Raw genomic sequence first — 72,089 nt, forward strand, 5'->3', positions numbered from 1 at the left:
TTCAATTCTATTCCATTGGTCTATTTGTCTGTCACTATATCAGTACCATGCAGTTTTTATCACAATTGCTTTGTAGTAGAGCTTTAGGTCCGACATGGTGATTCCACCAGAGGTTCTTTTATCCTTGAGAAGAGTTTTTGCTATCCTAGGGTTTTTGTTATTCCAGATGAATTTGCAGATTACACTTTCTAATTCGTTGAAGAATTGATTTGGAATTTTGATGGGGATTGCATTGAATCTGTAGATTGCTTTTGGCAAGATAGCCATTTTTACAATGTTGATCCTGCCAATCCATGAGCATGGGAGATCTTTCCATCTTCTGAGATCTTCTATAATTTCTTTCTTCAGAGACTTGAAGTTTTTATTATACAGATCTTTCACTTCCTTAGTTAGAGTCACGCTAAGATATTTAATATTATTTGTGACTATTGAGAAGGGTGTTGTTTCCCTAATTTCTTTCTCAGCCTGTTTATTCTTTGTGTAGAGAAAGGCCATTGATTTGTTTGAGTTAATTTTATATCCAGCTACTTCACCGAAGCTGTTTATAAGGCTTAGGAGTTCTCTGGTGGAATTTTTAGGGTCACTTATATATACTATCATATCATCTGCAAAAAGTGATATTTTGACTTCATCTTTTCCAATTTGTATCCCTTTGATCTCCTTTTGTTGTCGAATTGCTCTGGCTAGGACTTCAAGTACAATGTTGAATAGGTATGGAGAAAGTGGACAGCCTTGTCTAGTCCCTGATTATAGAGGGATTGCTTCAAGCTTCTCACCATTTACTTTGATGTTGGTTACTGGTTTGCTGTAGATTGCTTTTATCACGTTTAGGTATGGGCCTTGAATTCCTGATCTTTCCAAGACTTTTATCATGAATGGGTGTTGGATCTTGTCAAATGCTTTTTCCGCATCTAACGAGATGACCATGTGGTTTTTGTCTTTGAGTTTGTTTATATACTGGATTACGTTGATGGATTTCCATATATTGAACCATTCCTGCATCCCTGGAATGAAACCTACTTGGTCAGGATGGATGATTTGATGTGTTCTTGGATTCGATTAGCAAGAACTTTATTGAGGATTTTTGCATCAATATTCATAAGGGATATTGGTCTGAAGTTTTCTATCTTTGTTGGGTCTTTTTGTGGTTTAGGTATCAGAGTAGTTGTGGCTTCATAGAATGAGTTGGGTAGAGTACCTTCTGTTTCTATTTTGTGGAATATTTTGTGAAGAACTGGGATTAGATCTTCTTTGAAGGTCTGATAGAACTCTGCACTAAACCCATCTGGTCCTGGGCTTTTTTTAGTTGGGAGACTATTAATGACTGCTTCTATTTCTTTGGGGGATATAGGGCTGTTTAGATCATTAACCTGATCTTGATTCAACTTTGGTACCTGGTATCTGTCTAGGAACTTCTCCATTTCATCCAGGTTCTCCAGTTTTGTTGAGTATAGCCTTTGGTAGAAGGATCTGATGGTGTTTTGGATGTCTTCAGGATCTGTTGTTATGTCTCCTTTTTCATTTCTGATTTTGTTAATTAGGATGCTTTCCCTGTGCCCTCTAGTGAGTCTGGCTAAGGGTTTATCTATCTTGTTTATTTTCTCAAAGAACCAGCTCCTTGATTGGTTGATTCTTTGAATAGTTCTTCTTGTTTCCACTTGGTTGATTTCGCCCCTCAGTTTGATTATTTCCTGCCGTCTACTCCTCTTGGGTGAATTTGCTTCCTTTTGTTCTAGTGCTTTTAGGTATGTTATCAAGCTGCTAATGTGTGCTCTCTCTAGTTTCCTTTTGGAGGCACTCAGAGCTATGAGTTTTCCTCTTAGAAATGCTTTCATTGCGTCCCATAAGTTTGGGTATGTTGTGGCTTCATTTTCATTGAACTCTAAAAAGTCCTTAATTTCTTTCTTTATTCCTTCCTTGACCAAGGTATCATTGAGAGGAGTGTTGTTCAGTTTCCACGTGAAGGTTGGCTTTCTATTATTTATTTTGTTATTGAAGATCAGCCTTAGTCCATGGTGATCTGACAGGATGCATGGGACAATTTCAATATTTTTGTATCTGTTGAGGCCTGTTTTGTGACCAATTATGTGGTCAATTTTGGAGAAGGTACCATGAGGTGCTGAGAAGAAGGTATATCCTTTTGTTTTAGGATAGAATGTTCTGTAGATGTCTGCCAGATCCATTTGATTCATAATTTCTCTTAGTTTCTCTGTGTCCCTGTTTAGTTTCTGTTTCCATGATCTGTCCATTGGTGAAAGTGGTGTGTTGAAGTCTCCCACTATTATTGTATGAGGTACAATGTGTGCTTTGAGATTTACTAAAGTTTCTTTAATGAATGTGGCTGCCTTTGTATTTGGAGCATAGATATTCAGGATTAATAGTTCCTCTTGGAGGATTTTACCTTTGATGAGTATGAAGTGTCCCTCCTTGTCTTTTTTAATGACTTTGGGTTGGAAGTCAATCTTATCAGATATTAGAATGGCTACTCCAGCTTGTTTCTTCATACCATTTGCTTGGAAAATTGTTTTCCAGCCTTTCATTCTGAGGTAGTGTCTATCTTTTTCTCTGAGATGAGTTTCCTGTAAGCAGCAAAATGTTGGGTCTTGTTTGTGTAGCCAGTTTGTTAGTCTATGTCTTTTTATCGGGGAGTTGAGTCCATTGATATTAAGAGATATTAAGGAAAAGTAATTGTTGTTTCCTGTTATTTTTGTTGTTAAAGTTGGCATTCTGTTCTTGTGGCTGTCTTCTTTTCGGTTTGTTGAGGGATTACCTTCTTGTTGTTTCTAGGGCGTGGTTCCTGTCCTTGTATTGGTTTTTTTCTGTTATTATCCTTTGAAGGGCTGGATTCGTGGAGAGATAATGTGTGAATTTGGTTTTGTTGTGGAATACTTTGGTTTCTCCATCTATGTTAATTGAGAGTTTGGCTGGGTATAGTAGCCTGGGCTGGAGTTTGTGTTCTTTTAGTGTCTGTATAACATCCGTCCAGGATCTTCTGGCTTTCATAGTCTCTGGTGAAAAATCTGGTGTAATTCTGATAGGCTTGCCTTTATATGTTACTTGGCCTTTTTCTCTTACTGCTTTTAGTATTATATCTTTATTTAGAGCACTTGTTGTTCTGATTATTATGTGTCGGGAGGTCACATGTGTTGCTGGTCCTTTGAGTTGAAAATCTTCATTCTCATCCACTCCTATTATCCGTAGGTTTGGTCTTCTCATTGTGTCCTGTATTTCTTGGATGTTTTGAGTTAGGATCTTTTTGCATTTTACATTTTCCTTGATTGTTGTGCTGATGTTCTCTATGGAATCTTCTGCACCTGAGATTCTCTCTTCCATCTCTTGTATTCTGTTGCTGATGCTGGTATCTATGGTTCCAGATTTCTTTCCTAGGGTTTCTATCTCCAGTGTTGCCTCATTTTGGGTTTTCTTTATTGTGTCTACTTCCGTTTTTAGGTCTAGTATGGTTTTGTTCATTTCCATCATCTGTTTGGATGTGTTTTCCTGTTTTTCATTAAGGACTTCTACCTGTTTGATTAGGTTATCCTGTTTTTCTTTAAGGATTTGTAACTCTTTAGCAGTGTTCTCTTGCAATTCTTTAAGGGATTTTTGTGCTTCCTCTTTAATGTCTTCTACCTGTTTTTCAGTGTTCTCCTGTATTTCTTTAAGTGTGTTATTAAAGTCCTTCTTGAAGTCCTCTACCATCATCAGGAGATATGCTTTTAGATCCATGTCTAGCTTTTCCGGTGTGTTGGGGTGCCCTGGACTGGGCGAAGTGGGAGTGCTGGGTTCTGATGATGGTGAGTGGTCTTGGTTTCTGTTAGTAAGATTATTACGTTTACCTTTCGCCATCTGGTAATCTCTGGGGTTAGTTGTTGTCGTTGTCACTGTTTAAAGATTGGAGCAGAAGCTGTGTTCCACTCACCAGCAGTCTCAAAATCCTGTGGCGGGGGTCGTGGGTAGCTGGCAGTTCCCCAGTGCTGGTCCAGCCGGAAGTGGCCTGTGGTCCTACTCAGGCCGGTTTTCTGCTTCCCTAACTAATGCAGTCTCAGGTCCCGCGCGCAATTGGATTGGAGCAGAAGCTGTGTTCCACTCTCCAGAAGTCTTAAGATCCTGTGGCGGGTGTTGTGGGTAGCTGGGGAGTGTCAGCCGACCCTGCGCCCTTGCTACCCTGGTGCTTTTCGCGTGTTTCTTTTTATATATAAATCTAATTAATTTAAATGAAATTATTTCATTTGTGCTGACAATTTTACATAAAAAAATCAAAAGACAAAACAATAACAACAACAACAACAAACAGGCATATGAACTCTTCTTTTGAGTTGTCTGTAACGGCTGTCCAAGAGACTGCCAAAACATAAGAAGTTTTTTATTTTATCTTACTTGGCTGTATCCCAGAGGTGGAAGGGAAGTCTCTATTCTGGCAGTCAGATTGCTTTATTTATACATAACTCAGTAAGCAGGAATAGATACAAATTGTTCCAAAATATACATCCTATCATTTTTGCGTTAGATATATGTATTAAGTCCCATTTTGTTATAAGACTACTTATTATTGATAAACAATTATAAAACAGAGTCATCATTTACAACTTTTTCCCCTCATCAACCCCATAACTAAACCATTAACATTTTTGCTATTTCAAAGTCACTAGACCGAAAGAAAATCTCCAAGCCAGCATGGGCATATTGCCATGTACCAAGTAGTTTATTATCAACTTTTAATGATCGTAGTACCAACTGTTATTAGGCCCTAGAAAATCTCAGGTTGAAGCTGATAGAGTTATTACTCAATTTATGATATAATACAATGTTCATGTTTATAACTTCATACAATTTATATGTCTAATCTTGCTATTCTTTTGTTGATTGGACAGTGAAACTGGAGAATCTAAATTTTCTATGAAAATATACAACCACCAAACCCAGACACTATTGCATATGCCAGAAAGATTTTACTGACAGGACCATGACATAGGTCTCTCTTGGGAGGCTATGCCAGTGCCTGTCAAATACAGAAGAGGATGCTCACAGTCATCTATTAGATGGAACACAGGGCCCCTAATGAAAGAGCTAGAGAAAGTACCCAAGGAGCTAAAGGGGTCTGCAATCCTATAGGAGGATTAACAATATGAACTAACCAGTACCACCCCAGAGCTGTGCCTCTAGTTGCATATGTAGCAGAGGATGGCCTATTCAGCCATCAATGGGAAGAGAGGTCCTTGGTCTTGTGAAGATCATATGCCCCAGTACAGGGGAATGCCAGGGCCAGGAAGCAGGAGTGGGTGGGTTGGGGATCAGGGTGGGGGTAGGATATAGAGGGCTTTAGGGATAGCATTTGAAATGTAAATGAAGAAAATATCTAATAAAAAAAGAAAAGGGGGTCATAGTGCTTCATTCTTTACTATATTTGCTTCCCATTTTTGCCCAACAGTATAAGCCCCTGTAAAGGGCAGCTCTAACTCTATCCATTCTAACATTATTGCTGTATCGTTTCCTTGAAGGGCATACCATAGGCCACCCCTCACCCAATCTTATATGCCATATACTCACCTATGCATGTTATAGGAAGAGACTTTGTCTGCCAATTCTTCTAGTACATTGAATCATGTTTAGCTTTTTAAATTAAGTTTATTCTGATTATCTGGTTCCTAAGTAAGTACAGGTGCAGATGTTTCAAGAGTTTCTTGGAGCCAGATACTATAAGGAGATCTCTGGCATCTTTATGAGTCACAACCTCCAGGGTGCAAGGAAGATATTCAAGTAGGGCCTGATAAGAATAGTTTCCATAAAAGTAGAAGTAGTATGCTCAGGACTTTCCTTTGGAAGCTTAGAAGCAGTACTCCAATAAGAAGGCAGAAATGATTCATGAGAAATTTCCCATCAATCCAATATCCCCATGGTGTACAAATATTAAAGGTCCCCCAAGCATACAACATATGGAGATCAACACCAAAAGTAGAAAACAATATGGTCGTCATTGCATCATGTGATTCATTTGCTGGATCTTTTGCAAGCACCAATGCATGTTTTATGGCTTTTGCTGTTCCCATTAGATATGGCTGTGCTAGTTTTGGAGGGAGGAAATTAAAGAGGGTTATGGCATATTTATATTATAATTCAAAAAGTAATTAAAATCTGTTTAATGTTTGTAAGTTAATCTTTGAATTGGAAATTTGAAATGTATTAATATGTTAACAAAAAGTATAACAATTTTAAATATACAATTTAGAGGATATGTAAACTCTAAAATATTGATGAGTTTATTTGAAATTAACAAAACCTAGGTATAGGTAACATAAATATGATGCTCTAAAACAGAAATGGAAAGTTTTTTTGTGAATATATATTTTGGGACCAAGTCTAATTTTCATACTATATGTTAACAGTATGGGATAAGTTAAATAGTAAATTTTATTTGAAAAAATATAAAATAATATATATAATACCACCTTTTTAAAATAATGAAATAAAATTGATGATACTTTAAAACACACTTGTTGACTTTATGGGAAAGATCATTTTTATTACAAGTATGAACAACAGAGTAGACACAGAATGGATAAAGACCAAAATGTTAACAGTTCCCAATGTTAAGCAATACTAATATCTAACTTTTGTGTATTAAAAATAAAACTCAATGTGTGTATACACATTCATGGAATCGTGGTGTATGCATATGCAAATATATGTGTATACAAGACAAGGAGTCCCTCTGAAATTCAGATGATAACATATAATATCTGTTACGTTCTTATACCTTTTCATGGTGTCAAGGATTTTAACTCAAGGACATCAGGTTTGCACAGAGTGGCTTTTGGGACCAAGTCTAATTTTCATGAAAACAAGGAAGTAAAAAAAAAATGGAGTAACATAAGTAACTAGCAACATGTTATATGAAAAACAATTGTTACAATCAACTTTATAAAATATTTTTGGTATATATTTACATCATCTTTTCCGCTTCCTCTCTCAAGCCTTCAATATAAGAGAACACCTTGCTCTCTTTCAAGTTTATCCTGTCTGTTTTAAAAATTACTGTCATATAGTATACATGTATGATTATGAATACAAATACATATATGTTATATATGGTATATAATTATGTCATTCCATATAAAATTACACTGTTTGTATATGTTTCAGTTTAAATAACTTCTGATACAATATGATGGAGTTCTTTTGTGGAATATAGCATTTTAAAATGACATAAAGAAAAGAAATGTTGAGCTGAAGAATTTCATTATTCCTGTTGATGTTAACCAAGACACAATTGAGGTACAAAAACTTTAAGTATTAGATACAGTTATTGGTTCAGATATTATTGTAAAGCAAGCTATAAGCACAAACATGGCAAATTGAGGGAAAACACTAGATTTTGGCAGTTGACGGGATTTAATTACATGAAGTCTACTTTCTCAATTAGCGCATACACTCATACATGAAAAGCATGACTAGATTGCATCAGCAACTTACATAGCTCAGAGTTAGTGATACTGAAGTTGCAACAGGAATAGTAGGTATTTGATCAAAGATACAAACTACAGATATGTTTATCTTATTTAATTAATTTTATGATATTGCATTTACAATGCATTTACAAAATATCCTCTTCCACCACTCCCTCGATGTCCTTTCAGATTTACATTCTATATATTCTATTCCCATTATTGGGAAAGTTTGTTTGTGTGTGTGTGTGTGTGTGTGTGCGTGTGTGTGTGTGTTTAGAAATGATGAGTTTGCAAAACAACTTAGAAACATAAATTAAAATCTTGGAAATTGTCTAAATTGTACAACTGTGGACAGGTGGAGCTTCCTTCCTATATTTTAAACACTGGCTCATCCTACATTGAGTGTTCTTCCCTAAACAACCAAGTGATGATGTTAGACTTGGTTGACTCTCTGCTCAGTTGACTAAATCTCATCACAATACCCAGAATGTCTCTGTTACTAGGGCTTGAGTACCTCACAATGTTATAATGTGCGTAATCCAAACACTTGCAGTGCTTCTGGATATTAATTTATTCTCTGGATTTGTCTCTTCCCTGTCCATTCTCACAAAAATAAATGTCACTTAGAACAGGCATATTTTTCTTAATTGGTTACTATTATTCATTATTTAGTAGCCCTTCTCAGTGCCAACTTATCAGCTTAGAATGCACTTATATTTCATATCTGTCCATGATTATGGTTATCTCCTGAATCATTATTTTACCTACTGTATTAAAGCCACCTGTTTCTATATGGCCATTTTCTTTAGGGAAATTAACAAAAATGTGCTTTCAGAAATCAAACCATTCATACACAGCTTGATATCTCAATAGTTATTTTTAATACAGATCCTTCTTTCATCAGTTTTTTTATCTAACAGGCAATCATACCTTGTCAATCCTCAAACATCTTCAAATGTGTCATTTTATTTTTGTGCTTTCTTCCACCACCTTAGAACTGTAGCTCATCATCTTACACCTGGATTACCAAAATAGCCTCTCTTCTGGCAACTGTACACAAGTCATTTTATGCATCATTCCTTCCTAAATGAGTTTTTAATTTGTCTAAATCACAGCTTTCGAAATGTGACTTAGAAATGTACAAATTATCAATGGCTCTATAGCCATTTATGACATAACCTCAGTTTAGTTTTGAAAGTTCGGAGGATTCTTTTAATACACACAGACACACAGACACACACAGACGCACATGCATACACACTATATGCACCCATACATGTACACACATGTACATGCTCACACACACACACACACACATGTTCTTTGAATGCCTCTAGAGTTTTCCTTGTTTCATTTACTTTGTTTTATAGTCCAAGTAGCTTTCAAAATGGTGGGGAGACATTCAAACAATTTACCCTCTACTGTCAAACACGAATTAGTGCTATGAAAATTTAAAATTAATTTTTTCAGTGTGGGAAAAATCTAAACTTTTAAAATAATATTGTCTTTCAACAATAATGAAATAGTTTTGCTTCTTTTAGGGAAGCTTGTATGTTATTAAGAAATGTAGTCTAAAAATATTAAAGATGTAGAGAACGGAGCAAAAACAGAATCATGAGAGATCACTGCTGTGAGTTCAGGGCCCATGCCCTGCTACCAGGGTACCACTTAAGATAATTACTACCAAGGTTCCACTTAAGATAGTGTGGTATTTGTATACTTAGACCACTTGTCTAATGAAAAGAGATTAAAAAAAAAACTTCACAGACATTAATTTTTATATCCTTCAAAATTCCACCTATGAATTAAGAAATATTTTGCTTTTCTTTATCGCATGGTCCTTAGAGTACAGTCTGTCATACTACTCAACAGCTTTCCTTCACCGAAACAGAAATAGATGCTTCCCTAGAGGTGAGAAACACATGGCAGTGACACCAAATGTCAGAGTAGTCTACAAGGCATATCAGAAACAATTCATAGATTTCTCAGATGCACTCTTTTTCTAATTGAACATTCTAAATATTTTCAACATTTAGCTATAAAGATTCACTAAAAGGAGATTAAAGAATTAGCATTTTTGCTGCTAAGGTCTATGACTAATATGTAAGAGAATATTTACTTGATTTAATTCTCCACAGTGTTCTATGTATGTTCCACGTTCCAGAGGTACTGTACCCATAGTGTTTACTTTTTTCCTAACTTAGAACAAATTCCATAATTATCTGATGATGCAGTTGTAGTTTTCTTTAAGGACAACATTGCTGCAATTCCTTATGCTTGATTATTTGTAAGCATGCATCTAACAATATCAAAATAACCCAGAATCTTCAAATCCCCTCTAGTTTTATAAATATTTCTAGATCCTATGGAGAATATAGTTTTCCTCCAGATATGGCTAAGACTTCCCTTTTCTACCTCTTAAGGTTCACTAGGAATAAGAACCCCAAATGGATAGTGCTAACTATGTATTTTTATCCCAGAAATTATTAAAATAATAGAATCATAATTCTTACAGACTTTCATGACTGAATTTTAATCAATTTAAATATTTTAATTTTTAACTAGGTATATTAGAGGTTCTTCCTTTCTATAACTATCTAGTAGCTTTTGGAGTGCCAAGACTAAATACTGCTTGCTTGAGACGTATATGTGTGTGATTGTACATGTGACTGTGTATATGATTGTGTGTGTGCTTTGTGTGTATGTATGTGTGTGATTGTGTGTGTTATCTTGTGTATGTGCTTGTGTGAATACATGTGTGATTGTGTGTGTGTGCTTGTGTGAATATGTGTGTGGTTTTGTGTGAATATGTGTGTGATTTTGTGTGTGTGTTTGTGTGTGTGCTTGTGTGCATATGTGTGTATGATTGTGTTGTGTGTGTATATGTGTGTGCCTTAATGACTCAGGCCAGATATCTTGATGAACAGGTACTTTGCCATTGTATTTGTTACATTGGAAAGTTGTGATACATTTCTTTGAAATAAAAGAGATATACTACAATCATTACTCACTAAAATACTCCTTTAATTACCAAACAATTATTGATTATTAATGTTTTGACATAGTCTATTTTATTATACTCTTTGGAACCTAGCAAGTAGCCATCATTTACAAATTCCATTTGAAACATAAACTTATAAGAATTAGTATTTTTTGAAATAAGAAGATAGCTGTTTTAACTTACAGAATTCAAGTTGAAATTGACATTCCTTGGTACTTTTCATTTACATTTTGGAGACATTCAAGTAAACAATTTTATTGTCCTTAGTAAAAGTTTATTGTGGTATTCATTCATTGTTATGTTTTTATGTTTCTGTAATTAGTTTTGCTTTAATAGTCTGACTACAGGGAAATGAATTGTATATATGGTAGATACCACTATATTATATTATTTTCCTTTATTCTGGCTATAAACTCATGTTTTTTCTCTCTCCTTGAACATGTTTGTGTGTGTGTGTGTGTGTGTGTGTGTCCTAGAAATTAACAACCAATAATGGTCAGATGGTTCTGCATGGCTTGAACCATTTTCTCTAGAAAAAATTAAAAGTTAATCATGTGCTCTCTGTGGAACTTGGGTCTGAAATTCTGTGTTTTTTTAATTAATTAATTAATTAATTAATTTATTTATTTATTTATTTATTTATAGTATAGAATAGAGTTTATTCAGGGCTTGGGGAGGGGAGTTAAGAGGGTAGTAAAAGCAGAGAAAGGCAGAGAGAGGGAGAGATTAGAGAAGTAGAGGCCAGCCATGACCACATGGAGAGAGGGGAGGGGAGGGCATGGGGAGAGAGAGGGAGCAAGGGAGCAAGAGACAAGAGAGAGGCAAGAGTAAGAGTATTTATTTATTTTTATTAAAGTTACTTATTTGACAACACCATATCAGCCGCTCCTCTTTTCTCAGTACCCTGTCAGGCAAATCATCCCCCAATTCCACGATCTCCTTTACTTTTGAAAAGAGGAAGCTCCCCTCTGGATGCCACACACACACACACACACACACACACACACACACACACACACACATAGTAACTATATACCCCATCCCCAACCCAGAGCACACACATCAATTCTCTGCCGGACTAGGTGCATCCTCTTTCCCTGCGGCCAGAAAAGGCAAGATTCATAGGCAGGCAGGCAACAGACTCAGGGACAGCTCCTGCTACAGATGTTCGTGGACCAGCATTAAGACAAATCTGCTCATTTGCTACATAGGTACAGGGGTCTAGATTAGCCTGTACCCTCTTTGGTTGAGAATTTACTCTTGGAGCCCCCAACGGTCCAGGTTAGTTGAATCTGTTGGTGTTCTAGTGGAGGTCCCTCGATCCTTCTCCCAATTCTTCCATAAGACTCTCCGAATTCCATCTACTGTTTGACTATGAGTCTCTGCATCTCTTTCCATTGTCTGATGGGTAGAACCTCTCAGAGGATAGTTATGTTAGGTCCTTGTCTGCAAGCATAAAAGGATATCGTTAATATTGTCAGGGATTGGTTCGTGCCCATGCGGTGGATCTCAATTTGTGGCAGTCATTGGTTCGCCATTCCCTCAGTCCATGCTCTATCTTTGTTCCTGTACATTTTATAAGCAGGACACATTTTTTATTAGATTTTTTTCTATTTACATTTCAAATGGTATCACCTTTCCTGGTTTCCCTGCCTCCCTGAATCGCCCTATACCATCCCCTCTCCCCTGCTTCTATGAGAATGTTCCTGAACTCACCCACCCACTCCTGTCTCCCTGCTCTCGAATTCCCCTACACTGGGGCCTCTAAGGAGACAGCTATATCAGGCTCCTTTCATCAAGCACTAGTTGGCATCCACAGTAGTGTCTGAGTTTGGTGACTGTATATGGGATGGATGCCCAGTTGGGGCTAAGATCAAACACTCAGGCGGCACAAATTTTGAGTCAAAGATTTTGAGTGGGTTGCTGTTCTTTTCTCTCCACAAAAAATTCTGCCTGGCTACAGGAAGTGGCCACTTCAGGATACAAATCCGCCACTGCTAGGAGTCTCAGCTAGAGACACCCCATAGACCCTCTGTGGCCTCCCTTCATCCCAGTTCACTGGCATAACCTAGAGATTGCACCCCGCTATGCGGATCTTCCAGCTCTCTCCCCTGTTCTCCCTACATATGATCTCTCACTCTGTCCCCTCCCTTCCTCATCCCGTCTTCCACCCAGTTGACTCCTTCCATTGACTTATGATATCTATTTTGTTTCCCCTTGTGAGAAAGAATTCAACCATTTTCTTTTGGACCATCCTTGTTATTTGGGTTCTTCGGGTTTGTTGATAATACCATAGTTATCCTTAGTAAGGATTACCCATAGTAATCCTTACTTAATGCCTGATATCCACTTAGAAGTTAGTGCATACCATGCTGTCTTAGTCAGGGTTTCTATACCTGCACAACATCATGACCAAGAAGCAAGTTGGGGAGGAAAGGGTTTATTCGGCTTACACTTCCATGCTGCTGTTCATCACCAAAGGAAGTCAGGACTGGAACTCAGACAGGTCAGGGAGCAGGAGCTGATACAGAGGCCATGGAGGGATGTTCTTTACTGGCTTGCCTCCTCTGGCTTGCTCAGCCTACTCTCTTATAGAACCCAAGACTACCAGCCCAGGGATGGTCCCACCCACAAGGGGCCTTTCCCCCTTGATCACTAATTGAGAAAATGCCTTACAGTTGGATCTCATGGAGGCATTTCCTCAACTGAAGCTCCTTTCTCTGTGATAACTCCAGCTGTGTCAAGTTGACACAAAAATAGCCAGTACAATTGACCCCTTGTCAACTTGACACACAAACACATCACTAGTAAGCCTCAACCCTTACATTCTTATTCATCCCCAAGATCTAAATAACTTTAAAAGTCCCACAGTCTTTACATATTCTTAAAATTTCAATCTCTTTAAAATATCCATCTCTTTTAAAATCCAAAGTCTCTTAACTGTGGGCTCCACTAAAACAGTTTCTTCCTTCGAGAGGGAAAATATCAGGGCACAGTCACAATCAAAGCAAAAATCAATCTCCAACCGTCCAACGTCTGGGATCCAACTCACGATCTTCTGGGCTCCTCCAAGGGCTTGGGTCACTTCTCCAGCCATGCCCTTTGTAGCACACACGTCGTCCTCTGGGCTCCAGATGCCTGTACTCCACTGCTGCTGCTGCTCTTGGTGGTCATCTCGTGGTACTGGCATCTCCAAAACACTGCATGACCCCTTCAGTCCTGGGCCTTCAATTACAACTGGGGCTGCACCTTCACCAATGGCCTTCCATGGCCTCTCACAGTGCCGAGCCTGAGCTGCTGTGTGACCCCTTCATGCCTTCAAAACCAGTACCACCTGGGTGACCCTTACACATTACCAAGTCCCACTGCAGAAGGAGTACAACCTTGCCTATCTCTGGAACACAGCCTCTTTGTGCTTTCAGAAAACACTTCCCAGAAGATGTCACCTCAACGATGCTGGTCTCTTCTTAATCACCGCTAATTTCTTAGCTCCAGCTAACCAGCATCAATAGTCCCAGTAATGCAAAGTTTTTGTTTTAGTAGTTCTGGTATCTTGTTAATCACAGCTGATTCTTCAGCCCCAGCTAACCAGAACTACAAAATCTTCACAATAAAAACAGCAATGGCCCTGAAGAGAGTCTTTAATTTTCCCCCTGAAATTTCACAAACCAGGCCTCCATCTTCTGCACTGTTCTCAGCATTATCTTCCAAGCTCCTACACAACATCTGACAGAGCTCTTAGCAACGAATGGATATTCAAGCCCAAAGTTCCAAAGTCCTTCCACAGTCCTCCCCCAAACATGGTCAGGTTGTCACAGGAATACCCCACTTCTGGTACCAATTTGTCTTAGTCAGGGTTTCTATACCTGCACAACATCATGACCAAGAAGCAAGTTGGGGAGGAAAGGGTTTATTCGGCTTACACTTCCATGCTGCTGTTCATCACCAAAGGAAGTCAGGACTGGAACTCAGACAGGTCAGGGAGCAGGAGCTGATACAGAGGCCATGGAGGGATGTTCTTTACTGGCTTGCCTCCTCTGGCTTGCTCAGCCTACTCTCTTATAGAACCCAAGACTACCAGCCCAGGGATGGTCCCACCCACAAGGGGCCTTTCCCCCTTGATCACTAATTGAGAAAATGCCTTACAGTTGGATCTCATGGAGGCATTTCCTCAACTGAAGCTCCTTTCTCTGTGATAACTCCAGCTGTGTCAAGTTGACACAAAAATAGCCAGTACACATGCATACACATACTTTTTTTTTATATTGCTGTTGTCTTAGCTAGCCATAACTCTAAACACATGGTTTGCAATATCTAACTGCATTGTCAGTCAGATGTTTTCATTATTTTCACCAATTATTTAGTCAAAACTTCTCTATGGAATGAACAAGATGCCACAGGTCTCACATTTTAATAGAGTATAATCATAAGACTTAATAGAGTCAAGCTCATTTTAGATATTAGCCCAAATCTGGTGGAATGACCAGTACCATTTCCTTTGTTGCTGTCACACAAGGCTTACTCCATTGTAGAGGCACCTCATATTCTCACTGTTTTCATTTTGGCATGCTATTGCAACTGTGATGTTTTGAATCATTCTAATCTACTAGTATATTCCATCCTTCTGTATATATCTCTAATAAAGTCTCCAGTCTTCTGCATTATACTTTTAAGGAATCAAGAAATAAACCGTATGTTCATTTTCTCTTTCCTTAAAACAAACAAACCAACCAACAAACAAACAAACCCAGGACACAGGTACAAAATCATATTAACCTTTAATAATAAAATTACTGAATATTATTATTATGATTTCTTAAATGGGCTTATATATAATATTGTCTCTTCATATATAGTATTTAAATTGTTTTATTTTGTCCTGAAAGTATATCTCAGTGGAAGAGATTGTGTACTATTTTTTACATTACCCTAGTTTTATTAATAGTACCTACAAAAGGTGTGGAACAATTCTTATGTAACCCCAGCTCCAAAAGGATCTGCCATTTTTGTGTCCATTAGCACCTGCCTTATATAAACATACCAATACACAGATATATACACACATACACACAATTAAAACTAAACCTTAAAAAGTTTCATGTAAAAAATAATTCCTGGGGGACCTGAGACTGCTTTGGTTGGGGAGGCAGAAATCTGGCCTGAGTAGGGCCACAAGCCTCTTCTGGTCAGACCAGCACCAGGGTAGCTATGGCGCAGGGTCTGTTGACACTCTCTAGCTACCCACCACACCCGACACAGGATCTTAAGACTTCTGGTGAGTGGAACACAGCTTCTCTCCAATCCAATTGTGCGCGGGACCTGAGAATGCATTAGTTAGGGAAGCAGAAAACCAGCCTGAGTAGGGCCACAAGCCTCTTCGGGTCTGACCAGCACCTGGGTAGCTAGAGCGCAGGGTCGGCTGACACCCGCCAGCTACCCACGACACCCGCCACAGGATTTTGAGACTTCTGGTGAGTAGTACACAGCTTCTGCTCCAGTCCAATCGCACAGGACCTGAGACTGCTTTGGTTGGGGAGGCAGAAATCCAGCCTGAGTAGGGCAACAAGCCTCTTCAGGTCAGACCAGCACTGGGGGTAGGGTCTGCACAGAGTCTGCTGACACCAGCCAGCTACCCAGGACATCCACCACAGGATTTTGAGACTTCTGGTGAGTGGAACACAGAGTCTGCTACAATCTTTAAACAGTGACAACAATAACAACTAATCCCAGAGATTACCACATGTTGAAAGGTAAACGTAAGAATCTTACTAACAGAAACCAAGACCACTCACCATCATCAGAACCCAGCACTCCAACTTCGCCCAGTCCAGGGCACCACAACACACCTGAAAAGCTAGACCGGGTTCTAAAAGCATATCTCACGATGATGGTAGAGGACATCAAGAAGGACTTTAATAACACACTTAAAGAAATACAAAAGAACACTGGTAAACAGGAAGAAGACATTAAAGAGGAAGCACAAAAATCCCTTAAAGAATTGCAGGAGAACACTGCTAAACAGGTAGAAGACATTAAAGAGGAAGTACAAAAATCCCTTAAAGAATTGCAGGAGAACACTGCTAAACAGGTAGAAGACATTAAAGAGGAAGCACAAAAATCCATTAAAGAATTGCAGGAAAACCAGACCAAACAGGTGATGGAATTGAATAAAACCATCCAAGACCTAAAAAGGGAAGTAGAAACAATGAAGAAAACCCAAATTGAGGCAACACTGGAGATAGAAACACTAGGAAAGAAATCTGGAACCATAGATACGAGCATCAGCAACAGAATACAAGAGATGGAAGAGAGAATCTCAGGTGCAGAAGACTCCATAGAGAACATCGGCACATAATCAAAGAAAATACAAAATCCAAAAAGATCCTAACTAAAATATCCAGGAAATCCAGGACAAAATGAGAAGACCAAACCTACGGATAATAGGAGTAGATGAGAATGAAGATTTTCAACTCAAAGGACCGTCAAATATCTTCAACAAAATTATAGAAGAAAACTTCCCAAACCTAAAGAAAGAGATGCCCATGAACATACAAGAAGCTTACAGAACTCCAAATAGACTGGACCAGAAAAGAAAATCCTTCCGACACATAATAATCAGAACAATAAATGCACTAAATAAACATAGAATACTAAAAGCAGTAAGGGAAAAAGGTCAAGTAACATATAAAAGCAAGCCTATCAGAATTACACCGGATTTTTCACCAGAGACTATGAAAGCCAGAAGGGCCTGGACAGATGTTATACAGAAACTAAGAGAACACAATTTCCAGCCCAGGCTACTATACCCAGTAAAACTCTCAATTACCATAGATGGAGAAACCAAAGTATTCCACGATAAAACCAAATTCACACATTATCTTTCCACGAATCCAGCACTTCAAAGGATAATAACAGGAAAAAACCAATACAAGGATGGAAACCACGTCATAGAAAAAGCAAGAAGGTAATCCCTCAACAAACCTAAAAGAAGACAGCCACAAAAACAGAACACCAACTCTAACAACAAAAATAAAAGGAAGCTACAATTACTTATCCCTAATATCTCTTAATATCAATGGACTCAACTCCCCAATAAAAAGACATAGACTAACAGGTTGGCTACAGACACAGGACCCAACATTTTGCTGCTTACAGGAAACTCATCTCAGGGAAAAAGATAGACACTACCTCAGAATGAAAGGCTGGAAAACAATTTTCCAAGCAAATGGTAGGAAGAAACAAGCTGGAGTAGCCATTATAATATCTGATAAAATTGACATCCAACCCAAAGTCATCAAAAAAGACAAGGAAGGGCACTTCATTTTCATCAAAGGTAAAATCCTCCAAGAGGAACTATCAATTCTGAATATCTATGCGCCAAATACAAGGGCAGCCTCATTCATTAAAGATACTTTAGTAAAGCTCAAAGCACACATTGAACCTCACACAATAATAGTGGGAGATTTTAACACACCACTTTCACCAATGGACAGATCATGGAAACAGAAACTAAACGGACACAGTGAAACTAACAGAGGTTATGAAACAAATGGATCTGACAGATATCTACAGAACATTTTATCCTAAAATGAAAGGATATACCTTCTTCTCAGCACCTCATGGTACCTTCTCCAAAATTGACCACATAATTGGTCACAAAACAAGCCTCAATATATACAAAAATATTGAAATTGTCCCATGCACCCTATCAGATCACCATGGACTAAGACTGATCTTCAATAACAAAATAAATAATAGAAAGCCAACACACACGTGGAAACTAAACAACACTCTTCTCAATGATACCTTGGTCAAGGAAGGAATAAAGGAAGAAATTAAGGACTTTCTGGAGTTTGATGAAAATAAAGCCACAACATACCCAAACTTATGGGACACACTGAAAGCATTTCTAAGAGGAAAACTCATAGCTCTGAGTGCCTCAAAAAAAAAACTAGAGAGAGCACACATTAGCAGCTTGACAACACACCTAAAAGCTCTAGAAGGAAAGGAAGCAAATTCACCCAAGAGGAGTAGATAGCAAGAAATAATCAAACTCAGGGGTGAAATCAACCAAGTGGAAACAAGAACATTTCAAAGAATCAACCAATTGAGGAGCTGGTTCTTTGAGAAAATCAACAAGATAGATAAACCCTTAGCCAGACTCACTAGAGGGCATAGAGAAAATACTCTAATTAACAAAATCAGAAATGAAAAGGGAGACATAACAACAGACCCTGAAGAAATCCAAAACACCATCAGATCATTTTACAAAAGGTCATACTCAACAAAACTGGAAATCCTGGATGAAATGGACAAGTTTCTAGACAGATACCAGGTACCAAAGTTAATCAAGACCAGGTTAATGATCTAAACAGTCCCATATCCCCTAAAGAAATAGAAGCAGTCATTAATAGTCTCCCAACCAAGAAAAGCCCAGGACCAGATGGGTTTAGTGCAGAGTTCTATCAAACGTTCAAAGAAGAACTAATCCCAGTTCTTCACAAACTATTCCACAAAATAGAATCAGAAGGTACTCTACCCAATTCATTCTATGAAGCCACAATTACTCTGATACCTAAAGCACATAAAGACCCAACAAAAATAGAGAACTTCAGACCAATTTCCCTTATGAATATTGATGCAAAAATCCTCAATAAAGTTCTTGCTAACCGAATTCAAGAACACATCAAAACAATCATCCATCCTGACCAAGTAGGTTTCATCCCAGGGATGCAGGGATGGTTCAATATACGAAAATCCATCAATGTAATCCATTATATAAACAAACTCAAAGACAAAAACCACATGATCATCTCGTTAGATGCTGAAAAAGCATTTGACAAAATCCAACACCCATTCATGATAAAAGTCTTGGAAAGATCAGGAATTCAAGGCCCATACCTAACCATGATAAAAGCAATATACAGCAAACCAGTAGCCAACATCAAAGTAAATGGTGAGAAGCTAGAAGCAATCCCTCTAAAATCAGGGACTAGACAAGGCTGTCCACTTTCTCCCTACCTATTCAACATTGTACTTGAAGTCCTAGCCAGAGCAATTAGACAATAAAAGGAGATCAAGGGGATACAAATCAGAAAAGAAGAAGGCAAAATATCGCTTTTTGCAGATGATATGATAGTATACATAAGTGACCCTAAAAATTCCACCAGAGAACTCCTAAGCCTGATAAATAGCTTCAGTGAAGTAGCTGGATATAAAATTAACTCAAGCAAGTCAATGGCCTTTCTGTTCACAAAGGATAAACAAGTAGAGAAGGAAATTAGGGAAACAACACCCTTCTCAATAGTCACAAACAATATAAAATAACTTGGCGGCGTGACTCTAACTAAGGAAGTGAAAGATCTGTATGACAAGAACTTCAAGTCCCTGAAGAAAGAAATTAAAGAAGATCTCAGAAGATGGAAAAACCTCCCATGCTCATGGATTGTCAGGATCAACATTGTAAAAATGGCTATCTTGCCAAAAACAATCTACAGATTCAATGCAATCCCCATCAAAATTCCAACTCAATTCTTCAACGAATTGGAAAGGGCAATCTGCAAATTCATCTGGAACAACAAAAACCTAGGATAGCAAAAACTCTTCTCAAGGATAAAAGAACCTCTGGAGGAATCACCATGCCTGACCTAAAGCTGTACTACAGAGCAATTGTGATAAAAACTGCAAGGTACTGGTATAACGACAGACAAGTAGACCAATGGAACAGAATTGAAGACCCTGAGATCAACCCACATACCTATGGTCACTTGATCTTTGACAAGGGAGCAAAAACCATCCAGTGGAAAAAAGACAGCATTTTCAACAAATCGTGCTGGCACAACTGGCGGTTATCATATAGAAGAATGCAAATTGATCCATTCCTATCTCCTTGTACCAAGGTCAAATCTAAGTGGATTAAGGAACTGCACATAAAACCAGAGACACTGAAACTTATAGAGGAGAAAGTAGGGAAAAGCCTCGAAGATATGTGTACAGGGGGAAAATTCCTGAATAGAACAGTAAAGGCTTGCACTGTAAGATCTAGAATCGATAAATGGGACCTCATAAAGTTGCAAAGCTTCTGCAAGGCAAAAGACACCGTCAATAAGACAAAAAGACCACCAAAAGATTGGGAAAGGATCTTTACCTATCCTAAATCAGATAGGGGACTAATATCCAATATATATAAGGAACTCAAGAAGGTGGACTCCAGAAAATCAAAAAAACCGTTAAAAAATGGGGCACAGAACTGAACAAAGAATTCTCACCTGAGGAATAACGAAAGGCAGAGAAGCACCTGAAAAAATGTTCAACATCCTTAATCATCAGGGAAATGCAAATCAAAACAACCCTGAGATTCCACCTCACACCAGTCAGAATGGCTAAGATCAAAAATTCAGGTGACAGCAGATGCTGGCGAGGATGTGGAGAAAGAGGAACACTCCTTCATTGTTGGTGGGATTGCAAGCTTGTACAACCTCTCTGGAAATCAGTTTGGTGGTTCCTCAGAAAATTGGACATAATACTACCAGAGGATCCAGCAATACCTCTCCTGGGCATAAATCCAGAAGATGTTCCAACCGGTAAGAAGGACACATGCTCCACTATGTTCATAGCAGCCTTATTTATAATAGCCAGAAGCTGGAAAGAACCCAGATGCCCCTCAACAGAGGAATGGATACAGAAAATGTGGTACATTTACACAATGGAGTAGTACTCAGCTATTAAAAGGAATTAATTTATGAAATTCCTAGGCAAATGGATGGATCTGGAGGGCATCATTCTGAGTGAGGTAACATATTCACAAAGGAACTCACACAATATGTACTCACTGATAAGTGCATATTAGCCCAAAACTTAGGATACCCAAGATATAAGATACAATTTGTTAAACGCATGAAACTCAAGAAGAACGAAGACCAAAGTTGGACACTGTGCCCCTTCTTGGAATTGGGAACAAAACACCCATGGAAAGAGTTACAGAGATAAAATTTGGAGCTGTGAAGAAAGGATGGACCATCTAAAGACTGCCATATCCAGGGATCCATCCCATAATCAGCTTCCAAACGCTGACACTATTGCATATACTAGCAAGATTTTGCTGAAAGGACCCAGATATAGCTGTCTCTTGTGAGACAATGCTGGGGCCTAGCAAACACAGAAGTGGATACTCACAGTCACCTATTGGATGGATCACAGGGCCCCCAATGGAGGAGCTAGAGAAAGTACCCAAGCAGCTAAAGGGAACTGCATCCCCATAGGTGGATCATTATTATGAACTAACCAGTACCCCAGAGCTCTTGTCTCTAGCTGCATTTGTATCAAAAGATGGCCTAGTAGGCCATCACTGGAAAGAGAGGCCCATTGGACTTGCCAACTTTATATGCCCCAGTACAGGGGAATGCCAGGGCCAAGGTGTGGGGCTGGGTGGGTGTGGGACTCGGGGGGGGGAGTATATTGGGGACTTTTTGGATAGCATTGGAAATGTAATTGAGGAAATTACCTAATAAAAAATAATTCCTGTATCTTCTTGTTAAAAACCAAGCATTCCTTTAAAAAATGGGTTCAAGGATACAAATTGTAATGGCTATATGTGCATTAACAGAGTTGTTTAATAAAAATAAAATTTAACTGTCCAGATGTTTTGTATAGTTTCAACATTTCACATGTGTTAAATTTGACTTTTTGCATACTTTATCTGTACTTTTATGTATGCATTCACAATAGTTAATTTTATGTGTCAACTTAACTAGGCCAATTGGTTGACTTATATTTGGTTAAATATTTTTCTGGAGAAAGTATTTAGCTGCAATCACCATTAATACTGGAAGTTTAATTAGAATAGTTTGCTCTTCCCAATGATACCATCCTTTATCAAGTCATTTTGAAATAGAAGTGTTGCTCTTCCATAAGAAAAGTAAATTTATCTTCCTTATTGCCATCAAACTGAGACATTATTTATTTCGAAAAGCTAGAAGGGAGAATTTTAAATGTACTTCTGGCCATCTTAATCCATAGCTTTCCCTTTAAGAGAAATAAGAAATAGTTTATTTATGAACCAGTGAGAGTGACTATGGCCCAGGAATACGAACTTCAGTTTTCAAACTAAAAAGTTTAAATGTGGTAAGAATTCCACAAGACTTTGTAAATTGTAGGACACAGAAATTTATACATCAATGCATTCAGAAAAAGAAATTGTGGTGAAAACTACAGGAAATCAGGCTACACAAAAGGGGAGACATCTGTTAGAAGAGTCATAAACTATCTGATGACATTCTTTCCTTTCAGATTAGAGCACTCTAATTGTCAGAATATATGCATAAGCCATGACTTAGATTTCAGTTTCATTCAACTATAAATATAAGAATTACTCCCATTTTCTTTTTTACTCCTTTGGTTAAAATCTTATTCTATTTTATTTTTTATTAATCATTCAATTCGTTTACATCTCAAATGATATCCCACTTCTCTGTTACCCCTCTACAAGCCCCTCATCCCAGAATCTCCCTCACTTCCATTCCCTTTGCCTCTATGAGGTTGCTCTTCCCCTCACCAACCCTCTCCTACCCCACCCCTTCAGCATCACCCTATGCTAGGATATCAATCCTCCACAGGAATACAGGCCTCCTCCCATTGATATCAGACAAGACCATATTATGCTGCCTATGAGCTGGAGCCATGGATCCCTCCCTGTTCATTCCTTGGTTGGTTGTCTGGTTCCCTTGGGAGCACATATGGTCCAGCCAGCCCATGTTGTTATTCCTATAGGGTTGAAATCCCCTCAGCTCCTCTAGTCCTTCAGCCAGCTTTCCCACCAGGGTCCCAGAGCTTAGTCTGATGGTTGGCTCCAAGCATCCATATCTGCATTAATCAGTTGCTGGCTGAACCTCCCAAGGAGCAGCCATACCAGGTTCCTATCACCAAGTGCCTCTTGGCAACCACTCCCTTTTTCAAGCATAATAGTTTTATTGAATATCTAGGAATATTGAATAACATACCCTAATCACACTCAAGTTTCTGTAATCCCAGGTCCACCTCCAACACTTGTAACCTTCTCTCCCCAACAAGAAAATAAGAAACATGAGAAACAAACGACAACATTATATTTTAGGTTGGAAAGCTCTCAGATACATCAGAAAAATTTAGAGATCTACAGAGAAAATTGAGAATTTTTAATTCTTTTCTCATATATTATATTCAGGCCATAGTTTTATTCCTCTCCCCAATTCTCTCCCTCAGCCCTTTCCACGTGATCCACCCACATCTGCCATTCCTTAGAAAAGTCCAGGCATTCTAGGGACATCAAATTAACATGGTATAACAAACTACATTAAGACTAGGCACATACTATCACATCAAGGCTATAAGAGGCAACCCGTTAGGGAGAAAAGGGTCATAAAAGTAGAGAAAAATGTTAGGGACAGCCCATGATATCACTATTAGTTTTTCCACAAGAAAAGGAAGCTACTCAGACATTGATGAGTACATAGGTCAGATCACTATGAGCTCCCTGATGTCTTTGAGAACCCATGAGACCCTGTCAGTTCTCGGACTGCCAGAAACCCTTCTGATTCCTCTGATTCTTCTTCTTCTTCCTCCACAGGACATCATAAAGCACCACCTAATGTTTTAAGTGAGGGATTGAGATACCAGCCCCACCATAAAACAGTTGACCATCAGTTCGTTCTCACTGCAGTGTGTCCCATAAACAATATCTACCAGAAATGCCATCAAAGAGACCAATGCAACTTCATCCAGCAAGTGATGAGAGGTGATGCAGTCTCAAAGCCAAACTTTCAGAAAGGCAAGAATTTTAATGCCATTTTCATGCTCAGTAAAAAGATAACATATCAAAGATAACAAGAGCGAAGAATAGCAAAGCAAATACACCTAGATCAGAAGAAAACATCAGAGAGGAAACTTCAGGATTGTTCTATAGGTGTCCTCTGGGAGTTATATTTTCAGTTCTTTTCATAATGCTGCTTACTACTGAATAAAGGCTAATTGCAGTAAAGAGGGATTTTGTTAATTGAAATAAATATTCATTTCTCTTGTGCGACAATTAATGTGTTGAACTTTTCAAGCTATTATAAAATCACCATAAAATATATTGGTAAAAAATGTCAAACTAAATAACAGATATTTTGAAGAACAAAGTTTCTTTGGGGATAGCATAGCATCTTAATGGCAAAATTTAGAGAGGTGAGGCAAGATTTTAACATAAAAAGAAAGAAAATTTCACTTGATTCTTGAGTGTAGATTTCAGTTTTCTCATGAACCTACACATGAGGTGGAATCTATTCATTGCTAGAAATGCCTTTAATGGACAAATGTTTTCTGAAAATTTGTACTAGTAAATAATGTCAAAGACAGGCATTTCCATAGAAATGTATGAACACTTCAGAAAGTATAAAATAGAGGTGCAACTAGAAGATGGAAGAATTTGTTATGGTGATTTAAAAAGTTCTCCAGAAAGTGATTATGCTAGAGAGGACAGCGTGGGTTTTATTTTTCTGTAAATTACTGACTTTAATTTAATCCTTGACAAAGAAACAAAACAAAAGATAACAACTTGAGAAATAGAAATTAGAAATACATTTCTGACATTTTGAGGATAAAGAAGTCCAAATAAGTGTAGTGATAGATTTAGTGGCTTCTGAGGAACCACTTTCTGAGTTATAGAAAACATCTTCTCCCATACCATTATGAGGAAGCAGACGCAGAGTTGCTCATGCAGCCCAATTTGATAAGAACGATATGGTTCTAATGTCATGACAAACCTCATCCCGGAGGGAGTTCTACGTAGATTGTGAATTTGGAGTTTCACAATGGGAATTCTGATAGTACAACATTCAAGTCATTTTAGGCACTATTAACAAGAAAAAAAATGTGGATTCTGAAGATTATTACAAATCTAACTTTGTTTACCTGGCATGCTGTGTTCTATCATCTATCTATCTATCTATCTATCTATCTATCTATCTATCTATATATCCATGTATCACTTATGCATATATTCATCTGTCTATCTTAATATCTATCCATCCAACTATATCTCTGTCATGCATCTATTGGAATGATTTCGTTAAATGAAACTAAATGAAATGTGATGCTTCAGATATACACTGCAGAGGCCATTAAGATACATTGTGAGTAAAGATAGTGTCAATGTAGAATGGATATGATTTGTATGTGAAAATAGAGTATTATCTAGAAAGTGAAACAGAGAGAAAGGTGAGCCTTAGAATCTCTAGGAGTAAGGAAAGGAATTTTATTCGTATTTTAATCATATGTCTAGAGGATAACTTTCTTTGCAGTTCTGAACCTTGCTCAGCACTTTCATGACAGCAAAGGCATATGTGAGCTCTCACACAAGCCTCCTGGTGTTACAGAAAATCTTTGAGTAATATGGAGAAAAGTTTATAAATTCTCCTTTATAGGACTTATCTTTTAACAAAGTATATACTCCATTTACTTTGAAGGAGTAGACATTGGAGAGAAGGAAATTGGTAAGGAAGAAACCCCAACAATTCAGGGGGAAAAATAATGAGTTCCCAATCAAGGTAATGGTATTGCAAAGAGAAAAATGAAAATAAATAACTTGTCAAGTTTTGTCACTTCGATTTGCAAGTAATTGGCTGTGAAAGTCTGAAGAAAACAGAGCAAAAATTCCATGTGTAGAAGAAAAGGGTATTTAGATAAAGAATGCTCTAGAAAGAAAAATGGATGTGAAAGACAGAAACAGTTAATTAGGGATATATTTGTATCCCTAATTAATATATATTGTAATAGGGATATATATATATATATATATATATATATATATATATATATATATATATATATATATATATCAGGCATTTGCTTAATATAAAAGTATTCTGTACTTAAATAACAAAATGAATGTTCCAAAAATATAGCAATATACAAGAGGATAAAAAGTAGAAATGTTTGAACTTTGGAAAAAGGATCATTAACAAGTTTAATAAGAAGAGAATGTAGTAAATGGCTTGAGAATTCATAAGGAAGCAAACACAGGATCAAGTCAGCTGAGTCTCAATGTTCTGCTAACTCGTGCTTTTCTCTCCTAAGAAAATGAAGACAGATAAAAATAAGATGATAATTAGGAAAATCTTCAATGCTCTCTTGATTACATTCCTTATAAAATGACTTTAGGTATTTAAAGAAATAGGGCAGAGGCTGAGGTTGAAGAGAAGCACATGGGATTCAAAGTTGATCTGAAAGAAGAGATGCTCTACAACAGGAGCAGGTGGCAAGTGAGGAGTGTCCACTCTATCTACTATGCAACATGCTTTTTCTGCATTAGTCTTTTTAATAACCCTTCCAAGAATTTTTTTTAAATTTTTAAAAAATTCTAACTGTCCAAGCCTTTGCAATCATATATGCTTGCCATTGCTGTATCCAGAGAAGGAGCTAGAAAACCTGATTCCCTGTGTTCTTAAGAGAATGTGGCTTCCTCTGTACTAAAAACAACAGAAAAATTACATAAAAGGTGACACTGGGTTGAATAGTCAAGGAATAATTACTGTACAAACCTAGAGAATGTTTCCAGGTACTTAAAATATGTTGCTACTTCATGTACATTATTAACATGCATGTGAGAATTGTTATAATTTGTGTGGTTTTATTATTTTGATGTACAGAATAACAAACAAGAACTTAAACATATGATTTACAAATGAAGTGAAATTCACAACTTAACATATTATATTGACAATATAACATAATTCTGTTGTTTTAGTGTCATTACCTTGCCTGGAATAATTATACATTAGTGACTAAATAGTAAATGAAAAACTCACAATTGAGTGTATTATAAAATACATGTTCTTTCTTCAGTAGTTGAAATTATGAAAACTATGTTTAGTGTTCTAACTATGTTTAGTGTTTAGATTAAAATAATAAAATTTAAGCTATAATGGTTCAAAAGATAGGTAGACTGGAAGAATAAGAATAGCCCTTTTAGATCCATATATTTGAATATCTAGCATCTAGTTGATGGGCATTTTAGAGAAGAAGTAAGAGTTGAGGCCTTAGTGGAGAAGGTGTGTCACTGAAAGTAAAATGTGACCTTTCAAAAGCTCATGCCTTATTCAGGGACACTTCCTCTCCCACCTCACTTTATCTTCAGATGAGGATAGAAAGCTTCTAGCTCTTACTCTAGAATGATTCCAGTGTTTCTTTCCATGAAGACCATGGACTAATCCCTTAAAATGTAAACAAGTCCCCAGTCAAATGCTTAGACATGATGTCTCTTAGCATCATAGGATAGTAACAAAGACTATATTCTATTAGGGTTTTCTTTGGTCAATACCTAAACATAAAGAATAAGAGACAGTAAGACAATCAATAGATTTGAAGGTATATAAAATAAAGTAAGATTACAGTTGTGAAAGAAGTCTATGCAGTAGCCATTTATTTGGAAAGTCTGGGGACTGGTCTGCTTCTGTGACTACAACAAATGAGGGTGATGATCCTGATTATGATGTGTAGCATATTACTTCGTCTTATAGTTTCAGAGACTCATTCCTTGATCAATTGATCTTACTACTCTCCGTCCTCTGACGAAACAGTATAGTGAGAGTGTTTGGTGGGAGGAGCTTCTAAAATCATAGGCAGAAATGAAAGAGAAGATGGAGATATCAGAATATATTGTGACCTTAAATGTACCTTAATTCTCCTATGAACCTTCCTTTTAATATTTATACCACCTGGATTCAAGAGAAGGCTTGGTGGTTAAGAAGCCTCTAGCTTTTGCACTCTGTGGCAACTCACAACCCTCTGTAACTCCAGTCATAGGGGATCCAATTCCAGGTGATCTCCAATTTTTTTCTGACTTCCTCCACTACAGAGAATATACACAGTTTACATACATACATGCAGGCAAAAATATTCATATACATAAATAATAAGATAAATATAAAAGAAATTAAGATGAAGGTTTTAAGTCCAAATATAATAGGTGAGTGAATGGTGATACTTTAGGCTCTATCTTTGTTTTTTAAAAGCACATAGATTCATAGATATGTGCTTCATTCCTCTCTATCTCTGACCAAGTGTTGAGGTCAGGACTGTGGAGAAATAACTGGCAAACATGGTCTGTACCCAGTAGAAATTCGGCTCTACAGATATTAAAGAACTATCAGTGAAGAAGCCTGCAGATAAAGGACCTGCTGTGATCACCTGTGATAGCAATCTGCAGCAGTAGCAAAACATTCCTCCATTTTTGACAGATTTTTCTCAGGACTGAAGAGGACCCACGGGACATGGTGTAGTATGAATTACCGAGGAAACTGTTCTAAATGAACTAAGTGCCATCTTAAATCATCAAGACTAAAAGACATTAGAGTGTGGAGAAACGTAACCATACAAAAGCACAACCACTTGTATCACATAGAAATGCAGTGCCTGCTCCCTTGGAAGCCTTTAGTGATTTGGAGAATTCTGCTAGGAAACAGAAAACAATGCCATCTCCAGTATCAGATTTTATTTTTTTTTAATTAGGTATTTTCCTAGTTTACATTTCCAATGCTATCCCAAAAGTCCCCCATACCCACCCCCCCAATCCCCTACCCACCCACTCCCCCTTTTTGGCCCTGGCGTTCCCCTGTACTGGGGCATATAAAGTTTGCAAGTCCAAAGGGCCTCTCTATCCAGTGATGGCTGCCTAGGCCATCTTTTGATAGATATGCAGCTAGAGACAAGAGCTCCAGGGTACTGGTTAGTTCATATTGTTGTTCCACCTATAAGGTTGCAGTTCCCTTTAGTCCCTTGGGTACTTTCTCTAGCTCCTCCATTGGGGGCTGTGTGATCCATCCAATAGCTGACTGTGAGCATCCACTTCTGTGTTTGCTAGGCCCCCGTCATAGTCTCACAAGAGTCAGCTATATCTGGGTCCTTACAGCAAAATCTTTCTAGTGTATGCAATGGTGTCAGCATTTGGAAGCTGATTATGGGATGGATCCCTGGATATGGCAATCACTAGATGGTCCATCCTTTCGTCACAGATCCAAATTTTGTCTCTGTAACTCGTTCCATGGGTGTTTTGTTCCCATTTCTAGGAAGGGGCAAAGTGTCCACACTTTGGTCTTTATTCTTCTTGAGTTTCATGCATTTAGCAAATTGTATCTTATATCATGTGTATCTTAAGTTTCGGGACTAATATCCACTTATCAGTGAGTACATATTGTGCGAGTTCCTTTGTGATTGGGTTACGTCACTCAGGATGATGCTCTCCAGGTCCATCCATTTGCCTAGGAATTTCATAAATTCATTATTTTTAATAGCTGAGTAGTACTCCATTGTGTAAATGTACCACATTTTCTGTATCCATTCCTCTGTTGAGGGCATCGGGTTTTTTTTTCCAGCTTCTGGCTATTATAAATAAGGCTGCTATGAACATAGAGGAGGATGTGTCCTTCTTACCAGTTGGCACATCTTCTGGATATAAGCCCGGGAGAGGTATTGCTGGATCCTCCTGTAATACTATGTCCAATTTTCTTAGGAACCACCAGACTGATTTCCAGAGTGGTTGTACAAGCTTGCAATCCCACCAACAATGGAGGAGTGTTCCTCCTTTTCCACATGCTCCCAGCATCTGCTGTCACCTGAATTTTTGATCTTAGCCATTCTGACTGGTGTGAGGTGGAATCTCAGGGTTGTTTTGATTTGCATTTCCCTGATGATTAAGGATGTTGAACATTTTTTCAGGTGTTTCTCTGCCATTCGGTATTCCTCAGGTGAGAATTCTTTGTTCAGCTCCGAGCCCCATTTTTTAATGGGGTTATTTGATTTTCTGGAGTTCACCTTCTTGAGTTCATTATATATATTGGATATTAGTCCCCTATCTGATTTAGGATAGGTAAAGATCCTTTCCCAATCTGTTCGTGGCCTTTTTGTCTTATTGACTATGTCTTTTGCCTTGCAGAAGCTCTGCAACTTTATGAGGTCCCATTTATCAATTCTCGATCTTACAGCACAAGCCATTGCTGTTCTATTCAGGAATTTTTCCCCTGTACCCATATCTTCGAGGCTTTTCCCTACTTTCTCCTCTATAAATTTCAGTGTCTCTGGTTTTATGTGGAGTTCTTTAATCCACTTAGATTTGACCTTAGTACAAGGAGATAGGAATGGATCAATTCTCATTCTTCTACATGATAACCGCCAGTTGTGCCAGCACCATTTGTTGAAAATGCTGTCTTTTTACCACTGGATGGTTTTAGCTCCCTTGTCAAAGATCATATGACCATAGGTGTGTGGGTTCATCTCTGGGTCTTCAATTCTGTTCCACTAGTCTACTTGTCAGTCACTATACCGGTACCATTCAGTTTTTATCACAATTGCTCTCTAGTAGAGCTTTAGGTCAGGCATGGTGATTCCACCAGAGGTTCTTTTATCCTTGAGAAGAGTTTTTGCTATCCTAGGTTTTTTGTTATTCCTGATTAATCTGCCGATTGCCCTTTCTAATTCATTGAAGAATTGAGTTGGAATTTTGATGGGGATTGCATTGAATCTGTAGATTGCTTTTGGCAAGATAGCCATTTTTAGAATATTGATCCTGCCAATCCATGAGCATGGGAGGTTTTTCCATCTTCTGAGATCTCCTTTAATTTCTTTCTTCAGAGACTTGAAGTTCTTATCATACAGATCTTTCACTTCCTTAGTTAGAGTCACGCCAAGGTATTTTATATTATTTGTGACTATTGAGAAGGGTGTTGTTTCCCTAATTTCTTTCTCAGCCTGTTTATCCTTTGTGTACAGAAAGGCCATTGACTTGTTTGAGTTAATTTTATATCCAGCTACTTGATTGAAGCTGTTTATCAGGCTTAGGAGTTCTCTGGTGGAAATTTTAGGGTCACTTATATAAACTATCATATCATCTGCAAAAAGTGATATTTTGACTTCTTCCTTTCCAATTTGTATCCCCTTGATCTCCTTTTGTTGTCTAATTGCTCTGGTTAGGACTTCAAGTACAATGTTGAATAGGTAGGGAGAGAGTGGACAGCCTTGTCTAGTCCCTGATATTAGTGGGATTGCTTCCAGCTTCTCACCATTTACTTTGATGTTGGCTTCTGGTTTGCTGTAGATTGCTTTTATCATGTTTAGGTATTGGCTTTGAATTCCTGATCTTTCCAGGACTTTTATCATGAATGGGTGTTGGATTTTGTCAAATGCTTTTTCTGTATCTAAGGAGATGATCATGTGGTTTTTGTCTTTGAGTTTGTTTATAGACTGGATTATGTTGATGGATTTCCGTTTATTGAACCATCCCTGCATCCCTGGGATGAAACCTACTTGGTCAGGATGGATGATTGTTTTGATGTGTTCTTGGATTCAGTTAGCAAGAACTTTATTGAGGATTTTTGCATCGATATTCATAAGGGAAATTGGTCTGAAGTTCTTTATATTTGCTGGGTCTTTTTGTGGTTTAGGTATCAGAGTAATTGTGGCTTCATAGAATGAGTTGGGTAGAGTACCTTCTGTTTCTATTTTGTGGAGTAGTTTGTGAAGAACTGGGATTAGATCTTCTTTGAAGGTCTTATAGAACTCTGCACTAAACCCATCTGGTCCTAGGCTTTTTTTGGTTGGGAGTCTATTAATGACTGCTTCTATTTCTTTAGGGGATATAGGACTGTTTAGATTATTAACCTGATCTTGATTTAACTTTGGTACCTGGTATCTGTCTAGGAACTTCTCCATTTCATCCAGGTTCTCCAGTTTTGTTGAGTATAGCCTTTGGTAGAAGGATCTGATGGTGTTTTGGATTTCTTCAGGATCTGTTGTTATGTTTCCCTTATCATTTCTGATTTTGTTAATTTGGATGCTTTCCCTGTGCCCTCTAGTGAGTCTGGCTAAGGGTTTATCTATCTTGTTGATTTTCTCAAAGAACCAGCTCCTCGTTTGGTTGATTCTTTGAATAGTTCTTCTTGTTTCCACTTGGTTGATTTCACCCCTGAGTTTGATTATTTCCTGCCTTCTACTCCTCTTGGGTGCATTTGCTTTCTTTTGTTCTAGTGCTTTTAGGTGTGTTGTCAAGGTGCTAATGTGTGATCTCTCTAGTTTCTTTTTGGAGGCACTCAGAGCTATGAGTTTTCCTCTTAGAAATGCTTTCATTGTGTCCCATAAGTTTGGGTATATTGTGGCTTCATTAAACTCCAAAAAGTCCTTAATTTCTTTCTTTATTCCTTCCTTGACCGAGGTATCATTGAGAAGAGTGTTGTTCAGTTTCCACATGAATGTTGGCTTTCTATTATTTATTTTGTTATTGAAGATCAGCCTTAGTCCATGGTGATCTGATAGGATGCATGGGACAATTTCAATATTTTTGTATATATTGAGGCTTGTTGTGTGACCAATTATGTGGTCAATTTTGGAGAAGGTACCATGAGGTGCTGAGAAGAAGGTATATCCTTTTGTTTTAGGATAAAATGTTCTGTAGATATCTGTTAAATCCATTTGTTTCATCACTTCTGTTAGTTTCACTGTGTCCCTGTTTAGTTTCTGTTTCCATGATCTGTCCATTGGTGAAAGTGGTATGTTGAAGTCTCCCACTATTATTGTGTGAGGTGCAATGTGTGCTTTGAGCTTTACTAAAGTTTCTTTAATGAATGTGGCTGCCCTTGTATTTAGAGCATAGATATTCAGAATTGATAGTTCCTCTTGGGAGATTTTACCTTTGATGAGTATGAAGTGCCCCTCCTTGTCTTTTTTGATTACTTTGGGTTGGAAGTCAATCTTATCAGATATTATAATGGCTACTCCAGCTTGTTTCTTCATACCATTTGCTTGGAAAATTGTTTTCCAGCCTTTCATTCTGAGGTAGTGTCTATCTTTTTCTCTGAGGTGAGTTTCCTGTAAGCAGCAAAATGTTGGGTCTTGTTTGTGTAGCCAGTTTGTTAGTCTTTTTCTTTTTATTGGGGAATTGAGTCCATTGATATTAAGAGATATTAAGGAAAAGTAATTGTTGCTTCCTTTTATTTTTGTTGTTAAAGTTGGCATTCTGTTCTTGTGGCTATCTTCTTTTAGGTTTGTTGAGGGATTACCTTCTTGTTGTTTCTAGGGCGTGGTTTCTGTCCTTGTATTGTTTTTTTTCTGTTATTATAAAAATATGGAACGCTTCACAAATTTGCGTGTCATCCTTGTGCAGGGGCCATACTAATCTTCTCTGTATTGTTCCAATTTTTATTATATGTGCTGCCGAAGCGAGCACATCAGATTTTATTGAAAGCCATTCCTTCCCTTTTTGTTTCTTCCCTCCCTCTCTCTGTCCCTTCTCTTTTTCTTCTAGTTTTTTAGTCTTCTGAAAATTCCCATTTCTAAGTATCTCCAGCAGGATACAGTGGTTTCAACCCCGAGGCTTGGAAGCTAGGGGTTTTTTAGAAAAGGGGTAGGGCTGGGGAGGAACTGGTGCAGTTTCACATGATTGGTTCATTTAAACATCAGCAGGGAGGAACTGGCACAGTTTCACATGATTGGCCCATTTAAATATCAGCAGCCTGTTAACATTTAACTTAGGTCCGAAGAGCTGGAGATAGGGAGGTGACAGCCCAGTCTGGCATGTCCTGGGCTGTTCTGCTATGTTCTCAGCCCCAGGTTTCAAAGCTCACAAACAACTATTTGGGCTATTTGACATAAATTAAATTAATCACAGGTCTCAAGTTTTATTTCTTTTCATTCCCCTGTTCTTCTACTAAGTAATTCTAATCTTAGAATTTCAGAAGTATGTGGAGAATAGAAATCATACTCTTTCTCTATAAGAACAAAAACAGAATAAGAAGGTATAGTAAACAGAACTAGGCAGGGACTCTTCTAGTGAGGCTTGAGGGTCTGGGCATGATGTAGGTGTATGTGGATCAGATCTCTGGCTGGAACTGGTGAGATGTCTTTTGGGGTACCCGGCTCTTTTGCTGTAGCCAATTGTGACCAGTCTTCTTTCTGCACCACCTGTAAGCCTTTTAACTTAGCTTACAGATTATTATTACAACAACATGTAGGTTTAGACACATCATTAAAGACAGTGATGGGCATGGGGAAGGAGCACCAAGTCTGCACCAGTCTCTTTTAGAATTCTATACATCTTTTCTACCTGTCCTAAGCTTTGGAGCCTGTATGCAAAATATAACTTCTAACCAATCTCTAATATCTTGGCCAGTCCCTGATTTACCTGGGCAACAAAGGCAGGTCCATTAATGGACCTGATTAGCTTGGGTATCCCAAACCTTGGGAAGATTTCTTCTAGGATCTTCTTGGCTATCACATTGGCTGTCTCAGTCCTGGTTGGAAAAGCTTCTACCCACATTGAAAAGATATCTTCAACTGCAAGGTTACTGACATCCTTGTACCAGCTAGAACTCTCAGGCCAAGGCTGATCTGATCCTTCAGATCATTTCGAGTACCAGTTTCTTCTGCCAGAACATCAGCGCAGTGATGAGTAGGGCGGTAGAGTAGCGAGATTGAGGACAGGAGGTGGAGCGAAGGTCACTCGTTCAGTCAAGAGAAAAGCTCTGATAATGTGTCACAGGAGCGTTGGTCGTCATCCATCAGTCAGGGGGCTTTTAGATAATGTTTTCAAGAGTGTGGGGTGACACTACAGTTATTTGCTGTCCCAGAGTGAGCTTATCAGCATCCTTGACAAGCAGAGCTATGGCAGCAATAGCTTTCAGGCAAGAAAACCACCCACTGGTAACAGGGTCTAACTTCTTGGATAGGTAAGCCACTGGCCTTTTTCAAAGTCCCAAAGTCTGAGTAAGGACTCCTCTGGCGACCCGTGATCTCTCTTCCACATAAAGAGTGAAGAGGTTGGTTGGGTCAGGCAAAGGCAAGGCTGGCCGTCAGTAGGACCTTTTTAATTTCTTTAAAGGCTTTCTGGTGATCTGGGGTCCACACAAACACTTCCCCTTCCTTGGTTAGGGGGTACAATGGGCAGCTAAGATCACCAACCCAGGTGTCTAGAGTGTGTAGAAGCCAGCAGTACCCAAGAATTCTCTTACTTGCCTTGGTGTAGTTACAATCTTTTTTTTTTTTTTTTTTTTTTTTTTTTTTTTTTCTTTCTTATTATCTGAAAATCATCTGTTTTATTAGTACATGAGTAGCAGATGCATTCCTGAATGTCTCTGGAATTTTGAGCCACATAAATTTTACTTGAAGGAAATGCATCTACAAATTGCGATATCAATAGAACTAAGATTGATTTTGGTGTTATATTACACAAGGTATAATCTAACTTTACATAAACTGGCTTAACACAAATGTATGAAGAAACTATAGGCCACAACTGTGGATGGACAACAGATATAGAAACAGGCATGACGGTACATATCTATAATTATAACTTGAGAGGCAGAGATGAGGTATTTAGGAGTCCAATGCTAGAAGGGGATACATTGAAAATGTAACTGTGCTGTATGAAAGACTATCTCTAAGAACCAAGAAAGTAAGACATTGGTCAAAAGAAACATTGACATATGACAGTGCAGTGTAAAGACAAATGGAGTTATAGTGTTGAAACATTATATTAATATCTAAGTGCTAAGCGGTTAAATTATGGAATGAATTACCGAGGACTGATGGACCATCTAGAGACTGCCATATCCAGGGATCCATCCCATAATCAGCCTCCAAACGCTGACACAATTGCATATACTAGCAAGATTTTGCTGAAAGGACCCAGATATAGCTGTCTCTTGTGAGACTATGCCGGGGCCTAGCAAACACATAAGTGGATGCTCACAGTCAGCTATTGGATGGATCACAGGGCCCCCAATGGAGGAGCTAGAGAAAGTACCCAGGAGCTAAAGGGATCTGCAACCCTATAGGTGGAAGAACATTATGAACTAACCAGTACCCCGGAGCTCTTGTCTCTAGCTGCATATCTATCAAAAGATGGCCTAATCGGCCATCACTGGAAAGAGAGGCCCATTGGACATGTAAACTTTATATGCCCCAGTACGGGGGAACACCAGGGCCAAAAAGTGGGAGTGGGATGGTAGGGGTTGCGGGGGAAGGGTATGGGGGACTTTTGGGATAGCATTGGAAATGTAAATGAGGAAAATACCTAATAAAAAAATTGTCTTGAGCCTAGTCAATGCAATTATGTTTGCTTTGTTTGATACAAGAGACTTAATCACAAAGTTGCAAAATATCTGTACTAAGCATGAGGTAAATGTCAGTATTAGGAATACAATACTATAAAAATCACCTGACTTTTAAAACATTTTTATTCATCTTGGAGGAAAGAACCCGACTTGTAACATGTTTGCAGGCAAGTCTATGAAGCACTTTCTTGATTAATGATTGATAAGGGAGGGACCCAGCTCATTGTGGTTGTGTGAACCCTGGGAAGGTATTCATGGGTTATAGAGAAAAGCAAATTATGCAAGATGGGGAGGAAAACAAGCAGCAGCTTTCCTCCCTGGATCCTGCCTGGTCCCCAGCCCCAGCTCCTGTCCTCCCTGGATCCTGCCTGGTCCCCAGCCCCAGCTCCTGTCCTCCCTGGATTCTGCCTGGTCCCCAGCCCCAGCTCCTGTCCTCCCTGGATCCTGCCTGGTCCCCAGCCCCAGCTCCTGTCCTGATTACTCACAATCTTTGACTGGTTGGGATGTGGGAGTCAGATAAACCCTTTCTCTCCATGCTGCTATTAACTGTGGTGTTTATCATTTTCATAGAAAACAATCTAGAACAAGTGATTGAATTGTGGAGACAGTCTGTAAGTGCACCATGTTTAATGATGACAAGATATAGGCTGAGAATCCTAAGAAAGGAATGCATGGTATTGGCCTCTTCCTCATTTGTGTTAAGTCAAGCTAGCCTAATTTTTCATTTCACTGAGTCTGTTAGAAATTAAGTCTAATCTCATTAACATTGTGTAAGCTGGATGCTTTGAGGGGTAAATCCCTATTAAGCCATAAAGAAACAATTAGTAAAATGTATTAGATGTGATTATAATGTGACAAATTATTTTATAAGCATAGCAAGCTATAGACTTAAGTGAATACTGAACTTTACCTTATTAATACTGGAAGAATATCCAAATTTGCAAGGAGCCTTTTCTTATTGAAATGTCTTCTTTCTTTTCCTTTCTAGTTTAGTCTGAGTCTTCAAAAGCATATCATAGTATCTGCATTATAAACCAGAGCTATTTGTATAAAAGCACTAAATATCTACCCTGAGTGTTATCTCTGAGTAGTCCCTTCATATGTCTTGGAGATACTTTCTGAGAATTCATCTTTTCCTCACTTTAAACCTATGCAGTATTGCTAAGGCAAATATGTCTTTCCTGATGTTTTGTTTTTCTTCACTGGGATTTTGTTTGTTTGTTTTTCCTTTTCCATTTCTTTTGTTTTCCCCTCACGTTGGTGCATCAGGTTAAACCCAAGACCCTGTGTTTTTAGGACAACTATTTTTTCCACTAAACTATACCACAGGTCCTCCATATGTATTAAAGTACATGAACCATGAATTATATGTAAGCCTCTAGTATGAATTGTAAAACTTAATATTTAGCATTTATGCTCTAGTGATAAATAATTATTTAAAGTAATATTAACATGTAGTTATGTATATGGGCATAAGGAATTGTATAGACATAAAATCTGGAATATATTGAATCAAATATTATTTGTTTTGTATAATTCTGCTTGGTATTACAGTTCATATCTATAAACATAAAAATAGCTACAGAAGTCAAATATTATGCAGCATTAAGTTGTCCATGGAATTAATTTTAGTTCTAAAAAATAGCAAGATATTTGTGGAAATTTAAAAAAGTTTTAACTCTGCTAATAAAAATTATATATTAATATCATGTGAGCACTTTAAAAATGTTATAGTTGGAAGTTTGTAATGTAAGATACCTTTAAAATGCCATTCCTAATGTGGTATATTTATTAACAATTTCTCTTTGACTTTCTTCACTTAAATTTTCCCCATATTTTATAGTCTTTCTAAATATATTGGTATTGTGCCTACTCAAATGACAAAATACTAATCCTGAATATCTAAATTAAAATTCTATAATTCTCTGAATTCCAGACTACCAGGGGCTGAGAGAATTAAGTCACTTTATTGGTTTTCATCTCTAGCCTTCCTTTCTGGTCTCCATCATCCATGCAATTTGTATTGTAAAACATTCTTGTAAATTTCCATCTTGTCAGAAGTTCTTATTTTAATCTCCGCATAAAATCCCAAATCAAGTTAATGATATTTATTAAGCTGAGCACTTCGTGGTCTTTAAGTACACTAGGGTGCAAATCCATTTGCTAAACTTTGTGACTTAACAGAGACACATCAGAAGCCGCCACCTTTTTGTTTGTTTGTTTGTTTGTTTATAGAAAATTATCAAGAGACTGACATAAGGCTGCTGCTATTTTACATTATTGTTCAAATACTGGCCAAAACCTGTCTTGGTAAAGACTTACACTAATGTTCTGAGTCCATAGTAGATTGCAAGAGCTTAGAGAAACTTGATAGTGATTGATGGCACGGTGTAGTCTCCTGGTTCTGCCTTCTCAAGCATCATTCCTTTCTGTATTTTTTTTCAGGTGTGGTTGTTGCTCCACAGATGTTTCAGAATGTTTCCTGGCTGTGCAATTCAAAGCCTGGAGAACTCTCTCACATGCTGCTCTGCCCTGCTTCCATCTGCCTTAATGAAATGTTGATTCTTTCTCACAGATCTCTCAGAAAGCTGTTTATTTTTCTCAGAAAATCTTTGGGGTAGTGACATCATAATGATGATCTCATAGTGAACAAAGGCAATAACCCTATTCTCATCCATAAGTTAAAAATATTAATAAGATATGGACACATTGCTTTGGAAGCTTTGAGGGATTTAGTCTTTTGCATCATTGTTAGGACATATTTTTCTGGCAGAGATCTAGATTTGATCTGGGCTTAGATGAATTTTTTTTAAAGTAGAACATTTTATGTAATTCGATGAAACTGAGGATTTTTAAAATGTCATGTGTGCCTCACTGTCCATCATAGTCCTCCCTTTCACTAATGTCCTTCCTCTTGTATTCTAGTATATGAGGTAAGAATCTGCGAAATACTTTATTTTTCTTATAAGTATAGACATCATTCAGTTTCTACAGCTCAAAGCTTGCAGGAGAGTTACAGCCTAGACTTCCGCCAAACAGCCAGGAGAGCTTTCCCCACCACCATTCCTTAACCCATATAGGTACACCAACTTCAGTAAGGCCAGATACTTAAATACATACCAAAACCAATTTGAAGATGATTCAGAATGATGCAGTTAGTGAATATTTTTATAGAAATCCTATGCACTCACTCAGGAAAAAATAGCAAAAGCAGGCAGGAGAAAATGTTTCATCTTCAGACTTCTGCTGAACCTGGACCACTATTTGCATCCTTCTATTCTGAGGATGGTCCTTCCCTCCAGCTTGTCCTCTCAGAAATAACCTTATATGCTTGGTTTCATCGATTTGATTGGATTTGCTGCCATCCATCAGGCACACATTTAAGTATGTCTCTAAAGCAACCATATTGATGCTGCCATAATAAACTATTATTGAACTTCTGTTTTTGTGGACTCTAACATACTCAAGATAAGGAAATATTCAGGGAATGCCAGACTTTAAGTATCAGAATAAGATGCTACAACAGTAAGTTTATAAGCTGGGCATCTATAGCATGCAAGCTACCATTACAGAATATTGAATTTCTATAGCACCCACACATACATACACTCACACAATACACACACACACACAAACACACATAGCACCACCATCACCACCACCACTACCACTACACCATACCATACTTCTTCTAATAGGTAACCCTGTCTAATAAAGTATTTCAAGTTTCAGCTTTTCGCATTTACTTCTAGTTCATTTTTTCCACATAAAATTTGTATGAGCATGTTATAGAATTCCCTTATTCTGCCATCTTTACAGAATATTGGATAGGTTCTTTGAAGCCTCACTAAAATATGTTCCACGTAGAAACACATAGGTCACTTTGCAGACTTGGATCTTTAGTAAGACTTTTCCTGAGATACCCTTTTCCTATCCTAAAAAAAAAAAAACAAAAAAACAAAAAATATTTTTCACCTTTTGTGCTTTTACCTGGCTTTTAGTGGATCCATTCCATGTAAAAATATTACTATGTAACTAATTGATGCAGTGGTTTGTCCTCAATATCTCCCAGCTTCTTATGAAACTGCAAACCTCTGCATTGAGACATGACCAGGCTCTAGGATATCTTTAAGTAGCAGCATACTATGTCCTTTAAATAATGCATGTTCTGTTCCTAACCCAGTAAAATTCTGCATTCAGAAGGTTCAATAATGCCAGCACTTGATAATCTGACCTTGTTCTCCTGTTTTAGAACACTTAATAAAAGAAAGTAAAACGATGAATTGTTCCTATGTCCCTGGAGACAGACTTGTATCTTCTATAATTCAGAGTATTTCTGTAAAGGATGTAAACAGTTCATGTTTGAAGTATGATCATAGGCAAGGTAGTGCTCCTGACTTGTATCCTTTGTGAAAGAGCAGAATCCTGTCTTCTTCTGTTGCTAGGTTTCCAGCAGATGTGGCTGGTCCCATCACGCTTACAGGGACCAATTCTTTGTGATTTTCCACCTTCCTGTCTCTATTTGATCCCAGCTTGCTTGATACCCCCTCCCTCATTCTCCCTTTAAAACGTCAAATAATCTCTGCACAAATGGGAGTAGAGCACAGAATTTTCTCTGCTGTCAATCATCACTGCTCTCCCTGCTTCAGGCAATGTCTGGCTGGTTTATCTTTGATGCTCTGTTGGGTGCCTCTCACATAGCTCTCAGGAAATTACAAGAAAGTTGTTGCCTGAAGTCATGGTTTTATTTGGAGTTTGGACTATAAAGAGTGGGTGTGACCAACTCCTTCCTGTATCGTGACAGGGCAAGTTCTTTTTCTTTTCCCACACTGGCTCTTGGGCATGACTGCCTTGAGAAAGGGCACAATGAGAAGAATAGGAAAGAGAGGCCAAGCATTTGCAATGTCAATGAAAGTGTTGCTTTCTGTTATGAGTGGGTTAGCCTATGTCCCACAGAAGGAGGGTATGTGATAACTGCAGAATCAAAGAAATCTTTCACACCTCTGTGTACCATGCTATATTTCTAGCCATCAAATCTACATCGTGCCTTTCATGTGTGCAAAACATTCAGAATATCTTTAATTCAGATCAGAATCACGGCAGGTGACATATCAAAACAACAACTGGAGGACTGGCAAACATTCCTATCACAGATATCTCACCAATGTGCCAAATAGAATGGCAGAAAAATGGAAATATCAAAGCCAACATCTGAAAATTCAAATATTCAAAAATATTAACTCAAATATAACTTATACATTAAAAGAATTGCAAAGATAAGTATCTTGGTGTCCTTGAAAGTTGAATATTAAGTGCACAGAAAGAATATGATATATATTGCCTACTGGATAATAATGGATATCACTATCATCATGCAAAGTAAAAAATATTTTACTCTATAAATGAGATGCACAAAATTTCCTCAAATAGTAGTTAAATGATCATATTTGCCTTTTTAAATATAATATTTTACTCTAGAACTCAAGGGTATAAAACATATGTACAATAACTTGTATTTTAGTGGCCAGGGAATAGCTCTGTTAAAAAAGTGCATGTGTCAATCATTAAAACCCATGTAAATACAGCATGACAGCATACATTTGTAATTCTCAGTACAGAGGAGAAAGATGCAAGCATACTACTGGATACCATTAGCTAGCTAGCATGGATTACTTGTGTAATTTCAGTCCAGTCTTCAGTGATATCTTGATTCGAAAAGGTGATAGATATCATGTGAGGAATGACTTATGAGGTTGCAATACCTGCATGGACACATGTACAAATGCATATTCACCTGAGCATATATAGGAATGGACATAGTATGAATGTAGAAAATCACATACTGAATATTCTACTAGAATTTAACAGACCTATGATGTAAGCAGCACATGGTTTGGGAGACATACAACAAATCCAGTAGTCTCCTAAGCTTCTGTTTGGTCTGCCCACCCTCAATGAATAAGCAAAGTCATGATTCTTTGAACCACAGGCTTTATCTTGCCCATCTTAAACTTTATATGCATCTTACATATTTTTCAGTTGTCAGTATATTGTATTGAAGACCAACCAAAAAAACATTTATTCATATCACTGTCTGTTTAAATGTATCTGTATTATATCCTATATCTGATTTGTAGCTTATATTACTTCTTGAGCATATGGATATTGCAGATTTACCAACTTATGGAATTACTATTGTTTATCCCCATATTCCCAACTATCTAAGTACAATGGTAGATCATGGATAATAGTCTTTTAGAGTTTGCACCAGCAATACAGCTACTTGGAACTGAGAAACTTATAAGTTTATTGTTCTCTACACTAGAAACTCCCACTCCTCAGATTTAAAGAATATAAATCAGAGTACATTGCCCATTTGCTTTGGGATTCTCACTGCTTCAGATGTGCTCAGACATTATATTCACTACAAGAAATATATTTGTGCATGATCAAAAAGTGATATAAACCTAATTTTCAAGGCTAGTAGATAGTATCCATTTGAAGTTAAAACTGTCATTATTGTTTGAACCACACACACATGCTCAATTATGTTCACATAGTAGTACACTCTAAAATATAATTTTCTTGATCTCTGTCATTAAGAAATTTCTACTTTTAAATGTTGAAGCATCTTCTGGGTATATTCCCATGTCATGAATCCTCAAACAAAAAGATTCCTCTTACTTATTCACTGTGAATCGATGAAAACTTCTAATATAGTAACTGAATATAAATTTGAAGATGATTATTTATTTCCTTATACCTAAACAATCAAACATCAAAACATCTGATTGCTATCTATCATTCAGGGCATGCAATTTCCTTTTTAAGAGTTCACATTAGAATTTATACCCACACATAGAGAGCAATCGGAGTAAGGGTAAGGGGCTAATGTGGGATCAGCCTACAGGTGTTTTACATTTTATTCAATCTCTTTGGTTCATCATTCTTTCTCCCTAATTTCAGAACTTTCACCTCACAAGCCGTCAACTGGAGCAACATGGGGTCACCTTCAGTTCTTCCAGCCCTTTCAATTTTATTCTCAACAGCTTTATGAACTCATAAGAGGTGTGGCAGAATCTCTTTGGTCATTCCACTTGGACTTATATTGCTGCATGAGAAATAAATATGTTATATACATCCTGCCAAGTGCTCAGGTTTGCCTTGGAGAGTCACCTAATCAAATCCAAATGAAGGGTTTATCTTTGTATTTCCTGGAGTTTCTCCATACTTGAGATGATTGTGAGAGATATAAAATACATTATGTGTTAATTATTCTCTTTCTAGAGGTTTTTTTTTTTTTCTTCATGCCTTAAGGAAGAAAGACTAATTAATTGATATTATTTCTTTTTTTTAAATGTTAGGTATTAATTACTATTTTTCAGTTATTCGTAGCAGATTTAATATAGCCTGAATTTGAATGACACCTTACAGATTATAAAACAAATTTAAAAGGTTTTCATATGCCCTCTGGCTAGGTGTCTGTGAATCAAATTCTGAGTCTAACATTTCCTAGTCAAGTAACCTTCCATTCTAGTGAGTACTTGCTTATTCAGTTTTTGTCTTTCTCCATTTATACCTTGATAATTTTATAAATGTATTTAGTGCATTTTGATTATTTTCATCCTTCATCTCTCTTGTCTCTCCCCAATTCTTGTAACCTTTCTCAGTTCCTACTGTATTGTAACACAGTTAGTTTACTCAGGGCCATCTGTGAGTTAGAACTATTCTTTAGAACCTGACCAGGTCGGCAGTAGGTACAAAATCAGAAGGCAATGGCTCTTCCTCTTTCTAAATCTTTCAGTAGAGCCTACCAAAGGGAATTACAGAGCACTGAGCCTCTTCACCACCCATGCCTACCTGCTGATTCTTCTGGAAATATTTGTAACAGTTGCGAGTTGATGATAAAGAGGGAGGTATCTTTAACAGAATATTGTATTTAGTTGGCATTCTCACAGTGTCCTGGCCATTATCTCCTGTTCTGCCATAGTCCCTGAGTCTAGTTAGTGATGTCACAATAATCTCGCTTAGATCTGATTGATTCTTGCTTTCTCTGTGTATCTAACACCACATCAGTGCTTTTAAAGCATCTTCTAATGGACATGCTTGGTTCCCATGTCAACAAACAGCATACATTTCCATATGTATGTTACAACTTCGGTTTAATGATCTCATACACAAAAAAATAAATTTTACAGAATTCTTTTGAAAACTAGTTTTTTAAATGTTTCAAAATCTTTCTAATTTAAAGCCATAGAGCTTTGTCAAACAACTTAGAATAGATTAAGGTCAGATATAATCAGGACGGATCCTAATGAAGAAATTATCTAGCCATGGACTTTAGCTAAAAGTTAATTTCTTTGACATAAACCAAGGGGTCCAACTATGAATAATTTACTCTTTGTAAAAAAGGAAAACCACCTTAAAGACTATGGATTGAGAATCAGCATTTAAATTTTCTCCAGTAATCTAGGCTCATAAATATTCACAGGTTGAAAATAAGATATGAATATTATGCTTTAAGTGAACATTAATTTCTATTTATATTCTGTTGCTCTTATTTATAAATAATGTATGTGTGTCACAAAGTTAATATGAAAGAAACTAATCATAAATGGTAGATGAATGGTTCTATAAATCTTTAAAGAAAGATATCACATATGTGAAATATAGGAAGTAAGCCCCATAGATTTGGGGATTGAATGCTGACCGATACAGATTAGGGACAGAGGAGGATAGTAAGAGAAAAGGAGATGTTGTTGAATGATAATAAGTCTAAGAATTTGCACAGAAGGTAACATGGATAAATATAATATGCTGTATCTTTCAAAATGCCAAAAAAAGAGGATTTTGAATGCTATGCTATCAGGAAATGAAAAATCTTTGAAGAGAATAAATATTTTCAAACTGATTTAAACTTTAAATAAAGTATAGAAGAATCATAAACCATTATGATTCCATACCCTTATAAAGCCCATAGGATTTTATTATTATTATCTAAAGTAGCATAAAGCCCCAAAAGCTGCCCAAGGTACAGAAAATAAAATATGTAGCTCAGACCTAACATTTATAACACATTTCTTTCATTCAAAGACTCAGGATCTTTGTAGAAAGGAGGTAGAAAAAGTGTTCAAGATACAGGTAAAAAATCAAGCAAACTTGATTTCTCCAGACACAACAAATATGAACCCACCGTGCTCTCAGGATGGAATGAACAGGAAGATATGAAGTCAGATCCTAAGCTGTGGAGATAACGGCAATTGATAAAAACTTGGAGAAGGAATGCCTGTTTGTTTGTTTGTTTGTTTGCTTGCTTACTTGCTTATAGTGTGTGTGCGTGTGTGTGTGTGTGTGTGTGTGTGTATGTGTGTGCGTGGTGTGTGTGTGTAAGTATGCATGTTTGATTTTTTTTCTTTTTTTTTTTTTTTTTTTTTTTTGAGTCAGGGTTTTTCTGTGAAGTCCTGGCTGTCCTGGAACTCACTGTGTAGACCAGGCTGGCCTCAATATCAGAAATCTGCCTTCCTTCATTTCCCAAGTGCTGGGATTAAAGGCATGAGCCACCACTGCCCCATGAATGTTTGATTTTAATCTTGTGTTTTAAGTTGATTACTTTAAAGGAGAAGGCCACATATCAAAGAATATATGGGCAGCACAAATGGCACCTGATGGGTATAAATTAAAATTATAATAATAATAATAATAAATAATAATAGTAATAATAATAATAATACAACTTGCCAAAGCCAGACAAAAGAGATGTGGATATTCGCAGCAAACCATTGGACTGAGCATGAGGACCACAATGTAAGAGTTAGGAAAAGGATTGAAGAAGCTAAAGGGGTTTGTAACCCTATAGGAAGAACAGCAATATTAACCAACCAGACCCCTCCCCTCAAGCTCCGAGGGACTAAACCACCAACCAAAGTGTACACATGGAGGGATCCATGTCTCCAGCTGCATATCTGGCACCAATGGGAGGCGAGGCCCTTGTTCATGTGGAGTCTCGATGCCTCAGCTTAGAGGAATGCTAGGGTCTTGAGGCAGGAGTGGGTAGGTGGGTGGGTGAGCATCTTCATAGAAGCAGGGGGTAAGGGATGGCATAGGGGAAACTGGGAATGGAGGTAACATTTGAAATGTAAATAAGTAAAATTTTATATATATATATATATATATATATATATATATATATATATATATATATGGGATAAAACTGTTGGCCTCAGAGGAATAGATTTAGGAAAATAAGGGATGGCTGAATGAATATGATCATCACACACGGCATGAAACTTGCAAAGTACAAAAACAGAAACAACAAAATTCCAAGAAAAAAATCTGCCAACATACAAAACACAAAACAAAACAAACAAACAAAAAACAAAAACAAAACAACAACAACAATAACAACAAAAAACTTTTCAAGTTATGTTCTAGAAACTGTTGATCAGGACAATACTCTGCTTCAGATAGAAAAAAAGTCCTTGTAAGTGTTCTACACAAGTTGGAAAATGACAAGAGAAATGGAATATAACACAAGAATGCCAAATTGGTACTTAACACTAATATCCAGAGGTTGGAGACATGACTCAGAAACTGAGGGTGCACACTGTTTCCCATAGGACCTAACATGTCTGGCCACTCACAACTGCCTGTTACTCCAGCTCCGTGGGGGCTATAGTGCTTGTCCTGGCATCCAAAGGCATTGCATCCATCTTTACACACCCTCACAGAGACATTTACATATAATTTAAACTAAGAGCTCTGAAATACTTCATAGTAATCTGTTGACATTCCCAACAGAACATGTCAAATAGTTTTCATAAATAAGAAAATATTGACTTCATACCACTGGCTATCTTACTTTGGAGATATCGAGTGATTATCTCTTCTATATGTTATCAATTTTAAGATGTTTATTAATTGAAAATGATCTTGACTCCTTAGTCCCAGAGAATTAGGGAATTGCAGCCAGATAAAGAAGACAGACTTGTATGCAGCAACAATAGAAGGATAGGAATGAAGAGTGAAATATTAGAATGTAACAATATACAGGTGAAATGATGCATCTATAACACAGGTCAAGAAGGGATAGAGAGATGGCTCAGTGGTTAAGACCACCGACTGCTCTCCCAAAGGTCCTGAGTTCAAATCGCAGCCACCATGTGGTGGCTCACAACCATCTGTAATGAGGTCTAACACCCTCTTCTGGTGTGTCTGAAGATGGCTACAGTGTACTTAGATATAATAATAAATAAGTCTTAAAAAAGAAAATATGTCAGAAATAAGGTGTTTTTATTTTGTTTTGTTTTTGTAAAGCTGCAGTTCCACATCCTGAACATTAATACAATCTTTAAAGATTTTGTTAAATCAAACCTAATAATCAAGATAAACCTATTATGACTAGGTACAGTAACGTGTCCCATACTGCATGGTGCTGCATATATGTTTGCCAAAGCCCTAGCATGGCGGGAAACAGAACAGTACTGACTCATAGTGACTCAGACTCAGTAGTGGATGCAAGCTGTTAGTTCAAGTGCTCTCTCTTTGAGCAAGGATTCTCATCATTCCTTTTTCTCCTTTTTTCAATCTTCCCTTTTCCTTCTTACTCTTCTCATTCTTTTTTTGTTCTTTCTTTCATTCATTCTTTTTTTTTTTTTTTTTTTGGCCTTTTCCCTTTTCATTCTTTTGCCCTTTCCTGGACAGAGCACCTGAACCAGTCTTTAATTTAATAAATAGCTACATCATCAAATCTTTAAATATTGTAAATATGTTTTTTAGAAATTCTTAAATTTACATAACTTTTATGAATCCTAGATCATTCCTTCCAACCCTTGTTTTCTTTTTTTTTTTAATTAGGTATTTTCTTCATTTACATTTCCAATGCTATCCCAAAAGTCCCCCATACCCTCCCCCCCACTCCACTACCCACCCACTCCCCTACCCACCCACTCTCACTTCTTGGCCCTGGTTCCCCTGTACTGGGGCATTTAAAGTTTGCAAGACCAATGGGCCTCTCTTTCCAATGATGGTGAACTAGGAAAACTCATAGCTCTGAATGCCTCCAAAAAGAAACTAGAGAGAGCACACGAGCAGCTTGACAACACACCTAAAAGCTCTAGAACAAAAGGAAGCAACGCTTGCTTTCTTAAAACAGAAACTAAACACAAAGCCAAAGCACATTTCCTTACATATTTTCTCATTATTAATTATTTTATTTACATTTCAAATGTTGTTTCCCCCTCCAGTCCATCCTCCACAAGGCCCACTTCCATCCCCACTTCCCTTTTCCTCTAAGAGGGTGCGCCCCCACCCACCTACCCACTCCCACATCACCCCTCTAGCATTCCCCTTCAAGGGGCATCAAGTCTCTGCAGGACCAAGGGCCTCCCCTCCCACTGAGGCCAGACGTGACAGTCCTCTGGTACATATGTAGCTCAGGACCACTGACCATCCCATGTATAACCTTTGGTTGGTGGTTTGGTCTCTGCTTGTTCTGAGGGGTCCAGTTTGTTGATACAATTGCTCTTACTATAGAGTTGCAATCCCCTTCAGCTTGTTCAGTCCTTCCCCCAACTCTTCTATAGGGGTCCCTGGGCTCAGTCCAATGGTTGTCTATAAGTATGTGCATCTGTCTCAGTCACAAGCTCATAGAGCCTCTTAAAGGACAGCCATGCCAGGCTCCTGTCTGCCAGCGCTTCTTGGCATCAGCAATACTGTCTGGGTCTGATGTCTGTGCATGAGATGGACTCCAAGCTGGGGTGGTCTTTGGGTATCTTTCCTATAGTTTCTACTCCATTTACACAGTATGTTCCTCACGAGAAGCTGGGTGCAACTCGTGTGGTTTCCTAGTACAGCAGACAGCAAATAACTGTTTTCATGTAAGAACAGAAAGGTAACAGATTACTAAAACAAGAATAATTTCTTACAAAGTATTAAAATGTATGTAAGTAAAGGAGCTAACTCTCTCTGAAATCTCTCTAAGCATTATCATCTCAGGTTCTTCAAGTAACTAGGAGAACACAGCACTTACTTTTTATATGCTTATATATCATCATCTTTAATTCTCTAATCTTTGTCTCCTCATTGTAGAAATTCCACGGCCTCACACACTTTCCTTCTAGTACTAATTTCTTCTACATCTACATTGTATACAAGCCTTCCTCCTGTAAGATAAACCATCTATCGTTTGCTTGTATTTTATAGATTCCTTCTTTTCCTATCCATGCCTTTTCTTCTTGAGACTGCTTTAACTTTTTTATTCTTTATGTCTTCAAGATCACCATGGCTAATTAATGTAGCACTCTTTTGACCAGAGGATACATGTATCTCCTCATAATTATACATTTGATCAAGTCTTGAAATAAGCAACTTCTACAGAGGATCATGTTGGCATTTATGCCCTATGTGGATATGTTGTTTAGATCCTTTCTCATGGCTTTTAGGTCCAAGCAGGTCTGTTCCCCATCTCCCACAGCATCATGACCACCTCTATTCTTCATCTCTGAAAAATGTTTCATTTATTATGCTGTGAATAGCTGTGAGTAATGGGAAAAAATGTATTCCCCATAAAGAAATATTGAAAGTAAAATAGAAGAGACAGCAGATCAGCTTCAGGACAACAGCAACCATCAGCAAACCCAGAGATAAACTGCCTGGTAATGATCCAGTGACAGGAACTGTGCCACATGTCCCCTTACCCAGCCATGCCAGACTTAACATATGTTGAGGGCTTAATGAATGCAAGATTCGTTATGATTTCTTCCTAGTGTGAGAGAATTCTGATTAAAATAAAAAATGGATTTCATTAATTTCAGTTTTTCAAATTCATATATGCCTTATGGGAAAGATTTATTAACATTCCCATATCTTTTAATGTTTGAACTAAAATTTCCTACTGTCAACATATCATAAAGTCATAATATAATTCCTTTCTAAGCTGTGTGGATTCTCATTTAAAAATGATTAATATGATGCCAGATGTATAATTGCTGTTCATAAAACTAACTATATATAGTATACAAGTATCTGTATAAAATAGTTATGAATTTTCAGTATGTACAGTATCATCAAATAATTATTTTAGACTGTAATACTATAAAATGCTTTTTGTTAAGCAGGATTCAATGAGGTACCAGCAGTAGCTTCACATATCTCCTAATTGACAAACTCATTTATTGTATCAATAGTCAACTTCCAGTGAGTGACCTATATTATTCCTGGTATGAGATAAATATTCAATGGCACTCAATGATAGGTCACACAAGGACAGTATTACCCACTGATGATACATCACTACAAATTAAAGGAATAAAACTTTAATGTGTTGTATTCAGATGATTTCATTGTATTTACTTAATTTGTTCACTTTTTTTTTCCTTTTTTTTTAACCTTTTTTTTATTTATTTATTTTTTTAATATTTTTATTACATATTTTCCTCAATTACGTTTCCAATGCTATCCCAAAAGTCCCCCATAGCGCCCCCCACTTCCCTACCCACCCATTCCCATTCTTTTGGCCCTGGCATTCCCCTATATTGGGGCATATAAAGTTTGCGAGTCCAATGGGCCTCTCTTTCCATTGATGGCTGACTAGGCCATCTTTCGATACATATGCAGCTAGAGACAAGAGCTCCGGGGTTCTGGTTAGTACATCATGTTGTTCCAACAATAGGTTTGCAGATCCCTTTAGCTCCTTGGGTACTTTCTCTAGCTTCTCCATTGAGAGCCCTGTGATACATCCAATAGCTGACTGTGAACATCCACTCCTGTGTTTGCTAGGCCCCAGCATCGTCTCACAAGAGACAGTTATATTTGGGTCCTTTCAGCAAAATCTTGCTAGTGTATGCAATGGTGTCAGCGTTTAGAAGTTGATTATGGGATGGATCCCTGGATACGGCAGTCTCTAAATGGTCCATCCTTTCATCACCGCTACGAACTTTGTCTCTGTAACTCCTTCCCTGGGTGTTTTGTTCCCAATTCTAAGAAGGTGCACAGTGTTCACACTTTGGTCTTCATTCTTCTTGAGTTTCATGCGTTTAGCAAATTGTATCTTAAATCTTGGGTATCCTAAGTTTTGGGCTAATATCCACTTATCAGTGAATACATATTGTGTGAGTTCTTTTGTGATTGTGTTACTTCACTCAAGATGATGCCCTCCAGGTCCATCCATTTGGCTAGGAATTTCATAAATTCATTCTTTTTAATAGCTGAGTAGTACTCCATTGTGTAAATGTACCATAATTTCTGTATCCATTCCTCTGTTGAGGGACATCTGGGTTCTTTCCAGCTTCTGGCTATTATAAATAGGGCTGCTATGAACATAGTGGAACATGTGTCCTTTTTACCGGTTGGGACATCTTCTGGATATATGCCCAGGAGAGGTATTGCTGGATCCTCCGGTAGTACTATGTCCAATTTTCTGAGGAACCGCCAGACTGATTTCCAGAGTGGTTGTACAAGCTTGCAATCCCACCAACAATGGAGGAGTGTTCCTCTTTCTCCACATCCTCGCCAGCAACTGCTGTCACCTGAATTTTTGATCTTAGCCATTCTGACTGGTGTGAGGTGGAATCTCAGGGTTGTTTTGATTTGCATTTCCCTGATGATTAAGGATGTTGAACATTTTTTCAGGTGTTTCTCTGCCATTCGGTATTCCTCAGGTGAGAATTCTTTGTTCAGTTCTGAGCCCCATTTTTTAATGGGGTTATTTGACTTTCTGGAGTCCACCTTCTTGAGTTCTTTATATATATTGGATATTAGTCCCTTATCTGATTTAGGATAGGTGAAGATCCTTTCCCAATCTGTTGGTGGTTTTTTTGTCTTATTGATGGTGTCTTTAGCCTTGCAGAAGCTTTGTAGTTTCATGAGGTCCCACTTGTCAATTCTCGATCTTACAGCACAAGCCATTACTGTTCTATTCAGGAATTTTTCCCCTGTGCCCATATCTTCAAGGCTTTTCCCCACTTTCTCCTCTATAAGTTTCAGTGTCTCTGGTTTTATGTGAAGTTCCTTGATCCACTTAGACTTGACCTTAGTACAAGGAGATAGGAATGGATCGATTCCCATTCTTCTACATGTTAACAACCAGTTGTGCCAGCACCATTTGTTGAAAATGCTGTCTTTCTTCCACTGGATGTTTTTAGCTCCCTTGTCGAAGATCAAGTGACCATAGGTGTGTGGGTTCATTTCTGGGTCTTCAATTCTATTCCATTGGTCTATTTGTCTGTCACTATACCAGTACCATGCAGTTTTTATCACAATTGCTCTGTAGTAGAGCTTTAGGTATGGCATGGTGATTCCACCAGAGGTTCTTTTATCCTTGAGAAGAGTTTTTGCTATCCTAGGTTTTTTGTTATTCCAGATGAATTTGCAGATTGCACTTTCTAATTCGTTGAAGAATTGATTTGGAAATTTGATGGGGATTGCATTGAATCTGTAGATTGCTTTTGGCAAGATAGCCATTTTTACAATGTTGATCCTGCCAATCCATGAGCATGGGAGATCTTTCCATCTTCTGAGATCTTCTATAATTTCTTTCTTCAGAGACTTGAAGTTTTTATCATACAGATCTTTCACTTCCTTAGTTAGAGTCACGCCAAGATATTTTATATTATTTGTGACTATTGAGAAGGGTGTTGTTTCCCTAATTTCTTTCTCAGCCTGTTTATTCTTTGTGTAGAGAAAGGCCATTGATTTGTTTGAGTTAATTTTATATCCAGCTACTTCACCGAAGCTGTTTATCAGGCTTAGGAGGTCTCTGGTGGAATTTTTAGGGTCACTTATATATACTATCATATCATCTGCAAAGAGTGATATTTTGACTTCATCTTTTCCAATTTGTATCCCTTTGATCTCCTTTTGTTGTCGAATTGCTCTGGCTAGGACTTCAAGTACAATGTTGAATAGGTATGGAGAAAGTGGACAGCCTTGTCTAGTCCCTGATTTTAGAGGGATTGCTTCAAGCTTCTCACCATTTACTTTGATGTTGGCTGCTGGTTTGCTGTAGATTGCTTTTATCATGTTTAGGTATGGGCCTTGAATTCCTGATCTTTCCAAGACTTTTATCATGAATGGGTGTTGGATCTTGTCAAATGCTTTTTCCGCATCTAACGAGATGACCATGTGGTTTTTGTCTTTGAGTTTGTTTATATACTGGATTACGTTGATGGATTTCCGTATATTGAACCATCCCTGCATCCCTGGGATGAAACCTACTTGGTCAGGATGGATGATTGTTTTGATGTGTTCTTGGATTCGGTTAGCAAGAATTTTATTGAGGATTTTTGCATCAATATTCATAAGGGATATTGGTCTGAAGTTTTCTATCTTTGTTGGGTCTTTTTGTGGTTTAGGTATCAGAGTAATTGTGGCTTCATAGAATGAGTTGGGTAGAGTACCTTCTGTTTCTATTTTGTGGAATAGTTTGTGAAGAACTGGGATTAGATCTTCTTTGAAGGTCTGATAGAACTCTGCACTAAACCCATCTGGTCCTGGGCTTTTTTTGGTTGGGAGACTATTAATGACTGCTTCTATTTCTTTGGGGGATATAGGGCTGTTTAGATCATTAACCTGATCTTGATTCAACTTTGGTACCTGGTATCTGTCTAGGAACTTCTCCATTTCATCCAGGTTCTCCAGTTTTGTTGAGTATAGCCTTTGGTAGAAGGATCTGATGGTGTTTTGGATGTCTTCAGGATCTGTTGTTATGTCTCCTTTTTCATTTCTGATTTTGTTAATTAGGATGCTTTCCCTGTGCCCTCTAGTGAGTCTGGCTAAGGGTTTATCTATCTTGTTGATTTTCTCAAAGAACCAGCTCCTTGATTGGTTGATTCTTTGAATAGTTTTTCTTGTTTCCACTTGGTTGATTTCACCCCTGAGTTTGATTATTTCCGGCCGTCTACTCCTCTTGGGTGAATTTGCTTCCTTTTGTTCTAGTGCTTTTAGGTGTGTTGTCAAGCTGCTAATGTGTGCTCTCTCTAGTTTCCTTTTGGAGGCACTCAGAGCTATGAGTTTTCCTCTTAGAAATGCTTTCATTGCGTCCCATAAGTTTGGGTATGTTGTGGCTTCATTTTCATTGAACTCTAAAAAGTCCTTAATTTCTTTCTTTATTCCTTCCTTGACCAAGGTATCATTGAGAAGAGTGTTGTTCAGTTTCCACGTGAAGGTTGGCTTTCTATTATTTATTTTGTTATTGAAGATCAGCTTTAGTCCATGGTGATCTGATAGGATGCATGGGACAATTTCAATGTTTTTGTATCTGTTGAGTCCTGTTTTGTGCCCAATTACGTGGTCAATTTTGGAGAAGGTACCATGAGGTGCTGAGAAGAAGGTGTATCCTTTTGTTTTAGGGTAAAATGTTCTGTAGATATCTGCCAGATCCATTTGATCCATAACTTCTGTTAGTTTCACTGTGTCCCTGTTTAGTTTCTGTTTCCATGATCTGTCCATTGGTGAAAGTGGTGTGTTGAAGTCTCCCACTATTATTGTATGAGGTGCAATGTGTGCTTTGAGATTTACTAAAGTTTCTTTAATGAATGAGGCTGCCTTTGTATTTGGAGCATAGATATTCAGGATTGATAGTTCCTCTTGGAGAATTTTACCTTTGATGAGTATGAAGTGCCCCTCCCTGTCTTTTTTGATGACTTTGGGTTGGAAGTCAATCTTATCTGATATTAGAATGGCTACTCCAGCTTGTTTCTTCAGACCATTTGCTTGGAAAATTGTTTTCCAGCCTTTCATTCTGAGGTAGTGTCTATCTTTTTCTCTGAGATGAGTTTCTTGTAAGCAGCAAAATTTTGGGTCTTGTTTGTGTAGCCAGTTTGTTAGTCTATGTCTTTTTATCGGGGAGTTGAGTCCATTGATATTAAGAGATATTAAGGAAAAGTAATTGTTGTTTCCTGTTATTTTTGTTGTTAAAGTTAGCATTCTGTTCTTATGGCTGTCTTCTTTTAGGTTTGTTGAGGGATTACCTTCTTGTTGTTTCTAGGGCGTGGTTCCTGTCCTTGTATTGGTTTTTTTCTGTTATTATCCTTTGAAGGGCTGGATTCGTGGAGAGATAATGTGTGAATTTGGTTTTGTCGTGGAATACTTTGGTTTCTCCATCTATGTTAATTGAGAGTTTGGCTGGGTATAGTAGCCTGGGCTGGAATTTGTGTTCTTTTATTGTCTGTATAACATCTGTCCAGGCCCTTCTGGCTTTCATAGTCTCTGGTGAAAAATCTGGTGTAATTCTGATAGGCTTGCCTTTATATGTTACTTGGCCTTTTTCTCTTACTGCTTTTAGTATTCTATCTTTATTTAGTGCATTTGTTGTTCTGATTATTATGTGTCGGGAGGTATTTCTTTTCTGGTCCAGCCTATTTGGAGTTCTGTAGGCTTCTTGTATGTTCATGGGCATCTCTTTCTTTAGATTTGGGAAGTTTTCTTCTATAATTTTGTTGAAGATGTTTGCTGGTCCTTTGAGTTGAAAATCTTCATTCTCATCCACTCCTATTATCCGTAGGTTTGGTCTTCTCATTGTGTCCTGTATTTCCTGGATGTTTTGAGTAAGGATCTTTTTGCATTTTCCATTTTCCTTGATTGTTGTGCCCATGTTCTCTATGGAATCTTCTGCAACTGAGATTCTCTCTTCCATCTCTTGTATTCTGTTGCTGATGCTTGCATCTATGGTTCCAGATTTCTTTCCTAGGGTTTCTATCTCCAGTGTTGCCTCATTTTGGGTTTTCTTTATTGTGTCTACTTCCCTTTTTAGGTCTAGTATGGTTTTGTTCATTTCCATCATCTGATTGGATGTGTTTTCCTGTTTCTCTTTAAGGACTTCTACCAGTTTGGTTGTGTTTTCCTGTTTTTCTTTAAGGACTTGTAACTCTTTAGCCATGTTCTCCTGTAGTTCTTTAAAGTCCTTCTTGATGTCCTCTACCATCATCATGAGATATGCTTTTAAATCCAGGTCTAGTTTTTCAGGTGTGTTGGGGTGCCCTGGACTGGGCGAAGTGGGAGTGCTGGGTCCTGATGATGGTGAGTGGTCTTGGTTTCTGTTAGTAAGATTCTTACCTTTACCTCTCGCCATCTGGTAATCTCTGGAGTTGTTATAGTTGTCTCTGTTCAGAGGTTGTTCTTCTGGGGATTCTGAGTATCCTCTGTCAGCAGACCTGGGAGACAGGCTCTCTCCTCTGAGTTTCAGTGGTTAGAGCACTCCCTGCTGACAAGCTTTCCTCTTAAAGGGAAGGTGTACAGATATCTGGGGTTTGGACCTCCTCCTGGCCGAAGAAGAAGGCGGAAAACAGGACCTTTCCCAGATGCTGTGTTGCTTTGGCAGGTCACAGAAGCTGTAGGCTTCTGTGGTACACACTCTCAGCTGTGCAGACTAAGTTCCTAAGTTCAGTGGAGTCCTGGATCCAAGATGTGCTCCCTGCTCCTGAGGCAGAGGGCTCCTGTGCAGGGCAGACCACTGTCTTCCAGCTAGGAGGGTGCTGGATGTCTGTAGCCCCAAAAGGGTGCTGCCTCAGCAGCTCTGTGGCTCCCGCCTGTCCCAGAAGCTGTCTGCCTCTGTGGTCCTCACTCTAACCTGTAGACTAAGTTCGGCGGAGTCCCGGAGCCAAGATGGCGCTCCCTGCAGGGCAGGTCACTGTCCTCCGACTGGGAGGGTGTCGGATGTCTGCGGCCCCAAAAGGGTGCTGCCTCAGCGGCTCTGTGGCTCCCGCCTGTCCCAGAAGCTGTCTGCCTCTGTGGTCCTCACTCTGACCTGTACAGACTAAGTTCTGCGGAGTCCCGGAGCCAAGATGGCGCTCCCTGCAGGGCAGGTCACTGTCCTCCGACTGGGAGGGTGCCGGATGTCTGCGGCCCCTAAAGGGTGCTGCCTCAGCAGCTCTGTGGCTCCCGCCTGTCCCAGAAGCCGTCTGCCCCCGTGGTCCTCACTCTGACCTGTACAGACTAAGTTCTGCGGAGTCCCGGAGCCAAGATGGCGCTCCCTGCAGGGCAGGTCACTGTCCTCCGACTGGGAGGGTGCCCGATGTCTGCGGCCCCAAAAGGGTGCTGCCTCAGCGGCTCTGTGGCTCCCGTCTGTCCCAGAAGCTGTCTGCCTCTGTGGTCCTCACTCTAACCTGTAGACTAAGTTCGGCGGAGTCCCGGAGCCAAGATGGTGCTCTCTGCAGGGCAGGTCTCTGTCCTCCGGCTGGGAGGGTGCCGGAAGTCTGCGGCCCCAAAAGGGTGCTGCCTCAGCGGCTCTGTGGCTCCCGCCTGTCCCAGAAGCTGTCTGCCTCTGTGGTCCCCACTCTGACCTGTACAGACTAAGTTCGGCGGAGTCCCGGAGCCAAGATGGCGCTCCCTGCAGGGCAGGTCACTGTCCTCCGGCTGGGAGGGTGCCGGATGTCTGCGGCCCCTAAAGGGTGCTGCCTCAGCAGCTCTGTGGCTCCCGCCTGTCCCAGAAGCCGTCTGCCCCCGTGGTCCCCACTCTGACCTGTACAGACTAAGCTCGGCGGAGTCCCGGAGCCTTGTTCACTTTTTAAAAGTTCAATTTAACTAATTTATACTTGAAAAATTCATACATGAATAAATTAAATATGGCAATATGCATCTTCCATTTGTCCCTTTAAATTTCTCTTGGATTCCACTCCCTGCATCTATTACCAATTTCATCTCTTATTGTAAAAAGGCTTTTAGTAACCCTCAAAGTATATTTTTTCATTGTCCCTATGTGCACTCATTTAGAAATATACAGTAGAGCGTGAGGAACCCATCAACAGGCTGCAGGTCAAAGAAGAATTAATCTCCTTCCCCCAGAAGCTATCAAGTGCCAACAGCACCTTTTTTAAGGTCGGGGCTCTATCAGCTCCTTTCCCAAGTAAGCTGGGATTTCAGTTAGGCGGATAACGTGCAACCCTTCTACAGTTGACCACAGATGCTGAGAGTATGTGTGTGTATAAATCATGTCCTATCCAAAAGATAACATTTCAAAGTACTCTTGCCCTTCTATTGGCTCTTAATTCTTTCTCTTTCCTTTTCTAGAATGTTTTTTGAGCACTTAGTCTTGGCAGGATTAATAGAGAGTTTGATAAAGTTGTTTCTTTTAGGTCTGAGGACTCACAATAACTTATTTTCAGCACTTTGATCAGTTAAAAGTTTTTGGAATAACTGCTTCTCACTGCAAAAAGAAGTTTCTGTGACCAAGGGTCAAAGAAGCCCAGATCCATAAACACACATAAATATTTATAAGGGCATTTGACAACAGGGCCATATGACAAAATGAAAAGACCAAACTCTATCTTACAGTCTATGAGCTAAGCAGCCACAATATTTTGATTAGGTTTACAGTACCAACCATGAATTTTCTTCTATGGTGTATGCTTTGCATTCAATCAGAAAGTAGGAGTTTACTCCATAACTGTGGAGTTAGTATTTCATCAGTAGACACATCTTGCTTGACAGGTTGGTGTTGTAGCATCCAATGTCAGAATCAGCTAAGAATATTAATATCTCACACACACACACACACCCAGGAGCCTACATAGGACCTCTGGCATTATGAACACCAGCAAGCAAGGAAGATATTTTCTAGTCAGTTTGACATTCATTACTCTAGTTCACTTGTAGAATAATTTTTGCAATGTTTGTTGGAAAGGAGAAGACATGTAGAAGTAAACACAATAGCTAAGTTCATAGATTATGTGGGTATAAACTGAAACAATATAGACTGAAGCTTAAAAAAAAATCCTAAGGCTCCGTAATAACACACTCATAGCAATTAGAAATCTTTTGAATAGCAGGAGGAATACAGGAAAAGGGTTTAATGGACCATTAATTTTAAGAACATTTTAATACTTTAATAATGTCATCTGTTATGCAATTATTATGCATTTTAAGGTTTTATCTTGATATTTTATTCTAGTATCGAAATGTCATCTTGGATCACATACATGTTCAATTTCAAGTCACTCAAAATTTACATCTAAAATAATATTTTCTTTGTTTCAAAAAAAAGAAACAATGTATATATTTTTCTGAGCCAGATAGTAGAAGACAGAGTTTGAACTAAGGCGTAATGAACCTTATTTTGTTTATTTGAAAGTGCTCTGTTATGAAATATTTCAGTATTATAGTTCAGCATACAGAGAAATAATGGGTTGATGTGAGTGCCTCTTCTACAATGTTTAAACTTTAAACGGTGGCATGATTATTATTGTGAGTGGATTATGAGGGGAAGTTCACAGTAAAAATCTTAAGTGTAAGTGGGTAACAAACATGAATCCACAACATGAATGCTGTCTTTGTAAGCGTGGGAAGATATATGACTATAGAAGATCAAATGAAGACGGCAAAGTGTCAGAACTGAAACGTCATAACAAGAAGCCTTAGAGTAAACAAAGTTGTAGGTCCCTTTGGTTATGAACTTCCAGTATACACAATGCAGAAAAAGTAAATTCATGTTGTTTGAGGAATCCAATGGTGTATTTTTAGAACAGCTTCTATTAGTGAGTTTTCACTAATACAAGATGCCCAAGTGGTCAGCTAAATGTTTCTTTAGCTTACACATTGGTTGCTTATACAACCTCCAATGAGGAAAGTACTTCTACTTCCAAATGACAGAAACATTTGGTGGTGAGTTATCTTAACACAAAGGAGAAAATAGAAAGAGAATGGACTTCTGATGCTCTAAAATCTCTTTTGAGATCATACACCTAAGGAGTACCAATTAGTCTACAACACCGAAATGTTCAGAGCAATTCATAAGGCTAACATATTGAACATGAAATATTTATAATGGGACATGTTGGGGACACTTCTCCAATCCATAACAAACTACTGCAAATGTTTACATATTCATTTTATATTCACATTGCAAAAAAAAAAGTCCCTTATTGTCATAGTATTGCTGCATAATAGAAAAGTAGAAATAACCCATTTGTTAATTAATGGAAACTATTTGAATGGCTTTTTCTGAAATTGACTATTGATTCTCCCATTTTTTTTCATTATCAAATCTCTTTCTGGCTAATTTATTGCAACAAAGGATGAAAATAAATTCTGAAAGGAACATAAATCTAGTGAGTGTTTTCCAGTTGAATCTCCCATGATGATGTTCTATAAATGCATTGCCCAATGATTGTATCTGGCACTGTTCTTGAAACTTGAAGTATAGTGGGGTCTTAATGTGACTTCTAATTCAAACAACTGGGCTGAAGAGATGGCTCAGTGGTTAAGCAAATTGACTGCTCTTCTAAAGGTCCTGAGTTCAATTGCTAGCAACCACACGGTTGGCTCACAACTATCTGTAATGGAATCCAGTGGTCTCTTCTAGTATGTCTGTGTACTCACATATATAAAATAAACAAATCTTTAAAATAATAATTCCAACTATCACATATAACCTTCGTGATTACTTTACTGGGCAATGAATGGCCAATATACACATTCCCATAATGTATTAAAATCTGCTTTTAAGAAGCCAGGCAGTGGTGGTGCACACCTGAAATCTCAGCACATGGGTAGCAGAGGCAGGCAGATTTCTGAGTTCGAGGCCAGCCTGGTCTACAGAGTGAGTTTCAGGACAGCCAGGGCTACACAGTTAAACCCTGTCTCAAAAATCAAAACAAAACAAAACCAAACAAAAAAAATCTGCTTTTAATTTTTTGGTTAATATATAGATGTAGAAGAGATAAAAATTTCTCTTTTTTGTCACGATACAGAAAGAAGTCTAGTATGTTCTAATTTAATGACATCTTTATTAACAGTTATAGTAAACACATCTTCCTAGTTATGTCTTGAATAGCAAGTACTATATAATATTTTAGAATGAAATGTTATTTATATTTTCAACACTTGATTTCTAAAGATTAATCTCATCTAAAATAAGTTGTACATAAATACCAAGGAAATACTTCATCATCAGTAATGCAATATTATATCGAAATAGAAAAATATATATCAGTAGTATTTCAAAAATTCAGCCACTAAGAAAATGAGTTTTCCAGCCCTCAACCACATTATATATTAGAGCTTTCTTATCCCAGATGTTCTTAAGAACTGATCATATTTTAATGAACTTTTCTCCCATGTAATCATCAAAAAAAAATCAAATTTCCAGTCCCTAATCTGAATTTCATATGCTGTTCATAGCAGTAGATATAATGTGGTAGATAAGAAGTTATTGGGGGATCTGAAAGGAGTTGGGTGAGGGAAAAGTGTGATCAGAATATATTGTATGAAAAAAAAACCTATTTCAAGTAAAAATATAAACTATTGGGTTTTGTCAAGAAAGTCTCTAAAATAATAATTTGCAAAAGAACATGACAACGTAATTAATAGCAAAAAAATCATTTTAATATTTTCTAAATATTATTTTCTAAATAAAATATTTAGGCCTATCTTAATTATACTGAATGGCGAACAGGTAAGTTCTACAAACTTTCGAAGAACCAAGGGGTTATAATTCAATAGTTAACTCCTGTATGTATCCTCCTAAATTTGGAAATAGTTTGATTAGGGAGCTGGAGTCTTGCTATAGAAGATAAAGTCCTTCCTGTGCCAGCTTGAGGAACTGCATAGAGGTTTGCAATCTGAGCTCTGGGAAAGAACGTGCCGGAGAACCTCTGCCGCTCAGTGGACTTCAAACCCAGGTAATTTGATGAGCTCCAGGTTTGGAGAGATGTTTTTGTTTCAAAAAGTAAAGTAGACAGTGACTGAGGAAAACGTGTTTGTCAAACACCATCCCATATACACAGACGATCATGTGTACAACATATGCACATGGTCCACAAACACACATTTTCATTCCAATTAAAAACCATTACGTTTTCAAATTAAGAATTCTTTTCAGTAAAATAATGAGTGTATCTAGGAATACAGTCGGTGGAGATGGTAAAAACTGGTGTCACCCTCACACTTTCAAGCAGTTTTACGAACATTCAAATATGTGGAAGACAATGAATTACATGAATTTATGAAACAATTATAAAGCGTAAGCACTTTGCAAGGAAAATGAATCCAAATATATGGACAGGTATTTACAACATGTTTCTTGGAAAAACTAATAAACTAAATATTTTGGCATTTTGTATGAGTTATAAGAACTCATATATAAAACTTACGGCCCAATTTGGTTACTGCATAAATACAATTCAGTACTGTGCCTGCCAACAAATGCAGTATCAGAAAAGTTATGTGTGCGCTCTCTCTCTTTATCACTCGCACTTTCTTTCTCATAGGCCATAGTGAGTTTTCAAAGAAACAAGAAATTTCCACTTCAAAGAATTCTTCCTAGAATGACATATCTTAAAAAAAAAAAAAAATGAAGAGAGGTGCTTTAAATTGAAAGACTTTATACTTCCCCTTGCTTGTGTGACATTCCTCCTAGTGAGAATTCTGAGTTTTACCACATATTAGGGACTCAGGGTATTAAGAGATTGTAACCCATCCTTCATTTGTGTAATAAAAACACATTTATCATGCATCATCATTATTGACATCTTTTCCTATGTCAGTCACAGTAATGTTTGCTTGTTTTTTTTTTTTTTTTTTTTTTTTTTTTTTTTTTTTTTTTTTTTACTTCCTACACTGAGTCTTTTTGCATTGTGCCTTTTTCAGATTTCTGTGCATTCTAGACAGCCATGTGACCATGTTAAATCCTGGTTTTAAGAGACTTCCTTCAGGGTACAGTCTCAAACTTCTACTTGATATTTTTACTTTATCCACGAGCTAGACTCTGACTAGAGATTGTAGAGTTTACCCTCCCTCAGTTTGTGCTGGCTTTGGGATGTTTTCATGTGTTTTAATTTTCAGATTATGTATGCTCCTCAATTTAAAGGTATGTTCCTATAACTGTCAAATTGTTGCCAATTGTTTATTTTTAATCCTTACAGAATATATTTTGGTCTTGGTTTTAATCTATTTTCATGATAGAGACTACCTTTTTCATTTTACATCTTGTGCCTTTAGTTTGACATTATCTCCTCCCTCACCATTTCTCTTTCATTTTAAAAGATATTTTAGAGTTGATAGAGAAAACCCATCATCTGTGTTCTCAGAAGACTATGGCAAAAAATTCTATGAATGCAGTGCAACCATAGCCTACACATTGGGTTTTACGCCACCCTGAGTTTATCAGGAGACTCTGATTATAAAAAAGCAAAGCTATTTTCTGTAATGATTGTGTTTGCCTCTTACATCTCTTCCAAGTTTCACGTGGCTATCAAAGTATATCAGTGATTGGGTTACAATTATTTACTATTATAAAGCTTTACTTGAATTAAATGTTATCAATTTGAATTCAGTGTTTGTACTCCTTTTTCTTATCATAAACTGCCACCAGTTCCTTATATAACAACACATCAGCTGCTTATTTCTGAATTCTGGAGGAGATAAGAATAAATTGGAGTTTTTTCTTTAAAAAAGAATACAACACTCAAAACTAATACTATATATTACATAATATCATAGGTATTTGCCTCTAGACACCTGAAATACTTCCCTTGTAAATGGTAAAAGCAAAGTCTATAAAGCATCAGCAACTCACAGTCTTCAAACTGGGTATTATTTGGTTTTACTTATGTTCTTATGTAACGCTACTTTACAGTTCCACTGTTGAGTACGTGAGAGTATAGAAACGTTGTTCCACTCACCCTTTTATCATCCTCTAATTTCCCTCTCATTATTCACACATTGAATCTAGCCATATCACTAAAAATTTTTCCCCAAAGCAGAAATAATGTCATAATTAACATATATTTAAATGTCCATGTCCATCTAAAGTATTTTATAGGTGTTTCTTATTTATAACAATAAAATATTACTCATATATATGTATATACTTATATGTACGCTCACATGTATGTATATACTTATATGTATATTCATTTTTATGGTACTAGGGATTGAATACAGAGTTCTATACATTTTATGCAAATGATTTACCACTATGATTCTAAGCCATGATACTTTTTTTTGGGGGGTGGGGTGGGGGTTGTGACAGGGTTTCTCTGTGTAGCCCTAGCTGTCCTGGAACTCACTCTGTAGACCAGGCTGGCCTCAAACTCAGAAATCTATCTGCCTCTGCCTCCCAAGTGCTGGGATTAAAGGCGTGCGCCACCACTGCCCAGCTGCCATGATACTTTTTAAGTAGGTTTAGTTGTCTTGTGGTTTTGGAAATTAATTTTAATGACTTCATATGAGAGATTATTCAATTAAAGTATTTTTAACATTGTTATTGGGAATGAAAAGTAAAAGTATGTAGTAAGAAAATTTTAGGCTTTATTTTTGAAAGAAGTATTATTGTATTAATTGTTTGAAAATAGCCATATGTGATGAAATGCATATCAAGTTTTTTAAAATTTAGGTCAGAAAATGAGAAATTAAATTTTAATTTAAAGTTTTTAAATAAGAGATTTTATTTTACTAAACAATTTTGTTATTTTGCTTTATTCTTACAGATACAAAATATTTTCATTTCAAAAAGTATGTATTTAAGAATGCTTAGAAACCACACCAAAACATAGGTATGTAATTAAACAATTGAAAATCTAAGTAAAGATTCTCAAGAGTTCAACGCTAGTCTGTGATTCAAATGATATATAGAACACCCTGGACAATTTAGTAAAATGCTGTCTCAGAATTAAGTAAAACAAAAGAGTTTGTTTTATTACATATTACTACAGTAAGAGGTTTCTTACAAAAACTCATAAATACTACTACCACAATGATTATTCTTTCTTAGATCCTAACATTTTTGCTCCTAGACAGAATGAAATGGGTGATTTTATTCTTTATTATGCACTCCACAAATCTTCAATGAACAAAAGGCAAGATTCTTGTCAAAAGAGCACAGCCTTCGATGTTCCTGGAGATGGCTCCTCACCTCTACAATACAATTAGGCAGGCACTAACACCAGGTTTTATAGGTTAACTTTAATTTAATCATTTGTATAAGTCTGTATCTGTGTGTCTGTCTGCACCTATGTGAGTACAGATGCCCGAGGAGGTACAGACTGAATCATTGAAAAATATAAGCAATTGTGAGCTGCCCTTTTGAGTGGCTTGGAAATGAATCCAGGTCCTCAGAACAGTAAGCTTTATTATCTCCACATCTCTCCAGATCTACACTATAATTTTAAAATAACGCATAATTTATTTCTTTTTTTTGGTTAGGTTATTCCAATCATTTAGAACTGATTGATTTTTACAACACACCTAATTTTAAAAAATATTCAGTGTGTTTAAATTAGGGTAAACTGTTAATAGCCTTGGCAGAATATAGAAAGGTGCTGAAGGCCTTTTCTCTGACAGTGAAACTCCTTGAGGATCTAAATCACTTTGAACTTCTTCACAGTATTGGAAGTTGTCAAGCTGCATAATTTTTTCATGTATTCAAGAACTATATTGGCAAGATGCATCATTATCTTCCACTGTAGAGTAATTTATGTTTTAATATTAGAGCAAAGGGCACTGAAGAATAAATGGATAACTTTCTAACAAAGTAGATGGGACATCTTATATGGCAAATTTAAAATCTATATTTATCAGTCTGAGTGGAATTTGACAAGTTACTAAAGTTTAAAATAATTGCATTTCATGAGCCTATGCTGTAATGAGCTGTCCTCCATGTCAAAGCCAATTACTGGTAGAATTTCCAGTGGTTTTATACTTGAAAAATATTCATTATATTGTTTTCTTCCTTAATTTTCACAAATAAAACATTAGTTTTCAATTATTAAGTATGGTTCAATAGTGCATTGTTCAGACAAAGTCATGAAGAATATATTTTTTGGTAACTTTCTGTATATTATTATACATTTATATTGTACAGTTTTGTCACATGTTTATAATGCCATTGCTATCTGGAAGAAATATATGTAACTATATTGTCATGGATAAGAAGTTCAGTAAGACCTGACTCATAAATTAATTAAATATTAATGTAAATATATATTAATTTATTATTTCCTTAACAAAACATTATTTACTATAATAGAGTTTACACAGAATATTTTGCTAAAACAGTTATCATCACACTACTTTTAGTTAAATATTACTTCATTTTTAAAAAAACTTTATTAGAATTTTATTTCATAAAACTTTGAGAGAACCATAAAAAGTCATATTTTATACACAAAAAATATTCTAAATATTCTTTCATTATGTTCATATATAGCAAAGCAAATTGTATCACAGTATCGAATTTATGGAGTTATTACTAAATTCCATTTGCATAATCTTAAATCCTTTAAAATTTTAAACACATAATTTGATACCAAATATTTGCAAAGCATAATATCCCAAGTATCTCTATTTCCCTCATAAGTTAATAAAATAATAAAGCAATTTTGATATTTTCCATATTGAACACCATAATCTTCCTCATACCTCCCTCATCACCATTCAATGGGTCAAGGTAAAGACGCTCTATGCAAATTGGCATAGACCTACAGATTATATATCTTTACAATATGACTATAGATGTATGTAAATATCCCTGACTTATAGTACCATTTGTGTATTCAAGTGTTAATTTTTTTGGTATGCTTAGATGTATTTATTTCTGTGTTGATACACGAGCACATTTGTGCAATATCATTTGTCTTCCTGTAATCTCTGGCCTTCTTTTAGAGATAAGGTCTTGAACTCAAACTGAAATTTTCCAATTTGGCGAGAGTAACTGATTACCAAGGTGCCAGGTTCACTCTGTCTCTCTTTTCCCAGCTTTGGGATTATAAGTATGAACCACATTGTTCAGTATCTTTAAACAGGTGCCAGGTTCAGACATCAGTTCATCATTCCTCTGCAGTAAGAATTCTACTGTCACTGCAGCCCTTAAATATTTACTTATTGCTACAATAAGTATTGTCCTTGCATTCTGACATGATTCTGTACTATTAATTTCTTCCTTAACGACAGTAGCTTCTCTTGAACATTCATTGGCCTATAGACATTTAAGCTGTAACTATTGTCTTTGCTGACAAAAAAAAAATACTGATATAAAATTTATGTTACCCAGTTATTGGCGTAGTTGTCAGAGTGACTCCAAAGTGATATTTAGGAATAGATACATGTCTTATAATAAAGCAGTGTTCAATGTTTTGCTAAATCCCTCATTAAATTCTGAAATAATGACAATATTCCCATATCCAGTAGTTCTCAACTACTGGAGAATTTTCATCAAGAAGATTTTTTAATATCAGAAACCTTTTGTTTCTTAACTCATTTCATAATCATAATCATTGGAAAACTCTTCCATGTATCTCCACTTTTTGCAACCTTGGTAACGGACATTCTATTCTTAACCTCTATAAACATGATCATGGTACAGTTTCCACAAATGTAATTCCTCACACAACTTCTGTCTTTTTACACCTTGTTTGTTTCATTTATCTAGCCAGGTTATTTTTTTCATTGCTACAAGAAAAGTAGCTTCAGATAAATTAGATTCATTGGGCTCATGATCCTGTCAATTTCTAAATGTTCTCCCTCTGAATGGTAATAAGGTCATTCGAATTTAAGGCTTTGAGGAAGTCGTTTAGGTATTCAAACCACAACACAAAAGATCCACAAACTCATCCACCATATGGGAGAAGTCAGTATTTTGAAAGAAAAAATTTAATGTTCTTTTGTATAGTTATAACAGTATTACTCATTAGTCAAAACAAGTTTGAATTGCATCTAAATTTAGCTATTGTAAAAATGTTCCAGCAAACAGGAATATACAAATATGTCTTCAGCTCAGCTGCTTTCTGCCTAGTCTGCCTGACCCTGGTGGTGACAGAGTGACACAGTGATAGGGCCCCAGTGTGAGCCAACAGGAGTGTTGATGGCTGCTGTGGGTGAAAAGCTTGTTTACTTAATAACGTAGATATTTCACTTTCCTCTGAGGAATGTCCTCTCAATGATAATGGCCCTATGATAACCAGACAGTAGGAGTACAGGAGGTAAAGTTGTGGCTGATGTCTCACAAAAATCCCATAAATACTGGCACCTTCAACACAGCCCGTAAGGCTATAGAAAGCACTCTAAATACATGAGTTCAATATATATATATATATATATATATATATATATATATATATATATATATAAAATTTCTCAAATGTCCAACATATAAGGATACAGTATGAATTATGAGGGGCTTCACCACTCTAAAGGAACAAAGGCAACTGCATTAATGAACCACCTTGGCAGAAAGATACAAAGGCAGGTAGATTCCTAAATTCAAGGTGAACCTGGTATATAGCTAGGTTAGACTGAGGTGTGGTAGATAAGGTAATTTCAGAGCAGAGGCCCACTCAACTAGCTTATCATCTATGCTTAACAATGGCAGACAGTTCTCTGAATTCTTTTTCAACTTTCCCAAGACAATCAACAGGAAACCTGGAATAAATGACTAATTGATATGTAAATAAAAGTGGGCTTTTGAGATGAGCTAGCAAAACCAGCAGTTCCTCCTTACTTTTTCTGGAGATCCCTAGAAGCCAATACAGCTAGCTCTTCTTTGAGAATGTTTTCTTAACAGGATTTCTGACTTGGCCAGAAGACCCAGTAATTTTTATAGCAGCTTTTGTGATTTGGTCAGAAAAGCTATGAGCTATCCAGATAGCTTTTAGAATTTTTACTAACAGAGAATGCTGTCTTAACCAGAGAGTTTTTAGAATAGCAATGAAAACCTATGTAGAGCAGAGCAGAACAGAGATCAAACACACACACATACACACACACACACACACACACACACACACACACGGGTGGGAGAGAAAAAGAGAGAGAGAGAGAGAGAGAGAGAGAGAGAGAGAGAGAGAGAGAGAGAGAGAGAGAATTCTGGAAAGCCATTTCAGCAGAACATGGACCATCATATTAGATTCACAATTTGACTTTGAGATTCTTTTTGAGATATCCCTTTTCTCAAAACCCCTCTCCATGCTGAGGCTGGTCCTTGGCAACTTTTAAATGATTGGATATCTTTTGAAATCATTAGCTTGTAGTTGTATCTTAATTCTGTAGGTTGTGGAACACAGATTACTAGATATAATGTCTATAATCTTGGGTTTTGTATTTCCTCGCTATCACTTGTTCTTCACATCTGCTTTCATAGTAGCACTGATTGGCAATTTTTATTTTTAAAATTTAGAATTCCAATGCACAGGAAGGAGTCCCTAATAGTGAACAAGTTCAAGAAGTTCATGAGATAACTTCCTGTTCCCAAATGTCAAAATGGTATTTTTATAGACTGTGAGTTCAAACTTTCCATCATAACTACCATTTATCATTTATTTTGATCATGTGACTATGTAATTTTTAGTGTATTGTTTATCCTGTTTCTGAGGATAGAGTATTTTAGCAGAGAAGTGTTAATCTATCCTTTTATCTAGTTCAGCTGTAATGTTTACAGATACCTAAACAATCCTGAAGTTTTCAAATCATTTTTCTTGGTTGACAACAGAATGCAGTCATTGTGGAGAGCAACATTCCTAACGTTTTTCTGTTCATTGGTCTCTTAATACTGTTTGGTGTTACTTTCATCAGGAAATCCATTTTAAAATGTCAAAAGAAAGATGATCTACAACACTGATTGATGTGTAGTAAAATAATAGAAACATTTTGTTTTGTTCTCACATTTAGATTATGTTGAAATGAATAGATTTTTCCATCAAGAGAAATTTTGAAGCAGCCTATTGAATCCCATTTGTCTCCATTTAAGATCTGCATTTGTCTACATTAGACACCAGCTCTAGGAACAGACCATAAAATCCACAAGGAGATCACAAAACACCTTCCCAAAGAATAGCCTGGGGATACCCACAACAATGGAGAAATATCTTATCTCAGAATGGGCCATCTGTGTTGGGCAGCCCTATTTTATCACATGGATCAATGCTAATGACATAAGAATGCAGAACACTGACCACCTATGACCCTTTAGATTGACTAATTCTTTTAGAGAATTCTCTCAGTTGCCTATAAGATATGCTTGCCTTTGTCCTGGGTTGCCATTTTAGAGAATGGTTGACCCAGCATTCTGGTTGTTTCTGCAGAATAAATGTTCTTTGTTTTTGCATACTATCTGAATCTTGGTTCTTCTTCAGTAATTTTAGAGCCCTTACACCAAGAAATGATCAGTATTTGCCAAGGTACATGGTAAAACCCAGACAATTTTATCATTTTGAAGTAGAAGACCTGTCAAACTTTATATGCAAGTATTTGACATTTGCAAAAGGGAACTATAACACATGTTCATGATATGTCTTCCTTCTATTCACAAAGAATCCTTCATGATATACTATTATTGCATGTTAAATATATCATGTTTAATGAGATTTCCATAATATGTTGAAAATGTATAAAGCATGCTTATGTATACAGAGTCTGAAAAATATAGTAATGAAACTATAAACATACCATGTTTGATCCTGGGGTTTGGTTGTTATTTTTATTTTTTGGTATTTTTAAATTTAATTTAATTTTTGTCTTATGTGTTTTATATCTAGCTCACTGACCTGATTCCAGTCACCTTTTCTCATATGCTACCCTTCCCTTCTTTGATTCCCCCGGATATCATCCTACCTTGACATATTAAGTCTCTGTGGGTCTAGGTGCCCAAATAAGTCAGTCCATCTAAAACATATCTCACATACAGGAAGCATCTTCTGGGATAATCACTGTTCTAGGCCTTTGGGACCCACATGAAGATCAAGCTGCACACTTGCTGTGTATCTGCAAGGTGGCCTATGTCCAGCCTGTGTGTGATCATTGGTTGGTAGTTCAGACTCTGAGATCCCCAAGAGTCCAGGGTACTTGACTCTGTTAGTGTTCCTGTGGAGTTCCTATGCCTTCCTGGGTCCAGTGTCCTTCCTTCTATTCTTCAATAAGAATCCCCAAAGGCTACATCCACTCCATTTCTCAGGGGCTGTCTCTCACTGTCTGAATCAGCTGCTAGGTAGAGCCTCTCAGGATCTTGGAATGTGTGAAAGAAAACTTTTTAAAAGTCGTAACAAACATGTGTATTTCTCATGTGTAATTTTGCCTATAATTCTTAAATAGATACATTATTTATAAAAGATTTTTAGCCTTGGATTATACTAACATTTTATTTTTCAGTCCCATCAACATCTCCATTTGAATTCTTTTGCTTCCCAAATACTCCACTTTATGCTTTAATTCCTTTAAACCTTAGATTCTGCATGTAACAAAAATATGTGTGATACTTGTCTTTCTATATCTTCCAGGCTTTATTCTATTTACTGTAATGCAATGCATGTGTTTTCCTACTATTTTTTTCTTATTTATAAACAAAATAGTCTCTATGTATAAACCATACTTGCTTTACTCATTCATCAGTTTGTGTGTTGTGAACAGTGCAGTTGTTAAAATGAGAATGAAGTCATACCTGTTATACTATGTCTTATAATACAGTTATATGCCTAGAAATTTTTAATCACCTCATGTGGTAATTCTAATTTTATCTATTAGGAATCCATACTGACTTTCAAAGTGGCTATACCAATAAATGTTCCCACCAATAATATATAAAGTGTGGCATCTCAGGGTGTTTCCTCTCCT

The 72,089-nt window shown here is 37.4% G+C and overlaps 1 non-coding gene across 1 annotated transcript; it reads right to left on the reverse strand.

Moving 5' to 3' along the window:
- Nucleotides 1–33,568: 33,568 nt before the first annotated feature.
- LOC115029524 (U6 spliceosomal RNA) lies at nucleotides 33,569–33,676 on the reverse strand. The gene has a single exon (XR_003835085.1). It is a non-coding gene; the product is annotated as a U6 spliceosomal RNA (small nuclear RNA).
- Nucleotides 33,677–72,089: the final 38,413 nt, after the last annotated feature.

This window comes from Mus caroli, unplaced genomic scaffold (assembly GCF_978045245.1).
Source record: "Mus caroli unplaced genomic scaffold, Mus_caroli_1 scaffold_16, whole genome shotgun sequence".
In the NCBI taxonomy this organism is placed as follows: Eukaryota; Metazoa; Chordata; class Mammalia; order Rodentia; family Muridae; genus Mus; species Mus caroli.